The sequence below is a fragment of the Vigna unguiculata genome, chromosome 9, assembly GCF_004118075.2.
Source record: "Vigna unguiculata cultivar IT97K-499-35 chromosome 9, ASM411807v1, whole genome shotgun sequence".
Lineage (NCBI taxonomy): Eukaryota > Viridiplantae > Streptophyta > Magnoliopsida > Fabales > Fabaceae > Vigna > Vigna unguiculata.
Window position 1 is genome coordinate 31,405,404 of NC_040287.1, and position 55,626 is coordinate 31,461,029.

A 55,626-nucleotide genomic window follows, 5' to 3' on the forward strand; every position below is an offset into this window, starting at 1 on the left:
GAACCCACTACAGATTCCTCCTTACTTTAACATCGAATGCAAATTTTCTATAATATTAATTACGAAATTATTAGCTTGAAAATATTTGTGGACGAAAATGGTTATACAAAATTAGACGGACACTATTAAAAATATCTTTTTTCGAATTATTATAAAGAAAATTCTCTCTAGAAAAATTTTAGTCATTTTCTAAAGCTATATGGGTTGACATTCTTCTTCTCTTTACACCCAATTAGTGGGAAATTGTGTGAATTGATGGTTGAGTTACTTAAACAAGCTTCATCAATAATAAAATATGGAGTTTTATTTTCAGATTTTCTTAATTTTCACGTGCAGTTGCCGTAAGTGGGATTTATTACTTTATTCTTACAGTGTTTGAGAAATTGACAAAAATTAGGTTCATTTCTAAATTAATGTTTTTTAAACTCAATATGTAAATGTGGAAGAATATAACACGCCATATTGAAAGAGAATTTGAATAATCTGATCAAACTGAAGCACAGAATCTTCCTTTTTTGATTTCATCGTTTAGATAATAGTATAAAAATATATGACATTTTGTTTTTTCTTCTTAATTAATTGCTCTATTAAGAAGACAACTATTTTATTTTTGTCAAGATAAAAAAAAAAGAACGATTTGACCAGATAATTGTCTACTTACAAATTGGATTATGCATTACTGCATGCTTAATTTATTGTTCTGGAGGATAAAGGGAATATTAAATTGTCCCTCCTTAATTTAAAACCTTAAAGATATCTAAACAACTACTAATTTCAATGTATACAAAATATTTTATCTAATCATGACACGTTTTTTTTCAATTGTTGATGTATCTAATGGATCTTCTTCAACACAAAGTTGCAACAAATAATTTATATTACATTTTTATTATAACAAATATTTGAAATAGAAAACGAGTGTTTGGAGAAAATTTAAAATGTCTTACTATCTAATCTTAAAAATCCTGAATACCCACATAAGTTATCATTTACATCTAATGCATGATGTAATCACAAATTGGCATTGTTGTTTATTGTACTAATTTTATTATATTTTATCTAAGTCAATTAGTTAACGTGTAAGAATGATTGTAATATTTTTACTGACGAAAAAGTATATTTACAAAATAAGACATGACATACATTCAACAACTCTATTAATTTAGTGAAATTTTGATCTACCTATTTTTTTTTTTTTATCTTTATATTAGTTAATTTTAATATTGTTGACAAACATTGAGACTTTTAGTATTAGGGAGATTTCTCTAAATCATCTAAGGCATATATGTGTGCCTATTGGAAACATTTTAGTCCATCCTCATAAATTATGTCCTCCAAGTGATCATCAAATTGCACATTAGAGTGGTAAGATTAAGACATACTTAGAATATTTAAAAAATAAATATGTAAGGTTTACATCATATAGCTCTTTAAGAAACTATTACAAAAAATATATTATATATTTTAGTATCAACTAAAATTACTAACATTTTCTGTCTAAATAATGAGCAAGTAGACAATAATGTTGACATCTCTCAAATTTTGTTGAACAAATTGTACAACTCTTTAACTACACTTTCACATATCTCATTCATTTAGAGGAAATATATTATGATATCAATTGAAATTATCTCTTGTTCCAATAATTAATGCTTAATTAATAATTTGGTTGGTATATTTGTTATTTTTAAAATATATACGGATATTGTGTTAATGTCAAATTTAACAGGAAGGACAAAATTAAACCTTTTCAAAACATAATTGGAGGAATAAATTGAATCAAAAAATAATAAAGAGAACAAAATGAACCAAACTAAAAAATTAAATGACTAAATCAGTAACTATATCCTATTTAATAAAGGGTAAACTTAGAAAAAAATGTCTATACCAAAACATGAATCTTTTTCTTATAATAGTATAAATTGAAAACTTTTGTTGTATATCCAATAGTCTCATCGCTTACGGAGTTGAAGTCAAAGGTAATTTAAATACCTCTTCTGACTTCTGAGTTGTATTTTAAGAATAAAACTGTGACGGAGCTTCAAACTCAAAAGCAAACAATATCTCAGATGTGATGATTGACCCTAATGATGTCACTCAAACTTGAGACCTAAACATTTACGCCGCCATTTGTGGGAACGAAAGCGATTTCCCTTAGTCCTTCATTAGGGAATGAACCATCATTCCCCTTAAATCTCCACTAGGGACTTATATTCGGGTACATCCAATAACTTCACATCGCTTAAAAGTTGGGGTTAAAGGCCGTTTAAATGTCCTTTTCACCTTTTGAAATACCTTCTAAAAATAAAACCGTGATGAAACTCTAAACTCTAAAGCAGACAATATCACATATAGGATGATTGACACGTAATATTTCCAAAGATGATAATAATGTTTAGACAAGGTTAACAAAAATGATTAAATTTAATCAATACCAATGAAACTTAATTAAAAAAACAAATAAAAGGATAAAAGCATATAAAATTACTAATTACACACAAAGTTTAATTCATTTTTATCTAGTTTGTTTCGGAAATTGTATAAAAAATTGATCTGATTAAAAATTGACTGTTTTTAACTTAATTTTCTAACTTTTGTATGATTAAGGTAGTTTATATTTAGGATTGCATTTTAACTTTTAATTTGGAAGGATATATTTCAAACTCTATATTTGTAAATGACTCAAAAAATTTATCTCAAACTATATATATTTTATTTTATTTTTTCTTTCGTATATTTTCCCTTTTAACCTTTTCAAGCTATTTATCTGTCCCTTCTTTCTTCAAAAATTTTGTAAATAGGTAAAAAATAATTTTATATTGTAATTTAAAATATTTAATTTAAACTTAATATAACTATAAATGTAGATTACTTATTTATTAAAAGTAAATTTAATTATATAACATAAAATCTTAAGTTGGTCTTTCAATTTGTGGTAAAACAATTTATTATCTATCAAATTTTAAATTATTTTTTATAATTTCTGGAATTTGAAAAAAAAAACAATTTCTTTAGTCCCTTTCCTTAAAATATAAATAAATATTTCACTTATATGTTTTTTATATGACAAGAATTATTGATTTACATTCTTATGATCCAATACCTATTATTTGTTCAGTATGACAATTAAATTAATTTTTTTTTCTGAGGGAGTAAAACAATTACTTTTAGCTAAATTGTAGGAACATTTTTTTCTTTTGTGTATTTTATCACTCATACCTGACATCAATGTAAATTTGGATTGGGTAAGACTGCTCAGTTTGGAATCCTCGCCAACCATCATCAAAAGTGTGTTTTTTTTTTTTTTTTTAATTTAAGAATCTTATCTTAATCACAACATTTTCTCCCATAATGTTGTTTATTGATGTGGATGGTTTCCTAGTGAAAGTAATAGTAATTAAAACATAAAAGGAAATTGGATACTGGAGTTTCCAGATAAGGAGATGATAACGAGATAAGGTCTGTTTGATACATAATTTTTAGGTCTGAATTTTTCAGAAAGATCGAGAATAAAATCACATTTTATTAATTATTTATATAAATTAACTACTACAAATATAAATATCATATTAAACTTTACAATGGAAGTTTAAAGATACCTACGTGTTGGCTAACTATATCCATCTCAAAAGAACATTTTAAAGTTCATGCAGCTTTACATGTTCATGATGTATGCTCTTCTCATTTCCACTTTTTATTTTTTTTTCAGATATTTCAGATGTAGATAGGTTCATTAGTAGTGGGCATTGGCAAAATACATTTCATGCATAAATACGTGAAAAATATGTTTATTGAGACAGATATTGATTTACAATATTTTTGGTATTTTGATATATATAATTTTTTTTCTTATACATCATAATTAATTTAATCTTTTTACAACTGATCTTTTGTTAAGGTCTGATAGATCGAATCAACCAAAAATAAAATTAAAATATAAAATTAAAATATAAAATTAAAATATAGGTTAAAATATTTTTTTGTCCGTTTAAAAATCTTAAATAAGTTTTAAGATTTTTTTTTTAATCTCAACTAGGTTTATATTTTTGAAAATGTGTAACAATTAGGTTAGTAGAGTGTTAACGATGTTAAGGATGTGTCATGTGTCAGTTCCTCATTTTTTTTAATTTGTTTTTAAATTATTCATGCCACTTAATATTGTGTCACGTGTCAGTAAGGTGACACGTGTAAAGTTATTGTCTGAATCTCAATTTGATCCATATATTTGCTATTTTTATTACATTTCAATCCATTTTTTATTATTTTTAAATATATTTTAAAAAATTCATTTATTATATATCTTTTTTAAAATTATGATATTTAATAGTAATTCAAATAATTTAAAAAAAAAATGCAACCAACATGCCTTTGCTGGTACTAATATAATTTTATTGATTATTTTGAGTTTGGTTATGTTAAAGTTGATAAACAAATTCTATCATCGTGCTTTCGGTTAATACGTTGAGTTGAAAAGCAATTATGCATTATCTACTACAAAAATAATATAGTAGTTTAAAGTCAAAGAATGCTAACCAAGTTCATTGTAATGTCAACATTTTAACTAAAAGGAAACTAGATAATTTCTGAAGGTGCCATTGTTGTTAAAAAGTTCACCTTTTCTTTTACTACCTTATATATGTACTAGGAGAGTTTATAAAAGAGTGGAATAATCTGTGTCGTCTAATCTTTTAGATTCATTATTATTTTTTTATTTATTTAAAAACAATTAAGAATCAATATTGTTAATAATTAAGATAAGTTTGATTATTTTCAATCATTTATTTATGTTCTGTATAAAAAATTAAAAATTAAAAATATATTTAATTTAAATATGTTATTTTAATAATTCAAATCATTGATGAAATTATTTATCTGCACGAAGAAGAATTATTAGAATTTAAGGTTAAATATGATTTTAATTATTAAAATTAGATATTAAATTAAAATTTATCTTTGTTTTAGATTTTAATATAATTTGGTTTTATATTTTAAAAATAAATAAATATAATTTTTTAATATTTCACATTTACAACTTAAATTGTCTATATTATTTAATATATGTTTTGAGTTAAATATCAGTTTAAAATACCATTTAATACATAAAAAATTGACATTGTAAAATTAAAAATATTATATCCATTAAATTTGATAAATAAAATATATCAAATTATAATTTTGTTACCGTATTTAAAGATTAAAAATATATTTAATTATAAAATTTAGATTTAATTAGTTATATGATATACATTTTTATTTAAATGAATGAGTTTGATATTTATTTTTAAGAAAATGAATTGTATTATAACTTTTTTAAAAGTGTCTCGATTAAATTTTTTTCAAATAATAATTATTAACGTCATCATCAATTCATTCGTAATTTTTATATTAAATTTTAATATAAATATTAATATTTAATTTTATAAATTATTTAAAAAAACTACTTTTTAAAATTGAAACTCAATTAATAAAAGAGTATTAAACTTACGGATAAAAACAAAATTGGATATTAAACCTAAAATTTATAACTTCTAGGCATTATTTTGTAACACGTGATCTGTTAGGACAAATTTGCAGAAGATAAGATTGAAAAGATGAGACGTACATAAGTTTTCCGATCACTGTTGTTCTATAATTTGTACATTAATAAGATAAGAAGTGTTCTGCAAAGAAATTAAAATGACAGTACGATAAAAAAAAGGTACTCAAACTGTAATATACACCTTAATGTTAAAAAATGGTGGATGAAGAGTCCCATCACATTATTCCATTCAATAACTCTTAAATGATGCCAAAAAGAGTGTTTGATGAGAGAAAAATTCTAGAAAACAAGTAATCTTTGCTACAAATTTTGTTTCTGCAGTAGTGGATGTGACATGAACGATGCACTTCATGGTTTTCCATTCTTCAGAGTTGTGATTAGCAAGTGACCCTTCAATTCTCAAAGTGTATACAGAACAATAATAATTCAGAGTTCAAACTATTTTCTTATTACCATCTTCGTTTAACTTTCAACGTCACAACCCAAAATACTTTAAAAAATATAGATAAGGTCTCTCGCTAAGAGAGCTTAGTCACCTAATAATTTGTTTAACCAAGAAAGTTTTACAATTGAAGAATGATACTTTGTTTAAATTTAAGATTAGAAAAAGTTTAGCGGAAGAATAAATGAAATAAAAAGTGAGATACTAAAGAATTTAAAGTTAAATGTTATATAAAAAACATTTAGATATAAAAAGCGAAATTCTTTTATCATTTGATATTATGTTTAAAAAGCTTCATATGCTTTTGAAGATAAAGATAGTATTTTTGTTATTTGTACTCAGAGAGTTGTCGTATTATTGCTTGTCTACTTTCTTTTATTTGTTTTGTCATTCACCATTAAATGTTTTAACTTTTGTTTGTAATTCACCATTAAATATTTTAACTTATCTATTACTCACACTTATTCTTCAAAGTTTCATATATACTCAATATGATGGATCAGAAAAAATATTAGTTATATCTCATATCATAAATATTAAAAGGAAAAAGTTATTTAAAATTATTTAACTAATAACTTTTACAAGGATAAAATGATCTAAACAAAAATTAGTTTTTATATTTTTAAAAGAAGAAGAGATTAAATAGTAATAAGAAATAATATTAAATGATAGTAAAAAATATCTTGGTATTAAAATACTAGTGTGTTCATATTAAAATTGAATGGTAATAATTATAAAATATTGTAGTGAATTTTAAGTTTAACTTTATTCTATAAAATTAGTTTCTAATATGAAATTTACATTTATCTGTATAATTGAAATTCACTTATTTTGGTTGATGTAAAGTTAAGATATGTTTGAATTATCTATGATACAACGATACTTTAATTTGAATCATATATCCGTGTTTGATACATATCTATGTCCGATACTTTAAGATATTTTTTTATACTTAGTAATAAATTATCTAATCTTTAAAATTGTAGTACTTTTATGAAAATAATAATTTATAATTTTCTACATTAACAAGTTCAATATATATGATTTTAATTTGGATTCACACAGTAACAATCACATATTTATATTATTTTTAAAAATTATTGTATATTTGTTAATATGCATATATCATATATCGTATTCTATAATTTTCAAACTAAACATATTGGCGTATCAGATATATATCATTTATCGTATTCTATAATTTTCAAACTAAACATATCTGATACACATATCGTATTTGTACATAGAAAATAAACTTAAACTTGTTTTTGAGTCTGAGAAATAAAAACACACTTAATTGTTCTGGTTTTGTTTCTGACATTGTGAAGATTATTTGACAGCATTAGGGGATTGGAAACTGATGCAGAGGGCTAGTGTTGGCGTGAGTGATGAATGAGGAAAAGTGTTGAGTTAAGCCCCCACCATGGCCTCCACCACCACCACCATTATGTTCACACTTCTCTGCCATTGGCTTGGTGCAACTCATCTGCCTCTGCGATTCGCAAATATGATGCCACACATTATTTAATATACTCATTAAAAACAATACCCTTTTTCATTTTTTCTTTAAAAAGAGCATGACAAGAAACATGATTGGGGACACTGTATTATAAAATGGTTCTGTCCTTTTCTTACTTTGTCCTTATTTTAATACTTTCTTCTCACATCATATATTTCCAAAGTCCTGCAACTGTACTATCATTATTGCCCTATTTACTTCCCATTTTTCTTCGTATAAATACTCATTCTCTTTCTTCCTTTGTCCCAAATAAATAAATCTCAAAACTCATCCTCCTCTCCTCTGTTATACTTTCTCTTCCTCTGCTTTTCTTACTCTGTTTCCGCTCCAACATATATTGTATCTGCCTCTCTTCTAAGTTAGATTCAGTATTGGAGAAATGTATGCTGAAACTGGTCTTCTCTTCCCATATTTGCACAACCTCTCTCAAGAGCTTCACCAGCTTGAGGAGTACTGCAAAACCCAGAAGTACAATGCTCCAATGGTATCTCCTCTTGCTCTCTTCTTCGCTCTGCTCATTCCCCTGTTTTTGCTCTGTTTTTCTGCATTTTGTTTCATTTTATTTCTTCTTTTTTCTCTTATGCAATAAATTTCGAAACTTTGATACTTCTTCCTTACTCCGAATTGCCCCTATTCGTTTCTTCGGAGTAAATGGGGTATCGGAAAATGGGTCACTTTTTATTACAGAATTAAACTCGATTTAAGTTGGTGTCTGAGTCTAAATTTTCACGTAAATGTTTACTTCTCACATTTCAGATTTTTTGCTACGTTTCTTCCTCTTTTAGTATATGATTTGCGGTTCCTTCCTTGATGGGTAATATCAAGCTGAAGAAGGAAAGCTGATAACCAAACATCTTCTAACTTAATACATGCTTATTCATTTTCGTTTTTCTCCTTCTCTTCTTTCTGAACGTTTTCTCTTATTAGTACCTCAAGTGGAAACAACTGTAGTTGGATTCATACGCTGGATCTGAAAAAGCATGAGAAAAGGAGAGAAAATAAAATGGGTATAAAAGGGAAGTATTTTCTCTGTTATAGTTCCGTCTTGTGTAATCTTTCTTCCTACTGTTACAAGTCTGTAGTGTGTGAACTCTCAGTGGGGTTTGTCCTTTTGCGCCGCACTGAGGAGGGAGATTAAAGAAAAAAAAAAGGACTTTTATTCGCTTTACTTCTTTATAGTAAGGAAAAAGGGTAAAGGAATGGAGTTTGTTAATGCTCAACTTAATCATTTCCTCATGGTGTTTGTCGAGCACTACATGTAGTTCTAGAAAGGTTATTTCTATTTCTGCTCCTGTTACATTTAATAAATGGTAAAATTAGGTTGCTTTCATGTGGTGTGGTTTTCTGTTTTGGCACTAAAATTTCAATCAAATTTCGGGTGACAGTGCCTTGCAATCAGAGAAGGAGCACCTTGACTAATCCACCTTCTGGTTTTGTGTCCACTACGGTATAAGGATTTATAATGATATTGCTTGCAGCATAACCTTAAATAATAGTGATGTGTGAATTTATATCTGTTGTTCAATTATTTGTTTTTCACTGGCTTCCTTTATTTATTCTGATTTCAATAATTCACGGGAAGGAAAATAGTGATCCATAGTCTCTACCTGAGTTATAATCAAATGTATTCTGGACAGTGTGTGATTCTAGTTTCACTGTTTCAGCTGTTAAAAGCTGGATTTTCTTTCAAAGCCAGGTTATGGGTTGATGCATGGCTTGGAATTTGAAACCATTTATTGAATTCCAATTTGAAATCCTGAATCTTAGCAGCCATTCTTTTTGTTTGTGAAGGTTCAGCTGAATATGTATTGGCAGATAATGTTTACAGCTTTGCAGTAGGAATATGGTGTTTGTTTGCCACCGTGTGTGGAATTTTATTTGTGTTGAAATTAAAAGAAGAAGCGTAAGAAAATCCTTGCCTTTTTATTCATTTACCGTTTAACCTACAATATATACTATTCTGATATAAGTACTTGAATCAATTTCCTGAACTGGAGAATCTCACATATTTCTTAGACTCTGCTTGAAACTCTTTGAAACCCTTGCCCAACTCTCTTACTGACATATAGCTTTTTCTGTCACCTCACTGTCTCAGATTGATTCTCTCTTTTTTGCTGTTTCTCTCTTTCCTAAAAAAGTTGAGGATAATCCCATCCATAAATCATGTTTTGGTTGGATGACCATGATATGCAATTGGAATCTTTTTCCATTCTAAGAAATTTATATTGTGGTCAGTTGCTTTAAGAATCACTTTACTTGATGGAATCATGCAAATATCATCATGAAACTTTTGGCATCATTGATATGTCAGTAAATCATCTTTGGGCAGCTTCTCAGCATTAGCAAGTTAAATATGATAACTAGTTGGAAACAAGCATCACATGCTCACAACAATTGACTACTGGATATAGATTATGACTAAACATTGAATGTGTTGATGACACATCTTTTTGAGGGTGCAGGGTATGGGAGAAGGAAAGTGTAAATCATTGTAACCCATACCGTGTCTGGAATTGACATATTGTGATGTGTCCTTTCCTCTCTTTTTTCTTTTGTTGCATTACAGTTATTGCTTTTGGTACAATACTATTATTTCATATTTGTCTGTAATAGTTAACAGTCTGTGCTATTTTTTTGTTCTAAAGCTGTATTCTGCTTTCACTTGTTAGTTGTTGCATTCTGGTTATACATTATGTTATTATCAAGTCCAATAGTTTCATATAGCTTAAAAATAAAGTTAAAGTTAATTTCATTTGTATAGCTCTTTTCCTTTTCTTAATTACTTTATAATTTAGTTCCCCATGTGTTTGATGCAGGATGAGCTTGTTCAGTGTTCTGCCATGTCAGAGTATGATTTGGCAGCAGAGGGAGATCTGTTCAAAGCTCCTGAACCTATTATTGAAGAGCCAATCATGGACCTGGATCCCATGACCATCTCAATGATGTCTTGTGGGGAAGATGTTTCCTCTCAGGGACTAAAATCCACTGATATTGATATTCTTCAGAATGATCAATTTCTGAGTGAGGTATTCTATGAATGCAAAAAGGATCTCTTAGAAAAGGCTGCAATAGAGTCACCACTCTCTGAGATTCTGGAAATCAAGGTTCCTCTTCTGAACATTGATGAAAACTCAATTCAAGAAAACAAGTCACTTCCTGACATGCAGTTGGGAAAGAGTGTCAGTTCAGGAAGTTTAAGCTCAATGGAATGGATTCGTGGAGCTGCAATGAAGCCTGCTTTCATTGATATCCCTGCAATGGATTTCAATGCAGTTTATGGCATGCGAAGATCGTTTAGTGAAGGAGATATAAAGGTTTAACTTAACCTCTTTTGTATATACAGTTTTGCTGGAATCTATCACATGTCTAAAAAATTCATAATCTGCTTCTGTGATCAGAAATTAAAAGTCTGTTACAGAAATACACCGAAATTCTTGTGGTGCCTTTTGCCATGTATATCATGTTATCCATATGATTAACTTGCTTCTGGATATTCTGTAAGTGCTGCTACCTTGAGAACTTGCAGTGTAATTAAATATCTGTCACTTAATTTGCCCTTAACTCGTGTCTTTCCAAACACCTAAAATGAGTTACTGTATCCAGCAAATTATGCTTCCTTGTGCAGAATGACAAACAATTTCTGTTTTAAATTTATTTGTCGTGAATAAACTCACCAAGATCTAGTGATTTACTCAACTATTGTGACAGACTCTGGGTAACGGAAACATGAACATTGTTCAATCACCCGTTGAGAGGCCCTTTCTCATCTGCAACTGCACCAGTGAGGAACGCTTCCAAAAGCTCTCCAGGTACAGGAATAAGAGGACAAAGAGGAACTTTGGGAGGAAAATCAAGGTAATCATATAGGTTCACCACGCTGTTCTCAAGGTTTTCTAGATTTTGTTTTATTCAATTCAATGCATATCTCATGGATGAATACTTTCTCTTATAAAAATGTTCATCACCTCAACTGTTGAAGCTTTGAACTGTGTTGTTATTTTTTGCTATTTTTGTACTTAGTGTGCGTTTGCAAATCCTTGTCAGTTTTGCTTAAAAAAGTAGAAGCTAGAAGTAGCTGCTTCTCAATTAGCATGAAAAATCACATCTCAACATGCTGACAATCCTTGATATGCTATTAAGTTGTTAAGTTTGGCATCAAGATTGGTTTTCTTTGGCAACCAAGTTTTATTTTGATCGATGTTATTTTGTATCCAGATGTATACTTTATACTGATCTTATCTTTAGTTGATGTGGAACTTCTAACATCTTGTATCCAAATATATATTTTAAATTGACCTTATTTCTAGTTTACATGGGATTTCCAACATTTTTAACCAAAAGCGGATTTTCATGTGAGATGATGATATTCTTGTTTTGTCCAGTATGCATGCAGGAAGGCTCTTGCTGACAGTCAACCAAGAATCCGTGGAAGATTTGCAAGAAGTGAAGAATGTGAGAGCAAGAGGGAATGAATGAATGACTTAATAACTGATATAGTAGTAGGAAGAAGGTAGAGTGAAGTAGCTATATCTGATCAAACTCAGAAGTAGTAATTATGTGATTAGAGCTTATTGTATGTTTGAGCAGATATTTGCTGAATAAAGCAGACCCCAAACTTCTTAGGGTAGTTCATCTCTTTATCTATTCTATCATCGTCTCTGTACACGGGAATTACCTTCCACATATGTAAATAGGTTTGTTCAATAATGGAAAGAAAAAGAAAATATGTTGTACTGTGTTCATATACATATATATATATATATATATATATATATATATATATATATATATATATATATATATATATGTATATATATCACCAAATGACAAGGTAAGATCAATAATTTCGTTCTCTAAAATTTTCATGTTTAACCCATCAAATATAATTGATTTCCTCCTCCAATTTAGGGTATCAATGAGATTATTATTTCATCAATCATTAGATATTTAATATATGGAATGGTAAGCTTTCATGTTATTTCATTAAATTCCTATTTGTCACATCTTACTTTATTGTATTAATTATTAGATAGTAGTGACATATTAGATTGAAGATGCCATGAACATCATGCTATCTACATATGCTACAATGATAAAACATGAAAGATCTGTTCGTGTAGGTATCAAATTGCAAATTCATTTAGAAATATGTCAGATGCCAAGTCGAGGAACAAAACTTGATTGCACGAACTTTGTAGGACAAAACAATGTCGTTTTGAAAATTTAAAACATAAATGTAATCTTTGTGCGACACGTGAAAAGTGATTCACCTTTGCATATTGTGGGCTAAAAGCAAGATAGACCATGAATGATGTGGACAGGTGGATCATTGCATATACATGTTTATGGTATGTCACTGTCACTTTTTTTTTTCTTCTTTTGTGAAAATAATAGACTTCAATTCTATTACTCAATATTAGGACAAGAATAGAGGCCATTCAAATCAACTTGGAAAATAGTGTATAATTTCAGTAGAAAAGTGTTAAAAGGAAGATATATATGGTGAAAATGTGATGGTGCCTAGATTTTAGTACAAGATTTTACAGGTTTTGCTGTTATCAACACTCTTTTCTTCATCCGTAGTGTTGTCTTGTCTAAAGTGTTAGAATTAGTAAGCACGAAAATTTAAACCAGGAAAGAGTGTGTCTAAGCTCTTGTTTGGAGAATTGAAGCCACATATTTGAGTAGAAAGTGGGTGTTTGTATTAAGAGAAGGGAAGTAATTTAGAAGTGAGGTTTGTGATTTGAAGTGAAGTTTACTAAAGTGAGGTGAACCCCACCTATTTTGTATCACTTCCAATTTATAGAAGGAACTGTAGCAAATTACCAAAAACTGTAGCAAACACAATCAAGGAGAGAATTAGGAAGATATGATGATTTAGAAGACATACTTTAGGTTATGGTATTCGTGCTGACTCCAATTAGGAGATATAATGTGTTCACCAAGAGGTTAAGTACTTAGATGATGATTCAGAAGAACATTGTGTGGAATGAATTTAAAAAACTATATTAAAAATTTATCAAAAACTTCAAAATAAAACCCACTTAAATTGTGAATTACATAATAATACACGATATTTTTTTTTTCAAATACCTAAATGTACTCTTATGATAAAGTACTCACACATGTAAAGATTTGTAAATTTATTAGCATCCATAAAAAAAATTAAAATATACTAACTAAGTTAAATATAATATATGATCAAAATTTACGGTGTAAGACCCATTAAAATCCTGTTTATGTAATTATGTCCTAAAGTAAAGGGCTGCCCTTGTGTTTGGGCCTAGGGCTGGCCCAAGTGATAAAACTGAACCCTAAGCTGCCCTAACGCACTACCATCACTCTTCACAGATCAGCCGTCACCCTTCTACTCCGTGAGAGAGAGCTCTGCTAGGGTTTAGCTGCTTTCCGCATCCAGTGGGCTCGAATCAGTTCGTCACTTCTCGTAAGTTCATTCCAACCCTGCTCGTACTTCTTCTAGTGTTTCTTCACGTTTGTTTTAGCTAAGAATCCGTAGTGAGCCTATCTTGTAATCTGCCCCGTTGTTTGTTTCATTTCCTAAGCATGACCTAGAGTTGTGGTGCCGTGGTTACCGTTGAGTCCTATACTAGCATATTCCAGGTAAGGGAAGCTAGAACCTTTTCGTGTGGTGTGTTTTGGCTTGTATTGGTGTGGTTTGCGAATTCTTTGAGATTGTGAATTGCTATGAATGTCTGGACTGGCTGGAATCTCTGTTGGGTGCGTGTATGCGTTGTGCAGGTGCGAGCAGTGGCGGACACTGATAGACTCGCCCAGGCGAGATGTGCAGAGGCTCGCCCAGAGCTTTCTGCGCGAGTGGTCGCTCAGGCGACCAGGGTGTGTTTTTGAGCGAGCACACAACTCACCCAGGCGAGAGGGGTCTCGCCTAAGCGAGATCCCGTGCTGCTTTCCTGTTCCTGTTTGAGCCCTTGCCTAGGCGGAGGGGGACTCGCCTGAGCGAGACTGTCTCGCCTGAGCGAGACCCCTCAGCCTGAGCGAGGTGCTGGGCGAGACAGTGCTGTGTTTGGATGATTGGTTTATTTCTGGATGATCTGTTTGGTTGGGTATGAATGTTATGATGAGGGACATGTATATAATGAAGTATGATGTATACGTAGCATGATTCATGAATTTTAAATGATGGGTTTGGTATGAGTAGTGACATGTGAACTAAATGAGATTGGTGTTATTAAAGTGGCATGATAATGAGTAGACATGTCAAAGTGGGCCAACCCGACTCACACGGGTTGGCTCACCACGAGCCGGGTTGAAAATGAGTGAACCCAACCCGGCTCACTTTCTGGTGAGCCAGAAATTCTGTAACCCGGCTCAACCCACCACGGGTTGGTGGGTTAAGTGGGTTGGCTCACCAGCCCACCTAAAATTTTTTTTTTTAGTATTCAAATATTTAAATAAATTTTTAAGTAACCCATGAAATGACAATCATAATAAAATCAAGAACCAATATTTTGATCATGCTCACCACCAATATATGAAGAATTATTTCCAAGAAAGTATCCATTAGTCTAAGGAAGCATGGCTAATATTACACATTTTCTGTCATGCTATTCAACAAAATATAAATAAAAAAACTATATATTTTTTTCATGCTAATTTAGAAAAAATTGTTTATAAGACGGTTACTTGAGTAATTTACTATAAAGATTATAATTAAAGATTAAAGTATCAACATATATATAACTTGACAATCAAATTAATTAAACATTTAAACTATTCAAATATAATTAAGCAACATTCAAGCATTTAAAAACATGAAATTGTGAACAAATATAATAGGAATAGTAAATAATTATTAAAAGAAAATTTAAAAAAATTAAAAAAAAATTGTAAAAGAAATGTTGGTGGGTTAAGTGGGCCAACCCACCTTCAACTCGGCTCGAACCCGTTTAACCCGTGGGTTAAGTGAGCCGGGTTGAGTTCAACCCACTTTTGAAAAAGTTAAATTTTTCTCAACCCAACCTGGCTCGAACCTGCGGTGAGCCGGGTTGGCTCATGGGTTGAAACTCATTTTGACATCTTTAATAATGAGATGAGTAGGATTCAACATGAAACATGGAATGGATTTGGTTATAAAGGTTGGCATGGGAGTTATGTGCATGATAAATATTACTTTATTGATTGAGTATGTTTGGTCTGTGTCAGTGCATAATTCTTTGGGGTCTTTAGGTGAGACTTTCAGGGTCGCGCTTCAGTGGTCGGGACGTAATTCCATGGCCCCTGTTAGTGGGTGCCCGTGGTAGTGCCCCATTTGTATAACTAGGTAAGGATTCAAAGTAAGGTTGCATCCTGACGCTCTAAGGGGTCAGTTAGTCTCACCTAGAGCGGATTGACTCCTGTGGTGAGAGTAGCAGGAGGCCTGAAATTCATTAAGGGCTAACCTTGTGGTGAGGGAAAATTGATTCATCGTAACACTTGAAACACATAGCTCGGGGGTGAGCAGCTCGGGGGTGAGCAGAGGTATCCACCACAAGTGCAGGCATCCGTTGAATCCGACTAAGTTATACGTATCCGGATGAGTCAAGTCGAGTCGTAGTGTATTGATTGAAGAGTCTTAACATGCTTGGATGTTGTACTGACATTGGATGGTGAAAGTGTATTTAACTGTATGATAAAGATGTTGATTGGCTCTAGCTTACCCTTTTCTTTTGGTTGCCTTGTATGTCGTGTTTCTATCTTGCGATGATCATCAATTTATTGATGGAAGCAGACGCGAGGGATAATCGTGGTCATCAGGGAGGAGGCGACTCTACAGCTTAGTTTTTCGTGGAATATCTTGAGGGCTACGGCCTGTGTATTTGTCAGTCTTTTATATGCTCGTGTTCCAGCATACTTTTTATGATACTCTTTTATCTTTTGTGGCATCGTGGTGTGCCTTATTTTGTAAGGTCTTACGTTTAAACTCCAGAACTGCGCTGTTATATTATAATCATGTGACGTTTTCTTTTAATTATACTCATTAATTAATTGGGGCGTTACATACGGTATTAATTCTACATACATTTTGAAATAAAATAATAATAAAATAATTTTTTATTATAAATTTACATATTTTAATAATACAAAATTTAATTTAAAATAAAATTTTATCATTATTTATAATTTTATAAAATAATTACTTCATATTATAAAATGTTTTAATTTTAATTCTAATAAAATCATATCTAAATCTTAACTAAGAATATTTTAATAATTTATTATACTATTCTATTTGTTTAATTATTTTATTTTATCAAACTAATAAATCTAACACAATTTTTTATTACTCCAAATTATTTTATTTCCTTTCATATACTCAAAAATATTATCAAATTAAAATAAAACATAAATGTTACAAATACTCTCTCTCCTAATAAATAAAAACACATGTAAATATACACATGTAAATATTTGTTGAGCATCAATATATATTAATAATTATGATATTCTTTTTTAGTTTCGGTATTTGATAATTGAAAATTCAACCATTATCCTTAATTAACTTTAAAATATTTTAATGGTATTAAAGTAATATTGATTTTTTTTATGGGTAAGGTTAATTATAAGTAACTCATTAAGAGGGTCTATAAGAAGATTAATTTTTTATTGGAAATCGAAGTTGATATACATTTTTTTATTATTTATTCAATTAACCATATTATACTATTTTTGTCTTAATGTAGATTTTTTCTAAACTCATAGTAGAGATGGCAAATAAATTCGTTCTCGTGGGTATTGCTCGAACCCGTTCCCGTTTTGACGAAGAATTTCTGCATTAACTGGGTATGGGTATGTGTATGGGTATGGGGAATCTCAGACTTTTTCAATTGGATATGGGGATGGTTATGGGTATGTACATATCCTCGTCATAATACTCGTCCCTGCCATATCTTCGTCATTATTTAAATTATTAAAATATTCACAATTAATTAAGTAACTATATATATATATATATATTTATTTATTTATTTATTTCTCAATTTTTTATTTCTTCTAATTATTTGGTTTATCATGAAACTCATTTGCATCTCCAATATATTTTTCATCTTATCATAACATTTATGTAATTATGTTAAAATGATGTATGTCAATTAAAAAAATTTTATGTCTCATATTTGAATATTTCTATTATTTTTTAATATTTTTATTTATTATATATTTTCCTTTCACATGAGTATGTTCAATACTCTCAATTTAAGTGTTTATTAGTGTAAATCTTTCATTTACTAGGTAATATAAAAAAAATCTTTACTTATTTTTATTAATTTTTGTTTCATTTGAAAAACTCTTTTGTTTCACTAAAACAATTATTTTTCAACCATTGAGTATATATGTTGATATTTGAAAAGTGTTCTTAGATGTCTAAGGTATTTTTCATCTTATCATACCCTTTGTGTGATTTCTTTCAATAGTTTCTCAAATTGTTTCTAAGACATACATTCGTTAATTTTTTAATATTTTTATTTGTTGTTTATTTTCATCATGTAGAATACTATTTCAGTATATTTTATCTAATTATTTTTATTTTCTAACTCATTATATCAATCATACTGTAATTTTTTACTATAATTGTATAAATCACTTTTATTTACTACAATATCAAAATTTAATGTAATTATCATGAATATTTTTTATCACCATCCAACATATATATTGGAGTTCAAAAGATACAATAATCATGTTAAATTTGTTTTATTATGTCTATTATTTGTTATCTGCGTCATTTTGATTAAGTGATGTATTATCATTTTTATTAGTGTATAAAAAAAGTGATTAATTAAAATTTAAAAAATTGAAGTGAACAAACATTTAAAATATATTTTAATTTGAATATTTTTTTTCCTTTAAATTTTTTTAAAAATATTTTAAAATTTTATCAACTAGGTTTTATTAATGTTTGCAGTTTACAACTTTAATAAATGTTTTAGTTCTCATGAAATTTTATTTGGTATTCCAATCTAAAATGTAAACAATTATAATTTATTTCAAAGTATTTGATATCAAAGAAACAACCATCATCCTAATATTGAATATTTGATAATATTATGTTTCCTTTACTGTAATTTTTTATTATTTTATAAAAATTAATTAAAATTTATATTGAAGTTAGTAAGGAAACGGGTACGAGTATGGGTACGAGATTATACCCGTTACGCGACGGGGATGGGGATGAGATAAAATTTTGATACCCGTTGGGTTTGGGTATGGGTATGTGGATGATTTTTTTTTACGGGGATGGGTATGGGATAGTGAAACCCCTCCTCGTCTCGCCCCGTTGCCATTCCTAATCAATAGGATTATTCTGTGCTCAAATAGATTTTTAAAAAATTCTTTAGCAAATAAAAAGTAATCTATTAAGTTAAATAATTTGTAATCCTTAATTATGCCTTAAGATCCTAATTGCTTATAGAAAAAAAAAAATCACTTTTAACCACTTGATTTAAATCATATGATATTACACTAATAATAATCCAAGGGCTTTCAATATGCAATCTTTTCATCACAAACTCAAGTCAGCTTTTGGATAACAATAAACATATATGCCACAAAATTAAACAATAAAATTAGTGTTTTCAACTCAATCAAATCATATTATTCCACTAACACAATCCCTTAATACATTAACACTAATATAAAAATTTATGCAATAAAGCATTTGATTTAGGATTCAACAAGGCACAAAATCAAGACAAACACACAAGTTTATGGCTTTATCTCCTCTTGCCTCAAAATTTTACAATAAAAAATTATTTAATAATACCACAAACTTCCAAACACTACAAAGTCATAACATGCTATATCAAACATTAAACAGTGATCGGTGAACAATTTATTCTAAAATATCAAATTTACTCTAAAACTTAAAACAAGAAAGATTTAACAAGTTTGATTGAGTAAAAGTTTATTTGGAGTATTCGTGTATTATTTGAATTTCAAGATACTCGCATTTTCTACAATTAAAAAAATATTATTTTTTCATTTTAAACTTTAATATTATTGATTAAAAATTCGTTATTGAAATTTAATATTAACGTAATATTTTTTAACGTGATTACGAAATATCATGTATTCATTAACGTGGGCAAATACATGTACTGTATAATTAAGAAAAAGTTATATTTAATATTTTTTAATCTTTATATTTAATAGAATAATGGTCGCGTTGGAAATGATAATTAATATTTGGATTTATATAAACTTGCTTCTAACATTTTGATACAGTTTAAATGTTATTTATTTTTATTTATGGTAAATATATAAAATACAAGAACTAGATAAAAAATATAGTAATTAATATATTGCCTAAAACTTTTGAATGAAATAAAAATATCTCTTGAAAGTAAATAACTAAAATATAGTAGTTAATGATTAATGATTAGTGACGGGAGCATTAGAGAAAGTGACATTGGAGACCAATTCCACCTTCAATATTTTTATTATATGACTTTGAACTACAAAAATAACTTTTAAAAATTCAACCTAAATACATACTAAAATACTTCAATTTGAAACTATTGAATTAACTTAATTTAAATTATCATTATTTCTCCTTGAAAATGTGTTTGGTATATGTTGTTAAGAATTTTGGATCTGAGAAGTTTCTTACAATAATTAAGATCTTAATATATTATTATCTCTTACCTAACTACGTGTATTTATCGTAGTTATGGTAAGTTTTTTCATTCTCGAGTTTGATGCAAGTCTAATATAATATTTCTTTGATCATGTTTAGTTCGGATAGTCAAATGATTAAGACAAGAATATTGATATTTTAATTATTAAATTTTGACAATTTTTTATAATATAAGATATCATTTTTAAGTAATATTAAAATATTAATAATGAAAAAAAATCACTTAAAAAATAATACATAAAATTATGATCATAAGATGAAATTGTCCAAATTTAAGAATCAAATATTTTCCCTAAGATAATAACCACTTTTTTAAATCATATTTGTCAGATTTGACTTGGCTCGGGTTCTGCAGACATTTTTACTAGTGATATGTTGAAATCTCTTGATTCTTGTAAAAACAAGAAGGTTTATTTCTCAGATCTTATTTGCGTTTCAGAAAACAACATTCTTAAAAAAACCATATTTTTCAGGAAAGTTTTCTCATTATATTTATCACAAAATCGATTTGATTGGACTGTGAGAATCCACGTTTCTTGATTAAAACAATATTTCATTAAATAAAAATATTACTCTCATTAAATCCTTTGATGCGATAATCAAATATTTCACCCTTCATCGTTCATTTATGAAATGATCAAAACATAAGAAAAATCTGAAAGGGAGTCACCACCATGATATCCCTCTGGAAGTAGATAACAAGGAAAACATCTCTCAACATAAAACAGAGCAATCGAAACATACACTTGCCTTGCATTGCATCATTCAATACACTTTGATCAAAAAGCCCACAAAATCATGAAATTAGCTACTTTTTTTCTCACCAAATTATGACAACTTTTGTTTTCGACATGCATGTTCCTCTGCAAAACATCTCACGTATACTCAAAAAATTAGACAATATATATATTTTTTTCATCTTTGGGTTCGAAGCAGAGCCACCAGGGAGAAAACATACGCAACCAGGTCAACGCATACCCTAAAATCACACCAAAGAGAAATTAACCTTAACCTTGGTCTATTTAGAATATTCACAAAATAATAATAATAATAATAATAATAAAAAAGTTGGCTTCATTCACGTGGTCTACAGTTCATCATCTTCTTGCTCCTCCCTCCCAACCATCACTCTTCTCTCTTTCTCTCTCCTTTTATTCTTCCTTTAATTTAACAACACAGATAAAATAAAAAATAATCCACCAAACAAAAAATTTCTACTTCAGACTTTATACACAGCCTACTTTTTATGAATTTCTACTTTTTTATGTGTAACTAACACCTTGGTCTTTAGTCTTTTTGGATAATAAATAAACCATGTTATCCATTATCCATAAATAAAAAGATACCCAAAAGGGTTTGTTTAATTAACATACATGTGTGTGCTCTTACTTTTCTTCTATGGCTAGAGACCACAAACAATAATAAGGAATCATCAATAACTTCCATGGCTTCAACCTGAGCTTTCGTTTACGAACGAAAAAGCCAAAAAAATAAAAAATATATAAAACCCATGTTTTTTTTTTAACAACAATGAATCATGAAATAAGGTCTAACCACTTTCTAGAACCTTCATCCGTATCCATGGATGATATTCAATCATTCATCCACCATAAGATGAAGTCTGAGAAGAAGCGCAAGGTTTCGTCTTGGAATAAAAAACTTTCTACTTTATAATATTTATAGAGAATGAAAACAACCCATAAAATAGAGAAAGTGGATGGAGGAGTGAGTGAATGGCGTGTAGTGCGTAGATCCAATCACCAGAACTTCGTTTCCTCATATAACCCATCCACCAAACCCAACCAAACCATTTAACCAAATAAAACCCAAAATCTTAAAATTCACATCAATAAATGTGTTTAACTGGGTTCAACGTTGTTGTTGCACACTGTTGCACGTCGTCCTCTAACTACAGAAAACATTCTGATCACGAAAAAAAGAAAAAAATTGTTCCACACGATCTTCGGAGCCAAACCAAACCCTAGTAACCATTGCCCCGTTTTCAAACGTGATCTTCTGCTCCAAGACCAACTTTTCGAGAACACAACAAAATTAAATTTGACGAAATGCAAATTACACCCATCCCAAAAATATTGCTACCTCCCCCACCGGAGAATACCACAAAACTTGCTATAAATAACACAACCCATGAAACAATTTTTGTTAGCACTATTGTGGCAGTGAAATTGCGAAACCCCAAAGCCTTAGCCGAAAATGGACATGAACTAAAAAAGCCATAGCAAATGGTAGAAACAAAGTTGAAGGACACCAACATGATCAAAAAACATGTTTCCCATGCATAGACATTTGCAAGTGACATATTGTGTCTCCAAAATTCTTGGAAAAAACAATGACAAATTTGGTCATCCATTTCCCTCTGCTCACAAGAATGACTGGAGCATAGCCATAACAATTACACCAAAAATGGTACACATGAAACCCAACCAGAGTGTCATCACCACAAGCTCATGGCTTGGAAGAAGAAATTAGGCGCTCCTTACACGCAACGCGCAAGTTAGCATCTGGCCCATCAAGTAACTACATAACAACATATGAACACACTCAAGATAACGCCGCGACTTCTTCTCTCTCCTCTTCTCTTCTCTCTAGTGTTACTCTGCCACCCCTTCCTTGTTCCTCTCTCTAAAAATTTCCAAAATTAAAACAACACCGTCCCATGAAACAATTTTTATTTGTCCAGTCCCACATAATACAAATTACATTGCAAATTGTCTAACAAAAAAAGTGTTTGCCTTCCTCCTCTGAACTTCTCTTTCTTTCTCTCTCTTTCCCAGTGAGAGATCCCTCTTTTCTTCTTCTCTGATAATTCGACGATCAGGTTCCCCGACATTCTCGCACTCAATTTTTCACTTTCTTCGACCCTCCTCGTGTGTCTGTTCACGGAATTCCGGTTTCTCTTGGCGCTTCTGTGGTTGCTCTGTTTCTTGGAATTCAATTCGGGATTAGGGTTTATGGGGTGGCTATCGCGTTTCGCCTTGCAAGTGAAATTTTCCTTTCTGGGGTTCTAGAAGTTGGGATTTTGACAGCGTTCGTAGCTTCAATTTAATGCGGGCGTCGTGATTTGTTCCGCAGCGTAAGCCATGATTATCAAGCGCAACTTGAAATCCCAAATGCCGAATCTGAAACGGGTCAAACTCGGTGACTCGGTGGGTGAGGACGATGATTGCTCCAACGCTCGGAAGAAGAGAAAGACCAACGGTTACTACCCTTTGAACCTTCTTGGCGACGTGATTCCGGTGAGTTTTCACGGACTGTTAGGCGCCAGCGTGTCTGAGAAAGGGTTCTCTGCAACGTGGTGCACGCAGGCGTCGTGCAACGGGGTGGAATCGAACGCGAAAAACAACGTCGTCGTGGAAGCAAAGAAGAAGAGCGAGGTTCAGCGGCCACCTCTGGTTAGGACTTCGAGGGGGCGAGTTCAAGTTCTGCCTTCGCGGTTCAATGACTCTGTTATTGATAATTGGAGGAAAGAGAGCAAGAGTAGTAGCGGCTTGCGTGATGGTGATTATGATGATGAGTTTGAATGCAAAAAGGAGAAGCTCAGCTTCAGGGCACCCAAGGTTTGCAGCAATCAGAAGAAGGGAAAAAACGAGGAGAAAACGGGTTCCAAAGCTCGTAAGTACTCGGCATTGTGCAAGAGTTATGAGAGGAGCAAGTGTTCCAGTTTGCCTGGTGGTGGGGCATTGGCCTTGAAGCATGGTGGGTTGGTGGTTGAAGAAGACGAGAGGGGAAGGTTTTTGGAGGTGGAAGGAGTTGGTTTGATGGGTTTGAAGGAGAATAGTGGAGAGAGGAGAAGTGGGTTGTTTGGGCCAGAAGATTTTTATGCAGGTGACATAGTGTGGGCCAAAGCTGGGAGAAAGGAACCTTTTTGGCCTGCCATTGTTATTGATCCTATGACTCAGGCTCCTGAGTTGGTTCTCAGGTCTTGTATAGCTGATGCAGCTTGTGTCATGTTTCTTGGGTACGCGGGGAATGAGAATCAAAGGGTATGTATTATGCAATGTGTGACTGTGTATGAATAATCACTTCCTATATGGAGAAACTTATTGAGTATTTATTGTGTTTTTGGTGATTTGGGCAGGACTATGCATGGGTGAAGCATGGGAGCATTTTTCCATTTATGGATTATGTGGACAGGTGTGGAGTTGCTGTTGGTTGTTTCTGTTTGCTTATTATTAGCCACTTTTCTTTGTGGAATGGTTTTTTGCTTACTAGGCGTGATGTTTCTTGGTTTAGGTTTCAGGGGCAATCTGAGTTGAGTTTCTATAATCCTTCTGACTTCCAAATGGCAATAGAGGAGGCATTTTTGGCGGAGAGGGGTTTCACTGAGAAGTTGATAGCAGATATAAATACAGCAGCTACTAGCAATGGTTATGATGATTCTATTCTGAAAGCCGTTCAGGAGGTTACTCGTTCAAACCATTATGCTGGATATCGTTTTCTGAACCAGGTAAGTCAACTACAGGGCTTCTTCTTCTTTTGTCAACAATTTGGGAACCGCATGGCTGATTGGCTGTTAAACTTCTGCTGCATTGTATTTAGGACACTTGTGTAAAGCTAATGCCATCTCCAACCCTAGAGGAATAAGAAAGTCGGTTAATGTAGTTCAAAGCTTTAAATTGCTTAACAATTTTTTATTATTTTTTCGAAATTTCACTAAGATTATTGGTCTTATCATTTCACTCTTTCTACTTAACTGTCTTCAACTTAATTAATTAATGCACACTAGTCATTTTGTCTATCCTCACAATAGAGAGGAAGAGTTTATTTGAATTACTGCTTATAGCATCAACTCCCTCAATTTTTCTTATCCGTCTTTTAAAGTTTTTATGTAGTAAGATGAAATGAATTTTCATAACCCTAATAAAATAGTATGAAGGTTTTTTATTTTACCCATTTTCAATTTTTACAACACATTAGGTGGATAAATCAAATTAATTAAGAATATAAATGTTAAGTAAGGGCATAATTGACAATGAGTAAGTAATATTATCTTAAAAAACTTTGAAAATAATAGAAAAATAGAAACACATTTTTTTTTTCTTAAATTTGATGGTTAGATAACAAGGAATATTGTTTGCTGCTGAGTATAGACATTGTAAAGTAATTAGCTATTATGCACTGATACTTCAATTTGAGTCACATATCCGTGTCAGTTATGTATCTATGTCGAACACTTATCTCTGTCGAACACTTATTTGTGTCGGTCACGTATCTGGGTTGGTCACGTATATGTGTCGGTCACATATATGCGTTAGTCATGTATTTGTGTCGAACACGTATATGTGTCAATCACGTATCCATGTTGAATACTTGAGGATACTTTATCAAGTTGTAGTACTTTTATGATGATAATAACTTATAATTTTTTATTTTGACAATGTTTAATATATAAAATTTTAATTTGGATTCAGACAATAACAATCATACATTTATCGTATTTTTTAAAAAGTTTTGCATATTTTTCAATATACATATATCATGTATCGTATCCTATTATTTTCAAAATAAACGTATCAGTATACCAAATATATATCATATCCGATACACATTGTATCGGTGCATCATAGGTAATTAGTGATACTTTGATAAATAAATAAAAAAATTAAGCATGAAATAATTTGAAGGACGTCTGAAAAGGTACAAGAAAATTTTCAAGAGTCTGTACAAGAATGGAGGTAATAAATGATAATATATTGTCCCCATGTCCCATATAGTGTCTAGTAAGAAGAAAAAATAAGTCTTAAACTAAGTACATTATCATGTTACCTTTTCAAAGTAATAAGGAGTATCAATTACAGTACTTTTTAATATTTTTTAGAATATTGTGTTGCTTCCACATTGATTGCCTTAAAAAGGGTTAATAATTAGGTTAATTTTGTAAATTTCTATACTCTTTCATCTACATTAATATTTATTTGCATTTTAGTCTTTGTAAAAAGAACTTAGGATGACACATGGGCACTCATTATTGGATTCAGAGTACTTAGTTTTCCACTGGAAATTGGCTCTGGCACTGTTAGTTTTTTCTCATTTGTAGGCCCAAATTTGACTTGGCATGCTTTTTCTGTAAGCTTGGATTGTGTAATCAATACTCTAAGTGACGAATTCTGCCAAAGTTCAATGATTCATTTATTTGAATTCCATTGCAGGATTTATTTGATAAGAAAGAGACACGGCCCTGTGAAGCTTGTGGGTTGAACCTTCCTTACAAAATGTTAAAGAAGACTAGGGATTCAAGGGCCGGGGGCCAATTCCTATGCAGAACATGTGCTAGGGTTTGTATTTTGTATTTTCTTCCAACAGTTTGTATTTAGGTCTGGAACTAAAACATCATAATTGAAGTTCTGGACATGTTTAGAATATTTTTCAGTCTTTAAAACCACTTTCTTTTGCAGTTAACAAAATCAAAGCATTATTGTGGCATATGCAAGAAAGTTTGGAATCATTCAGATAGTGGAAGTTGGGTAAGTAGCTAAGTCCTGTTAACTAATTAAGGTTACTCGTTTCTGCTCAAAAGACTATATTGCTTAGTATTAACTTTTTCCTTTTACCTTTGCGAATGTCCCCTCTTAGGTGCGCTGTGATGGATGCAAAGTGTGGGTGCATGCAGAATGTGACAAAATTTCTAGCAACCTTTTCAAGGTTTACCCATTACTTGATATCTTGATATTGCCACTTGTCACATCTGAAGCTCATTTTGGTTTATTCTGATTGGTGTATTTTTTTTTCGTAGAATCTTGAAGGCACTGATTATTACTGCCCTACGTGCAAAGCCAAATTTGATTTTGAATTATCTGATTCAGAAAAACCACATGCAAAAGTCAAGTAAGACTATTATTGTCCTTTTATTTATCTCGTCCAACCCTGGCTTTGTGTCACAATCTTAATTACTTCTTTTAAAGTTGTGATGATGCTTAACCGTTGTGATTCAAGTTCTTAGACCAATTTAGAATATTTGTATTGGGTAAGAGGAGTGCTAAAAGAATTTTTTTTTCTATTGGGTAAAATTTATGTTTGGTTAAATCATGTGGGTCTCATTGCCTATTTAGTCGGACTCGTAGTGTCAAAGAAATTGTTCTAGCGCTTCAGAAAAAATGTTTTAGATTATTTACATTGTATCATTTCTAACTGTAGAGGAGGTTTGATGCAGGTGGAATAAAAACAATGGGCAGCTAGTGCTTCCAAATAGGGTCACTGTTCTCTGCAATGGTGTGGAAGGTGTATATTTTCCAAGCCTTCATTCGTAAGCACGATGTCCTTTAGAAGAATTTAGCATTTTTTTTCCATCGTCAGTTTTGACTATCATGGTTTTACTAATTTATTGATTTTTAAAATTGCTTTAGTCATATTTCTCTCGTAATTAGTTATATTTAAAGGATATTGTAAGTAGTATTATTAATGTCTTTTTCAAACAATTAATACCTATTTGATATAATCTGATTTTGTGATATTCTTTTAGAGGGAGAATGCAGCATTAGTTTGCTAATGAGATTGTTTTTTGCTAAAAAGGAATGACACTTTGGTTAGAACTTATAGGAACATTCTTGCTTATGTTCTTTTATTGTAGTTCTTTAAGAGTTGATACTCTTATAAGAAATTATACCCAAAGAATATTCTCATTTTCACTCGTAACCCTTGGAGGAATTCCAACTTTTCATCCATTTGTACACTGATCAAATTTCCACCAAAATTTGTGCTAGATAACAATACTATATATAGTTAGTTTTTGTTGAAAAGTGAGTTTTAAATCTAACTCAACTCCTAAAGTGAGGTTTACACCCACTTTAAGTCATGCTTAAGGCACTAGCACAGCTTTTGTAAAATATAAAGTAACTTTTTATTTAAACATCTCATTTTCACATTACAACATTCCAAATTCACCACCCCTAATTTTGATCATCTGTTTGTTATTACTTCTATATTGGAAAGTGGTTAATTTCTTTTCTTCATACTTTTTTGGTTATGATGTGTGTTTGACTCTTCCAGAGTTGTGTGCAAGTGCGGGTTTTGTGGGGCAGAAAAGCAAGCACTTAGTGAATGGGAACGACACACAGGTTCCAAATCAAGAAATTGGAGAACAAGCATTAGGGTGAAAGACTCCATGCTACCTCTGGAACAATGGGTTTGTATTTGACTTATTTAATTTTAATAAAATTGTCTTAGTGGTCATTTTAGTCCATTAAGATTGTTCAAGTGTTCAACCACCCTTTTTATGTATTTAATATACTTATGGGCTTATATGTAAATAGACCACGGTATTCTTGTCTCAATTATTATCATAATTATTAATTGGAGCTTTCCCATCTTATGAATTAGTTCTTAGGTTTATTTGAAATTTTCTTCAGTTTTAAAATGCTAATGAAGTAATAGTGCCCTATAGAAATTGAGAATCTGGGAACACATAATATTGGTTTGTGTTTTTCTTTTTTGGGGGAGGGGATGTGAAGGTCTTTGTTTTTAAGACATAATGCGTGCAACTAATACAATGCTGTTTGGCTTGTCAGATGCTGCAGTTGGCAGAATTTCATGCTATTGCTCAAGTTCCTGCCAAACCCAAGAAACCTTCTTTAAAAGAAAGAAAGCAGAAGCTGCTTACCTTCTTGCAAGGTGACCATTTATTCGTTCTGTTTGCATATAACTATTCATTTTGATGAGTTTGCCATATGAAATTCTCATAGTGATAATTGTACCGCAAACTATTTCTCTGACAGAGAAGTATGAACCTGTTTATGCTAAGTGGACTACAGAACGCTGTGCTGTTTGTAGATGGGTTGAAGACTGGGACTATAACAAAATTATCATTTGCATCAGGTAGTGTAACAGTTTCAATTTTTTTTTTCATTTGGCCAATATTCAATCCATAAAGTGATAGGGATTCATGATGCTGCATGTTTCTACAGATATTGTAGCCAATGATGATTTAACTCAGATTTAATTTTCTCTGTATTTTGAAATATCATAAAGAAAAGTATCAGTATTCTCCTCACTTTGTGATTTCAGTTATGTGTACAGCAGCTTACCACTCTGACTAATCATTATTACAGCCTTGTCATTGATGCATATTGGTCTGGCCTTTTTCAAAAGAAACTGTTTTGTCAATAAAACCAAACATCTTTTTCTTATGATAGCTTGAATTATGAAGCAATTTTTTTGTGGTTACTCGTGTCCACTATGTATGAAGAATTCCATCACAAATAAATTATATATTTTGTAGATGTCAAATAGCTGTTCATCAAGAATGCTATGGAGCAAGAAATGTTCGAGATTTTACTTCTTGGGTTTGTAAGGCTTGTGAAACGCCTCACATCAAGCGGGAGTGTTGTCTTTGTCCCGTAAAAGGTATGTCTTTGACAATGTTTCAAATTTCCTCCATGATATTTAGAACAGTCCTGCCTATTTTTTTTTTTACCCTTGTGTGTTCATATAAATCAACTCGGTCTTGTCTAAGAATATTTTTTACACTTTACCATTAGTTTACATTATCATCCAATGATGTAAGCTCCATATTTGGAATATGCAACTTGGTTCTTTTAACCTATACACACGTGTCATCAATTTTACTTATCATGGCTGAGAATTGCCCTCCCTTTGACTATTTAATCATGTTTTGGCACAACATAAAGATTTTTACTATTGCATAAATGTTCATGCAATCAGAAGCTCTAACGATATGTTTCTATCTTTGTTTTGATGACTAGAATTTTGTGCTCATAAACTATTTTTGGACTCCCAGGTGGTGCTCTGAAACCAACTGATGTTGACACATTATGGGTTCATGTAACTTGTGCTTGGTTTCGGCCTGAAGTCTCTTTTGCTAGTGATGAGAAGATGGAGCCGGCTTTGGGTATTCTAAGTATTCCATCAAATTCTTTTGTGAAGGTGGGGTATCTGATACGAAAACTTTCCCCTGATAATGTTACTCATCAGTTGAAGTAGGTTTATTTTTTGCATATCCCACAGTGAAAATTTCTTCTCACCACTTTGAAAACTGGAAGTATCTATTTCATTTGATAGTTTTATCATTTCGTGTTGTATAAAGAAAATAATCTAGTCTCCGAGTTACTTTATATTTTATCATTTAGATATCTCTTGGTGAGAATGAACCTTGGCACAACTTTAAGGTTGCTTGCGAGTGACCTAAAGGTTTGAATCCTAGAAACAGTCTATATTCGCTTGCAAAAATAAGCCTATGTTCATCTAGCCTCCCCAAACTCCATTGGGTTAGAGCCTCTTGCATTGGGTTTTCTTTTGATGTCTCTAGATTCTCTCTTATAAATGTATTCTAAAATCTAACTTGATTTTCAGATTTGTGTTATTTGCAAGCAAATTCATGGTTCGTGTACACAATGTTGCAAGTGTTCTACTTATTTCCATGCCATGTGTGCATCGAGGGCCGGTTATCGAATGGAGGTGAGAGTTCACTTTGATTGAATTGGCTTGCTTGATACCTTGTGATTTGAATCTTCATTTTAGTTTTGTGATTTTAATTTTAAGCAAGTTTAATGGCAAATTTCAATTTGCAAACCTGTATGACTTAAGCTTTGGTCGTACGAGTTGATAACTGATTACCATTACCCACCAGTCTCCTTAAAAAATGAAGTCTCGTTCTTAGAACATGCATTTTCAGATTGGATTTTACTAAGAACATAAGACACCAATTTCATACTACAAGAAGACTAACAAAGGATATATTATCGATTGGGTCCATTGGCATCAATTAATCCATGGAGCTAAACCATACTCTTGAGATAACACTTGCTTGTTATATCCTGTTAGACCTCAGAAGGAGGAGAGGACATGGAAAGTGTACATTAAGAATGAATGAAGACAGTTGGGGTGGTTATAACAGTTGGATGCTAAGTAACTGTTAAAGAATTGAATCAGAACTAAGTTGAGGAAAAAAACTATCCTTGTTCATTTAGTGTTCTGATAACAGAATCATTGACTATCTTCTCTTTTTTTATTTTCTGTTCTGCGTTCCATTAAGATTTTTGGGTTATGGAGCCCTAACACATTCTGAGTGTTTTATCTGAGACAATTTGACTAAACATCTCTCCATTAAATGCAGTTGCATTGTTTAGAGAAAAATGGCAGGCAGACAACAAAAATGGTCTCTTATTGTGCTTACCACAGGTATGTTACCCTCAATTATGACTAAAGAAAGATTAATCATCCCCTTTGCCCCTTGCACCATCCCCTTTGCCCCTTGCACCATGTTCTTTGTAGCTTTTGCTTTTCCCCAATAATTGTCTTTTTTTAATTGCTAAAGTATAGGGTTATCTGATATCTTCTTATCTTACTTAGCCTTTCATCTTAATCACGTCTTCTTCTTTTTTTCTTTGCAGGGCTCCCAATCCAGATACTGTTTTGATTATGCAAACCCCTCTTGGGGTCATTTCAACCAAAAGCCTTCTCCAAACTAAGAAAAAAACTGGTTCAAGGTTAATCTCATCTAACAGAAGAAAGCAAGATGTCCCTCCTATTGATAACACCGAGCATGAGCCATTTTCTGCCGCTAGGTGCCGTATCTTTCAAAGAATAAACCATACCAAAAAGGTAGACTGGAGAAAATTGTTGCTCATGTTGGTGAATGTTTGTAAGATAATACTTAAACATCATAACAGGGTCTCTGATATTTATTATTTGTTAATTGTCCTCTTTCTATTTCCAGTGAAGGTGTTTTTGTGTTTAAACATTAAAGATATGTTTGCTACCGTATGCAAAGTTGTATGTGGAGGGGATTATGAAATATCATAACCACTGCCTTTCTTGCATTGATTTCTTTCTTTTCATGTTCATGTTTTAGACTCAGTTATCCGCTGTTGACTCTAAAATTTTCTTTGCAAATTTGTATATATAAAGCCGAATTTTCCGCATCTGATTTTCATTTACTCTTGTTAGAGAGCTGCGGATGAGGCTGTTTCTCATCAAGTGAGGGGTCACTATCACCATCCTTTAGATGCAATACAGAGTTTAAATGCACCCAGAGTAATCCATTTTATCTTTTGAAATTTATATTGGAATTGTTTATGACTTTCTAACTCGTTCCTTTTTTTTTTCACTCTAATCTAAGATTTGAACTGTCTCTTCCTCCTTTGTTTCCCTCACGTCTTTTTCCTCATCTCTTCCATCAAACAGGTGGTGCCTGAACCCCAAGCATTTTCTTCATTCAGAGAACGCCTTTACTACTTGCAGGTAACTCTTCTCTTCCTAAGGATGATTATTTGCTTCAGTGGTCAATTTTCTGACTGTTTTATGGGTGCCATTGTATGATTGCAGAGAACCGAAAATGAACGAGTTTGCTTTGGTAGATCGGGCATACATGGATGGGGCCTTTTCGCACGTAGAAATATTCAAGAAGGAGAAATGGTATGAATGTCACGCTCAAGTATAATTACCATGCAAATCCGGACAAAGTTTAATTACCATCTCCTTTATGTTTTCTGAGCTTTGCATGTGCACCCTTTATCTGTTGCAATAGTGAGCACCATTTTAATCTTAAGCAGGTTCTTGAATATCGTGGCGAACAAGTGAGACGCAGCATTGCAGATTTGAGGGAGGCACGCTATAGATTAGAAGGCAAAGATTGTTATGTGAGTTAATTCTCCTGTGTCTGTCTATTAATACAATCACACTGCTCATCATATCATTGACATGGTTGTGTTGTTACACTAAAATGCCCTACTCTTGTATTGGCAGCTATTTAAGATAAGTGAAGAAGTGGTAGTAGATGCCACTGATAAAGGGAATATAGCACGGCTCATTAATCATTCTGTGAGTCAACCTATCTTGAATTGACATTTTATGCACATCATTTTTCTCTGATTCTCAATACTGGATTTTCATCTCATCTGTTCTCTGGTTCATGTTCTTACAGTGTATGCCAAATTGCTATGCAAGAATCATGAGTGTCGGTGACGACGAGAGCCGGATTGTTCTCATTGCCAAGACTATCGTGTCTGCCGGCGATGAGTTAACGTATGTGTTCTCCTTTTCTGTGTGTATGTGTCTGTGTCTCTGTGTAAATATGTGTATGTGTATGTTTTTATGGTGATGCTGATTGTTTTGGTTTGAACAGGTATGACTACCTGTTTGATCCTGATGAGCCAGATGAATTCAAAGTGCCCTGCCTATGTAAAGCTCCAAACTGCCGGAAATTCATGAATTAGGAAGGATTATACAAATGAAATGAATATCAGATGACAAGTATTGTTTCTTCTCCGCAAGGAGCACTAACCCCATCCCCTATTGTGCAGGGAATCTCACAGTTAAACACCAAAGCTGTAATTTTTATCAAACCAAAAAGAAGAGAAAAAAACAAACATAGGGAGAAAAAAAAGGCATAGTTCAGTGTTTTTCTTTTACTCTTGGTTTTCTTTGGATATTCATGGAACTCTAATAAAAGCTAGATTTTTCATAGCTTTTGGCTCTTGGCATCTCTGTAAATGTATAACCCTTTATTACTCTTATTTTTTTCTCAATTCAATGTTAACCATTTTTTTCCTTCGTGTACATTTTTATGTTCTTCCAATATAATTGTATCCATAAATGCTAATAAAAAAGTGTTGTGCATCAAGAGGATGGACAATTGATTTAAAAGAAAAATGTTTGTCCTTCTATGATGTCCCCTTATAAAATTAGTATTTTATATGAAATAAGAGTATATAATTTACATGTATAAAATGTATGCCTTACTCTTTATTTAGGAATTAAGAAATGTGAGTAAAGAACTAGAATTCAATTTAAAATAATTTCATTATTATATAGGTTAGTGCAAATCCTTTGAATAAATTTCGTCCATGTCCATGAAAGCCTTTCTCTTATTTTGAAAGTAACAGAAATTATAAGTAATTTCTCAAGTAATTGGAATTAAAATAAATTAAACTTTCTCAAATTAAAGAAAGTCTTTGAACTAGATCTTACACTTGGTTAGAATATACTAATTGAGTATTCAACTGAGGAATTATTTACATAATTTTATTAATTTAAGAATTATTTAAGAGAGACGATAATACTTAAAGGGTGAAATTACAGTTTATTCTAAGCATTTTTTTCCATATTTACTCATATTGATTTTTATTTAAATAGCTCCTCTAAACAATACTTTCGCATATATAACTTTCATAAAAAGTTTTCCGAGAGTACGTACGTGCTCGTATTAAAGGTAATATGCTACTCTCGTTACTTTTTTATCCACACTTAAAAACAACAATAAGTATACTGTATTATTAAAATATTTTTAGTTAAATATGTGAAAACTGAGAACACGATTAAATTGAAATTTAAAAAAAAATTGCAAACATTTTAGGATAAAGCAAATACTTTAACTATTCAGATTAAAGTAAACAAATACATAAAAAAATTATAATAGTTAAGGAGTTTTTCTTTTTCACTATTATTATGGTCTTGTAGAACCCTAGCTGTTGTAAAGGCGTGAATGAAAGAAGGTATAACATAAGCATCATTTAACAAGTTTGTTTCGTATGGCTTATTCGACACGATCCAACCATAATAATAATCATAAAGTAAAGTCATATAGCAATAAATTGTTAAAGCTAGGTACTATGTGTTTGATTATGAGATAAATTCAAAAGAACCAAAGAACAACATGAACAGTTCGAAGAATTTACCTGGTTAATAATGCTTAAGCACTAGCTGAGCTACCATAATCGTGCAGCTTTGGTTTTTTCCGGTCATCGTAGGAGGACCACACTCCCTTTCTCTGAATCACAAAGTGTGATACTAAGATGGATCTGTCTCATTCAACTAACACAATTCACTTCAGAGTTCTCTGTGCCCCATCTTTATTTTCTAACCATTTTTTCTACTTTCTTTTTTTTGCTGAGTTTTCTGTTACTTATAGTAGATGCTTCGGTTCACACCTTTTTATTTTTCTTTTTTCGTTTTAATTCTCTAATATTAATTCCGTGAGCAACTGTGGAGCGCCAACTTGGAGTTTATCTCCGTAAAACTATAAACCAGAAATATCATAAGGCGTTTCAATCTAAGAACCAAATCTGGCTCATCACAAAAATTAGGATTTTTCAAAATAGGATTGAACTTAACCTGGTTTACTAATTCTCGGGTTTAAGTTGGATTGAAGGTATGTTGATCCACTTAACTTATCAACATTTTTTTATAATTTATTTTTATTTTTTATAATTATTTACTAATCTTAATTATATAAATCACAATTTCATGTTTTTAAATACTAGAATGTTATTGAATATTTGAATAGTTTGATTATTTAATTAATTTGATTATCAAGTTATATATGTTGATATTTTAATATTTATTTATTATTTTTATGATAAATTACTTAAACAACTGTCTTATAATCAAATTTTTCTAAATTAACATCATAAAAATGTGTAGTTTTTTCATTTATATTTTGTTGAATAACATGACAAAAACGGTGTAATATTAGTCATATTTTCTTGAACTATATGGACACTTTCTTGGAAACAATTCATCATATATTGGTAGTGAGTATGATCAAAACATTAGTTCTTGATTATACTGTGATTGTCATCTCATGGGTTGCATAAAAAATATTTGAATACTAGAATTGTTATTCAAATATTTAAATACTTAAAATAAATAAATAATTTTTCTTCATTTTTATGTGGATTGGTGAGGCAACCCACTTAACCCACCAACCCGTGGTGGGTTGAACTGGGTTGCAAAATTTATGTTTCACCATAAAGTGGAGTTGGATTCACTCATTGTTAACCCGGCTCGTAGTAAGTCAACCTGTCACTTTGACATGTCTACTATAAACTAAACAATTTTTTTTATTGATATTTTAATGATAACTTGAATATGACATTTTTCAAATTTTTTTAATGGCAGTTCATAATTTGGACCTTTTGTTTTAACTAGATATTTGTTTGGAGACTTTTTAAAATCATTATTGTTTTTTTTTTTCATAATTCTAAAATCTTGAGAAAAATGGACAATATTGTCGATTTTAAAAATATTATTCATAGCTGAAAAACTAAAGATCGATATCATTGTAAATAATTACTAGTTTCACTCTAAATTATGCAAATTAATAGGAATAATTGTATTAAATTTTTCACAGGTAAGTCAAGGAAATATCAAGAATGTAAATTGGAATTAGATATGTTTTATTTTGTTTAATAAGTGGTTATGAAAAAATTGGAAAAAATTTATCTACGCAAGTCTGTAAGAATAAAGAGTGGCGTATTGCGTATTCTTTACAGATCTCTCAAGCCCTTTGAGTTTCATTTTCGTACCCGTGACGTGCCACTAAATTTCGTTTATATCATTGTAATCAATATTTTAGATGACATATTCTAACACCGGTGATATAAGATTGAATTAGTAGTAGAGTTAAAAAAGAGTGAGAGAAATTGTGGATTCAATTTTTTTTTCTCACTGACACTTTGAGATTATAAGATTGTTTTGGTGAATTTAGAAAAAAGATAGAAGTAATAGATTCAACTCACCGATAACACTTGAAAGTTAAATAAATTGCACCGGGATTTTAATAAATGCTATGTTTAGTACGTGGTAAATATATCATTTTAAAGTGATTGCTACTCTGGTTTGACTGTTTCTTCATGTAATTCTTATCCTCAATGATCAATATTGTATATCAGGTTGAAAAGATCATCAAAATGTTCTACATTCTCCGCCCACCCCTCCAAGGTGCTTTTAACTAACAGTATTTACAAAGAACACTGCTACTTGAAAAAAATACAATTTTTACATTTAAAGATCAACAGCAGGGATGACTACCTCTTGGGGTGGGAGGAAAATGTTCATTTGAGATCACAATGGACCAAACTATACAATAGACAAGGAAAAGTATACACAAACAATAATTTTGAATCTGCTACAGCAACAACTAACTACTACTGTTTCTGTCCACAAAAAGACCTTGTAAATAGGAGCGCGGATCCATTAACCCCTCGTAGGACAAGCAGCCTTGAGTCCACATAGGTTCCACACACAAGCTTAGACAAATCAAACACTTCCGGGGGAATTTGTGTTCTTAGTTCTTGAAGAACACTTTTTGCAGTATCAATGTTTTGGTCTAATGGATCGTCAAGATTCATTGTCACATCAATATCACCTGATGCAAGCTTGGCTGCCGGAAGACTTGACGGAAACTCCTTGAAAGGGATTATTTTACTCCATTTCTTGCCCTTAAATTTCTGGGCTAAAGCTTCCACATTGCTGGAAGGGCCAAAGAAGAACTTCTCAGTGGTCTTGTCATGATTCAGATATAGCCGTCTCCCAGCTCTTAGCGTAAATGAAGAATTCACCCGCAATCTTCCACTCTTACCAGCTTTGTCAAGAGGCCAGTCTTGACCAATCATCACAGAGAACCCAATGTCAGAGTCAAATGAAAGATTAGCTTTCAACTTTGATTCTCTTGTCACTGTTAAATGCACGTCGCCAACAAGTACACGGAGAGGTGGTTGGCGAAGGGTCAGGCCAATATGCTTCCCCGTGCAGTATAATAGACGCCATTTGCCTGGAAGCAGGTCCAGCCAGTTCTGCATACATAAATAGTGACACAAGTTAGCATAAGCAATAAACTTCTTTTTGAAAATAAATCGCACCCAATTTTAAGATCATGTTTATATCCCCCAACTAATAAGAATACTATGTCCAAATAGTGAGAATTAATTATGCTATTAAGCATTTTATGTTTCTTTTTTATAATGGACTTGTCTATGGCAAGAAGTTGGAACGGACATTCATGGCTTAAAGCACCTCATTTCTCCTTTATGTAACACTTCACCGCGGTTTTCCATCAATAAGCCACGAGAAAACTACAACTTTGAAGCTTATATCACATCCAATCCAAAACCTTACCATAAGGCTTAAGTACAATAGTATTTCCCACTTGTATGTTTCTTAACTTTCATTCCCATCTAATGTGAGATTTCCTTGTAACTTCAATAAATGGTGCAGAAGTGCAGGCGAAATGGCTGAGATTTTTTTGGAATTAATTATTTCACTATTACTGATAAAAGAAATGAAACTACTTTAAAGCAAAAAATATAGTACAAACACCAATATCAGGAAAATATAGAAACTTTAATCACTAATTACCTTTGGTTTTGGATGGGGATTCAACATCTCCATTAAGTCAATTAAATGGGCAAGCCTGCTGCGCTAAAACATAGAAAACGCCCATCAGTCAAACTTGTAGTACATATGTTCCTCATATAATTAATGTAATTTGATTTATGTCAATTTCTATCGCTAAGAGATAAAGCACAGTATATAAATGATGAAAAGCAACATTAGTAAGAACAAACTTGAGGACATCAGACACCAACAAATGTAAATGCTCCTGAAGAAGTATCAAGAAACTTAAAAGGCAACATGGGATACTTTGCATGTAAGGGGCACCGTTAGATGAATACCTGAGGCTTGCGATAAATGTACTCCTCTGTAATACGCACTGCAGTAGAACCTAGACCCCATCTGATAATATCCATTGATGAGACAACTCGCCATCTTGGCCCACATAGAAATGGGTGTCTAAGAGCATCCAAACAACTGTATAAATGTTTACATGGTTAACACTAGTATACCTCCTAAAAGTCGGGTAAATTAAAGTGGTATCTGAAATCAAATGTTACTATATTTAAGTTTGCACAGTAGTCTGAGAAACTAGCTACTTGTTGCCAAAAGATTAAGCCTCCTAAAATACTAATGAAACTTGAAACTTTTCTCTACGACTATTTTTATTTCTGAAATTCCTTCGTGGCACTAAAGTTTTTTCTCTCTAAAATCTTGACATATGTGCAAGACATAATCCTAGCCAAATATAGTAGCACTGGTGAAGAAATTATACACACTTTCAACTGGCAATTTTGCTTCACAGCATACCTTATCCTTTGAGAAGGTTTAGTTGCAAGCAATAAAGATAAAAGGTGCCAGCCAGCTCCCCAGTTCCTATCAAGTATCTGCAAGAAATTAGAAAGGCATCAAAAAATTTGAAAAGAAGAATGTAGCACAAAATATCAAGAAACTTTCAATAAGAATAAACTTACTTGTAATCCAGTATTTCCATATGGGGAACTTCTGCCAAGGATTTCCAACATAAGCTCTCGTAGACATGAAGGATCGTACCCCTGAAGGTGGGACATGAATTATCATTAGAAAATTCACATCATACCCTTTCATCCAGATAAGAATAAGCAAAAACAAAACATTTGATGCATCAGGTATCATAAACAAAGTGATAAAAAGATGAACAGAAATGAAAAATTGGTTAACAGGAATAAAGAATATGGTTAAATATTTCTATATTGATTTAGAGTAAACAGAGATGACAATAAGTCCAACAATATCCAGATTTGTAAAAAACCCTATATAACACACACACTACTTAATTGAAGACGAGTGTACCCCTAAAATAGTCCTATAACTAATCTTTCCTGAGTGATCTACACAGAATCAGGTTATTTAACCATTTTTTTTTATTGAAATAACTACTAATGTCAGCAACTGCTAAATCTTTAAATGTTCATGATAATGGTATATGTCCTGTCCCGCTGTCGATAAATGTGTGTAAAAAGCTTCCAGAAAAGGGGAAAAGAGAACAAATTATCTAGGTCTTAGTTCATATGAGGGGGACGTATTACAGACATGAAGCATTGTTGGACACTTGTAGTCTAAAGCATTTAGACCAACTACTTTTTTTTCCTTCAAAAAAAGCTCAGGTTATTTTTAAACATTCAAGAGACCAAAATTGAAAAATAGCTTATCATACCTTTATGAGGAACGATTTGAACTTTGCAAAAACCAAAGGATCCATAAGTTCCCGCATTACCATTTTAGCCATTATGAAGCCCACACATCTTTACAACAGAGATAACCAGGTATCAACAACATTATATAGTTGGAGAGATACTTTTCTAAAAAATCAAAGGGCAAACCTCATGTCAAATGCAATCATCATTTCTCGCCTGTCCAAGTTGTCCAAAGAGCTGTCTTTCGAACCATCCTTGTAAAAGTCAGCAGCATTACCCAATATGCCTACCTGTTAAGCAAACACACAAGGTTAAGCCAGCCATGAGGAAAGATTGAATAGATTCTACATCAAGAAACACCATTATCAATTTGCAGTAACTTGGATTGCCTACATAAGAACTATTAACCATCTGGAAATCACCAGTAAGTCCATTCTTCTGTACACATTTTTTTTTTGCAGAGACCAAAATTAAAATAACATTTGATCCAGCAGTTTTCATAAAAAAAAACTCAGACACCAAAATGTTGTGAGAGTAAGGGTAAAATGTACAAAAAATGTGCACATTAAAACCAGTTAAGAAAATTGCATTTCCTTTATATATTAGCATAGACTTATATAGTATAGACATACCATTTTCTATTGTGCAGAATTACAATAATTTTTAAACCATGAACAAAATAAAAATTATAGGTTGTCTTTGTGACGTTCTATGAGTTTACAGCACAATAGATGCATAAAACTACCTCTAGTATCAGTCAAATAGCAAATATAATCCACACCTAAGACAGAAAATGAATGAAGAAAGAATGCCATAGTTTTAATTGTATAAGAGAATAACAATGCTCACTTTGATATGTCTGTCTACTGGGCTTATATGAACATTTTCCAGTGTCAGCTCTGTATGGGCAAGACCATGGCTGTGCAGGTAATTTACCTAATTTAAATAAACAATAAAAGAGAATATCATTTCTCCTACTTCTACGTAGAATATATAAAGTACTTAAAAAATAAAACTGTCTTCAATCAAAGAAAATACTCAAGGAACTTTTAAAAAAATGGGGGAGGGGGAAATACCCCAATAAGAAGATCCCTCATCAATATTCGAATAAGTGTCAACTGCCTAGAAACGGCAGGACCTCCAGTTCTATCTTCTCCGACCTTTCTAACAGACTCTTCATCCAGTGCAAGAGTGGCCTCCAAAGTTGGAAGCCAATCTGACCGTTCAAGCCAGTGTCTCAAAGAAAAACTGCCATGATACTGCAAGGAAAAATTTTTAAAAGGACATTGAGTTTGTTTTTTTTTTTTACACAGTGGAAGGAAGACAAAAATTGAGAAAACACTCACAATAAGAAAGAATCATTCATATTAAAGAATTAAAAAATTAAATCTTACAAAGATTAATACCTACCCCATGTACCAAGATAAATGAATCACTATCATCACTTGCAGGCAAATAGATATAACCATGAACTTGCATTGAGTAAGAATGATACAGAAGTTTACGCCGAACCAGCTTCTTCAAAACCTAAAAGGCAATAGCAAATAAATTGCGATGGGATATAATTACAAACAGTTTAATTTGTAATATTAAAAGATTAACATACACACCTCTATTGCTCGTTTGCCCCGACGCTTAGCTTGTGCACTAGAAAGCTTTCGAAGCACAACTCTTTTGCCATACAAAGAACTGCGGAGGAAAATGAAAACATACAGATGTTATAATTGAAACAAACCGTACAACCTGAAGCAAATAAATAATTAACTTACCTACAACTATTCTTCACCATGCATTCAAAAACATACAGATGTTATAATTGAAACAAACCGTACAACCTGAAGCAAATAAATAATTAACTTACCTACAACTATTCTTCACCATGCATTCAAAAACTATCTCATCCGACTACAGGAAAACTTAATTCAATCAGACCAGCATTAAAAAATCAATCCAGCCATGACAATCATAACTTATTTAAAATTTCATACCCGCCCACCAAGACCAATGCTAACTGAATCTAAAATCCTAAAGTCTGACATTTTGAACCGTATAACATGATCTAGTTCCTCCTCCAAGCAAACTGAAAATGTACTTGGAGCATCTTCCTGTGACTCCATAGAAGATGCAGATGCAGCACTCCTTAATGAAGAGCAACATGCTCCCCTGCTCTTTTTCCTGACTAAATTAGAGAACTGTCCAGTAAAATGCAGCGGAACTGGTAAAATAAGTTTTGTAGACAAATTTTGAAGTGAATACGCTAAGCTGCTACTCCCAGAAACCGGGTTTGGTGCAGTTCCACAAAACGCCATTGATCATACCTCTGACTGCCAAAAACGAAAGCATTACATAATGTACCAGAAAACCTTCAGAAGATCCATCAATGGTGCAACACACATAAAACAAACTTACTACACATCCTATTTAACAGATAAGCAAACGAAAAAGTTAACATTATCTGGCTCAATGGTACATACAGAAAATAGCAAAATATGTGATTGTCTTTAACCATCTCCCTTAGTGTCCCTCACATGCCTAAACTGCCCAAACCATGCTTCATTTTTCAACAACAAACTCAAGTCCCAACTTTGATCAACGTGCGAAGCTTCTATTTATGATTTTCCACATTTCAGAAGCAAATCAGTAATCTTAGTTTTTTCTTACAGTAAAAGAATATAAGATGTCGCAAAACATTTTACTGTGGTGACCAAGCCATAAGAAACAGGATGAAAAATCTAAGCATATGCATGATAAAATTCAAAAATTGCAGAACTTCAGGAATTGAAGATGAGAATAAAAGGGGAAATCGTCTTAGCAAATAAGATGAGGTGGAAAGAGGAGAAAAAGAAAGCGTGAATTTTGGAAGATAATTACCAGAATAACCAGAATCGAAGCGGAATAGAAGAGCGCAGAGATGCAGAAGATTGGTAGTCCTACATATTCATATAGAAAAGAAGGGTGTGAGAGTTGCGTGCGAGGGGATGCCTGAAACGCTTTCCCACGTGTTTTTCGCATGTCAACCTCTGCCTCGCCAAATATCTGCTTTTTATTTGTCTTTTTTTATCCATCTGCCTCTTCAACCTCTTTCATTTCACTACTCTTCAATTTCTACTCTATATTAAATTGAATATTTAAGATAAATAAATAAATAAAACTATTAAGAATTCAAGATAAACACGTTATTTTAATTCCAACTAGTCTTTATACGCGTGCGTACGCACGGGTTTTTTTATTTGTATAATATAATTATTGTAATATTTAAATAGATAGGTTTTAAATATTTATATATATAGGATAATTACTTATTTAGTTTCTTAATTTTTTGGTCTGGTTCAATTTGATTTTTACTATTGGTTTGTTCAATGCAGTTTTTCAATTATTTTAAAAGGTTTAATTTGATCATCTCTTTTAAATTGGAGTTAACATTATGGACACGTGTCAAGCCGTGAAATTTTTAATTTTTTTATTTTTTACTTTCTAAAAAATTATAAAGTCATGTGACGTGACAGTTTACGGTCTTGACACATGATAGTGGTAATAGATGTTTTCAATTTAATCTCCTATTTAAATTTTTGGTTCAATTTAATACTCATATTCTTTTAAATGATCCAATTTTGTCATTTTAAATAAACTTAATTACAACTTATATATATTTTACAATAATTTTTTGAATATATACATCAAATCACTCCATTCAAATATTCAAATTATTTTATTTTTTACATTTTTACCTTTGTAATTTTTTACACTTATAAAAAATAAAATAATTTGAATATTTAGGTATAGTGATTTGATGTATAAATTCAAAAAAAAATAAAAATTTAACATGTATATATAAGTTATAATTAAGTTTATTTACTAATTTGGTCTTGCAGAGGACAAAATTGGACTGTTTTAAAAAATAAAGGTACTAAATTAAACCAAAAATTTAATTAGAGGACTAAATTGAAGACAACTTTTACACGGTCAAGTATCAAGACGTAAATTGTTACGTGGACACGTGGTAATTTATAAATTTTTAGAAAAAAAAAATTAAAAAAATAATAATAAAAAATAATAATAATTTTCACATCTTGACACGTGTCCGATGTTAACTCCAACGTAACAGATGACCAAATTCCAAATTGAACACTTTTAAATAATTGAGAGACTAAATTGAACCAACCACAATAATAGGAAGACCAAATTAAACCAACAAATAATAAGGTGACAAAATTGAACCAAACCAAAAAAATAACAGACTAAATCTTGACACGTGCCCGATGTTAACTCCAACGTAACAGAGGACCAAATTTCAAATTGAACACTTTTAAATAATTGGGAGACTAAATTGAACCAACCACAATAATAGGGAGACCAAATTAAACCAACAAATAATAAGGTGACAAAATTGAACCAAACCAAAAAAATAATAGACTAAATCAGTAATTATACCTGAAAATATTTATAGTTATATATAATAGATAGATGTGATTTTTAAAAGTTTAATAATTTAAATAAATAATTAAATTATCGCATGGTAATATATATTAAAATATTTTTATGTAAATTTTTAATATTTTGATAACATGAAAAAAGTAATAATTAATGAATTTTGTTGTTATAAATAAATTTTTAAATGGTAAAAGTTAAGGTTAAGTATCTTTGTTGTCTCTAAAGTGTTCATATTTGTCATAAAATATATATTAAACATTATATTTAATCGTATAATTTATCATACTAACAATTTCAAGATGAGATTAGGACTAAATAAGAACCAAATAAAAAAAATAAAAATTATTTGTTTAGCCTTACAATGCAACCCAACAAATAAATTGTTTAATGGTTACTTTTGTAAACCCAAAACCTACAAACTTGTGTTTATGGACGGGATTATGTTTGTTTATGTGTTTTTTTATATAGTAAATATATTATATTATAAGAGATTTAGAGGTTTAGGAAATAAATAATAAACATTTTTAATATTATAAATGTTAGACAATGCAGAGAAATGTAAATGATTTAGAAATATAAAAGTTAGACGATAAAAAATATAAGGAGTAAAAATTGTAAAAATAAAAATATTAGTCTATGCAAATAAATGTATACATGTAAGACAATGATTTATAAAGTGGAGTAATGTATACGGCTAGACTCGTCTAATATGTATTGTTAGATTCGTCTAATTAGTATATGAAGTAACTTGTTTAATATATATTAGTAGAGTCGTTTAATCATTGTATAGACAAATTCATCTAATTAGGATCGTTAGACTCGTCTAATCAATTTATATAGGTAGATTTATCGAATTAGTGTATGAACAGCCGCCTGTAATATAATATTGTTAGATATTCATTTAATCAATGTGAGAATAAACTCGTCTAATGTGTGATACTATACTATTTTAATTGATGCATGAATATAATTGTCTAATGTGTATTTTTAAACTCATCTAATATACGTATGAAATAATTCGGGTAATATTTCTTTCTATACTCATTTAGTCATTGTGTGAATATAGACTAATTTAAAAAAATAATAGATGGTGTAGAAAAATATAAAATATAGTCAATCTAAAAATACATAGGATAAATTATGCCAAAAAAACACGTAAGACAATGATATTATACAATGGAGTAATGTGTACAGTTAGAATCACCTAATATGTATTGTTAAATTCGTCAAATTAATATATAAAGTAACTTGTCTAATATATATTAGTAGACTCATTTAATCATTGTATAGACAAATTTGTCTAATTATGATCGCTAGACTCGTCTAATAAATTTATATAGGTAGACTTGTCGAATTAAAAATATATTCATTATATAAACTTGAAATAAAACCAATTAATTGTATTTTTAATATTGAAAAAATAGATAAAACAAAATTACAAATAATGAAAAGTATATATACTATATAAAATTATAATAAAATAGTGAACAATATATAGTAATACTAATTAAAATAGTAATACCACTAATACTAATATTAATATTAACTTAAAAAATAATACTAATAATATTACTAATTCTAATAATACTAATACTGATAATAATACAAATTATTCTAATATTGTTATTGTTATTATTATTATTATTAATGATAATAGTAGTAGTAGTAATAATATTAATGTGTATTAATAGACTAATCTAATTTGTGTATGGAGATATTCGTCTAATGTGTATAGAGACTCTTCTAATCAGTTAGTGGAAATACGTTTCTAATGTATTTAATAGAATCATCTAATATGTGTATGAATAAACTCGTTTAAGACTCACCTACGCAGTGCATGTACAAACTTGTGTAATATATATTGGAAGACTCGTTTAATCAATAAATAAACATAATCGTCTAATGTGTAATAAGAAACTTATCTAACTTGTGTTTGAAAAAACTCATTTGATGTGTACTTGTACGGTAAAACTCGTAAAGTCAGTCATTAGTTCTAATATGTGTATAGATAAACTCGTCTAAAATATATTGTTAAACTCATTTAATCAATGTATGAACATACTCATCAAATATATATATATATATATATATATATATATATATATATATATATATATATGTATATATATATGTATATATATATATATATGTATATGTATATGTATATGTATATATATATACATATACATATACATATACATATATATATACATACATATATATATATATATATGGCTAGATGTAAGATCCTAGAAAATGGCGTTTTAAAAAGTGATAGTGGTTTAAAAATAGTGAGATTCAATTATTTTAATATTAAAAAGTTTTAGTATAAATAGAATTGTTATAAATGAGTTTCATTATTTTAAAACACACAATGTCTTTAGAAACCATTTTTCTAGAGTTATCTGACTTCTCTCTAAAGGTTCTGCCTCTCTAGTCGTTTGATTGAAGAACCGAGACCATAGGATTGATCCTCTCGGCGAGCTCTTCAAATTGGACCGATCAGTTTCTCCGTTCGTGTAAGTTGAGTTCTCGCTCTCTTTTTCAGTCTTTTTCTGTTTTCTGTTGCATGTGAGTCCTCTTCCGCTTGCATGCGACGTTATAATCATCAGTATGAGTCTCTGCTGATCAGTGATCATAACGGTATGTCCTGATCGTTCTCGTGATGTTTCTATGTGTAGATAGAGCATCCTGTGGAGTTAGAGGTGTTGACGTTTATAAAGCTGTCTAAACAGGATAACAGGTGAGGGAAGCTAACTGTTTTGATTGAATTTCGTATAGAAATCATTCTGATGACTTTGAATTGCATGATTGAGTGTTGTATGAGTGCTTGAACTGTCTAATTGAGTGTATGATTGGATTGTGCTAGATTTCTGGATTGTTGCATGTGAGAACAGATTGAGAATCTGGTATTTTCGCCTAAGCGAGCAGCCCTCGCCTAAGCGAAAACACCAGAAACTCATCCCCTGTCTCTGTGCGAGATCTCGCCTAGGCGATCCAATCTCGCTTAAGCGAGAGTCACTCTCGTCTAAGCGAGACAGCTTAACCTGAGCGAGAATTCGCCTAGAGTTTGGGTTGTTTTTTGTTTCAAGCCTCGCTTAGGCGAGAATGACTCGCCTAAGCTAGAGAACCCTTTTCGCTTGGGTGAGACCTTCTAGTTTGGGCAAGAACCTCTGTAGCTGAGTGTTATTTCTCCGTTTCTAATGGATGAAGCTATGTTTAAATGTTGAAATGTGAACTTAGTTATGATATGCATGAATTGTTATGATTGGTAATATGTGTGGTGAAATTGCATGAAGTTGGAATATGAAGAAGATGTGGTTGAAGTAGGATTTCAAGGGAAATTCTAAGAGGAATGTTTTAGTGTATGTAAGGATGTAAGGACTCAGTTTTGGTTGGTATCTTGACGCTCCAATAACCATTAAGGCTCATGTAGAGTGTAATGGATTATGTCGTGAGGAGTAGCATGAGGTCCTAGTCTATGGACCTGATTCAGTCACAAACGCGAAGGAGACTTACCTTGGGAGTGGTTGGGTGGTAACCCCTTGTGTCCAAACTCTGCAGAGTTTGGAAACCGTCACAGGTGTACGCCACCAAGAGATCCAATGTCGCTTACATAATCCGAATATCGAGTCTAGAGTAATATATTTGCATTGTGTTTGTGGTGGTCTATGTGATTCTGGTGAAAATGAGAGAGAATGCATGATTTCTGTTTATAATTGAACTGTATGATTCCTTTAATCAGATTAGCTTACCCTTGCTTTTTTGTGTCTGTCTCGTGTTGTATGTTTTCCTTTTGCGATGATCACCTATTCGGTGGGAGTAGATGTGGTTACAGTGTCAAAGGCACTTCTGGAGGATGAAGAGCCATCGTTTTAGTGTTGAGGAGAAGGTATTCAGTGGGAGCTTTAGCAGTGGTCAATTTAAAGTGTAGAGTTTATTAGTTTAGTTGAAGTGTATAAGAGATATATTTTTATAGTCATATCTTTTGTAAGACTGTATTAATATATTGTGTGCACTGAATTATATGTTATATGTTTTGGAACTATGTTAAAACTCCCTATTTCTATTAGTTTTAAGCTGCTGAAATTGGGATGTTACACTAGACTCGTATAATTAGTGAATGAATATAGTCGTCAAATATGTATTGATAGACTCATCAAATAATATTAAAATCATAAATAATAAAAATATTTCTATTATATAAAATTGTAGTAAAAATATTGAAGCTAAATAAAGTTGTAATAGTTATTAAAATTAAAAATATTGAATTAAAATATATCTATAGTATAAAACTGTAGTAAAAATATTAAAATTAAATAAAATTGTAAAAGTTGTTGAAATTAACAATATTGAAATTAAAAATCTATTTATTATATAAAAATGTAATAAAAACAATAAATTGTATTTTTAATATTGAAAAAAAACTACAAATAATATATATATATATATATATATATATTATAAAATTGTAATAAAATAGTGAACAATATATAGTAATACCAATTAAAAAACAGTACTACCACTAATATTAATATTAGTTCAAAAAATAATACTAATAGTATCACTAGTTCTAATACTAATAATAATATATAATACTAATGTATATTAATAAACTCATCTAATCTAATATGTATATGGAGAGACTTGTCTAATATGTAGTGCAAAACTCGTCTAACTAGTTAATGAAAATACTCGTCAAATGTATATTAGTAGGCTCGTCTTATATGTGTATAGACAAAGTCGTTTAAAACTCACCTACTTAGTGTATGTATAAACTTGTGTAATATATATGGCAAAAATTGTCTAATTAGTAAATGAACATACTCGTCTAATGTGTATTAAGAAACTTATCTAACTTGTGTATGAAAAAACTCGTTTAATGTGTACTGTAAAACTCGTGTAATCAATCCTTCTAAAGATTTGTCTAATGTATATTAATACACTCATCTGATATGTTATGGACAAATTTGTCTAAAATATATTGTTAAAATCATTTAATCAATGTATAACATACTCATCAAATATATATTATTAGAGGAGTCTAATAAGTAAATGAACATTATCGTGTGTAATGTCACTAACACAAAAAAGCCCTATAACGTCACCCCAATAACGTCTGCCTAAAAAATATCCAACGTTAAAAATGACCGGTGGCATTTTTGTAAATAACGGGAATATTTTAACGTCTGCCTGCTCCACGTCAGACGTTACTTAACGTCTGTTATAAAATACTCCGACGTCATTTAAAAAAGGACGTCGGACCAGCATGCGTCAGACGTCCCTTGACGTTGGACCCACCCACCCCCGACGTCACTTAACGTCGGATACCTCACCCCCGACGTTAAGCTTTGTTTATCTTCTGCGCGAAACGCAGAAACCCTTATGTTGTTCATCGTTTCTGCGAGAGTTCCCGCCGGCGACGCCATTTCCGACCTCCTCCAGGTGAGTTTCGAAAGGTTTTCGCCATCAAACTTGTTGGGATTTGATTATGGGTTGATTTTACGCGTTTTGAACCGATTATTTTGCGTTTTCATCTCTACACGACTCTTCAGAATGCAGGAATCGTTGTTTTCAAGGATGACGAGTCACTTCCACGGGGAAAGCAAATTTCACCCTCTCTACGGTTAGTGATCGAAGAGTCTCGAATATCTGTTGTTGTTTTCTCGAAAAATTATGCAGAGTCGTTATGGTGTTTGAAAGAGTTGGAGAAAATAATGGAGTGTCACAGAACCATAGGGCAAGTGGTGATACCAGTGTTGTATGACGTTGATCCCTCTGAAGTCTGTCATCAAACATGAGACTTTGGGAAAGCATTTCAACGCCTTTTGAGCAAGATTTCGACAGAGGAAGAAGAAAAGGTGCTGGATTGGAAGCAGCGTTGGAGGACGAGACTTGGTGAGACTGGTGGTTTCTCAGCGACTAAAATCCTATGTGCCAGGCAACGAAGCGCTCCCTGCTTCCTTTGATTTTTTCAGCACATTGTCTCTAAGAATAACATTTTTTAAATTCACAACATGGGGTTTGAAAGGGTAAACAAGCCCCTGGAGCATTGGAAAGAGTCACTTTCTGTAGTTGTTCAGAGTTCAGGAGTTGTGGACTTAGATCCAAGGTAATAGAAACGCTTCATACTTCATGAATTTTTACCAAACATTGTCTCTCAAAATACTAATTATGATATTCATGACATGTATCAAGGGGGAAAATAAAGATTGCTGATAGGATAGACTTCCTTGTGGAGATGTGGATGGTGGGACTTCATATAGGTGCTGAAATCCTAATTAGGTGTGCAGTAAACTCTGGTTCATTGAAATATTTCCTGCTTTCAGATTTTTCGTGTACATTGTCTCTAAAACTAACATCTATGAAATTCACATGTATGAATTAGTGAAATGGAGATTGATGATAAGATGGACTTCCTCTTGAAGCAATGGAGGGAGGTATTTTGTGAGCCTGTTAGCATCTCAGAGGTTGCACTCTTTGGTCTAAGGTAATTGAAACACTTTATTCTTTCAGATTTTTACTCAACATTCTATATTTTCACAGCCTAGATAAAAATGCTATTGTTATTTATATTAGTTTAGAATATATGTTGAAACTTAAGTTCTATTATATATAACTGTAACTCCAGAATTGTGCTGAAAGTATTATCAAATTGTTCTGGAAATTTTGTGATTTTCAGGTGTATGGATGTTGTAAAATCAATCAAATTTAAAAAAAAAATAGAGCAGTTTAACGTCTGGTGTGCCCTGACAGACGTTATTTAACGTCTGACCGTACCAGGACCGACGTTATTTAACGTCTGGCGGGCCTTGACAGACGTTAAATTGCTCAGGTTTTTGGCTCTTTTTAGCGTGAAAATTGATGTCTGTTGTTACTGGCCCCGACGTTGGATAACGTTGGACTCTTAATGGACCGACGTCAAGTGACGTCTGCTATTTTTCCGACGTTATTTTACGTCACCCGGTACGACGTCGGTGTTTAGGCAGACATCAAAGGTCAAAAATATCGGACGTTAAAAGACTTTTTTGTGTTAGTGTGTGTATTGATAGAGTTATCAAATAATATTAAAATTATAAATAATAAAAATATATCTATTATATAAAACTGTAATAAAAATATTGATTGAAAATATTAGAATTAAAATATATCTACAATATTATAGTAAACAAATTGCATAATTACTATTGAAAAAATAGATAAATTAAAATTACAATAAATAAAAAATATACATGCTATATAAGATTGTAATAAAAATAGTTAACAATATATAGTAATATTAATTAAATTAGTAATACCATGATATTAATATTAGTTCAAAAAATAATACTAATAATAATAGTAATATTAATTATAATTATAATAATAATAATAAGGTTTAATTATGCCTTTGGTCCCCATTTTGGAGTCAAAATCTCAAAATGGTACCCAAAATTTTAAAAGTCTCAAAATGGTCCCCTTTTTTGTTGAAATGTCTCACGTTTGACTTTGTCATTAAGTCAACGTTGACGCCGTTAGAGGGAGTGCCACGTGTCAGTTCCTCGATTTTTTGAATTTTTTATTAATTTTTATTTTTATTTTAAAAAAAATTTAAAAAAATTGTCACGTGTCAAGCTGTCATCGTGCCACTTGTCATTTTGTTAGTCTCAATTAAAATTGGCCCCTTTATTTTAATTTGTCTCAATTTAGTCCCAATTTTTGTAAAAATTAGCAATTTTGTCCCTCTCCAAATTGAAATCAAATTTAATTTCTGTATAAATATACACAAATATTTCCATCAAAATTGATATTTCAAGTAAATATTTTTAATCAAATTAAGTTCATTTAATTAATATTTTACATTGAACTTTATTTAAAATGGTTTAAAAGTTGTTAATAGAAAAAATTCATAAATTACCTAGTTCATGTTACAATAAAACACATATAAATTTAAAATTTTAAAACAATTTTAAGTAAAGTTGAATGTGAAACATAATTTTAACTAAACTTAGCTATGTTAAAAATATCAATTTGAATACAAATATCAAATTTAATAAAAATATTTGTATAACATTTATATAAAATTAAATTTTGTTTCAATTTGAAAGGGGACAAAATTGCTAATTTTTACAAAAATTGGGACTAAATTGAGACAAATTAAAATAAAGGGACCAAATTGAGACTAACAAAATGACACGTGGCGTAATACTGACACGTGTCACTGCCACGTGACACGATGACAGCTTGACACGTGGCAATTTTTTTGATTTTTTTAAAAAAAATTCAAAAAAAATTCAAAAAAAAATTCAAAAAATCGAGGAACTGACACGTGGCACTCCCTCTAACGACATCAACCTTGACTTAACGGGAAGGGCAAACGTGAGACGTTTCAACAAAAAAGGGGACCATTTTGAGACTTTAAAAAATTTGGGTACCATTTTGAGATTTTGACTCCAAAATAGAGATCAAAGGCATAATTAAACCTTGTTAATAATAATAATAATAATAATAATAATAATAATAATAATAATAATGAATTTAATAAGTGGCAGTTTTGTAATTTTAGAAGGATAGTAAGGGTATTTATTGAATGGCAGTTTGTAGATCAGGATAAGTAGTAAGGATATTTCGGTTATTTCAGTGGTAGTTGGTGCGAAATAAAAAAAAAAGCGCAGTAAAAGAGACACGTGTCAGAAGAAGAATTAGGTTAATATGTAATTATGCTAATGGTTTATTTTCTAGTATGTTAGATTTTGTTCAGTTATAATTTTCTTGCTTTTTGAGAGAGCTAACCTGATACTTGTCCCGCTTCTGCAAGAGATTTATGAGACGGTTGTTTTGTTTGTATTGTTGCATGGAGTTCCAAATTTTTTAATTTCAAAAATATAATTAAAAATAAAATATAAATGGGAGTCTTTTTAAATGGTTATAAACTATAATATGTTCATTTTCCTAATGACTTTTATTTAAACAAATTATATGGATTATATTTCAGGTTTCGATGGATTACGCAATTGATATTTTTATAAATATGCAACTGTGTTCCTCATCAAATTTTAATAATTGATTTAATTTTTATTTTTATATATGAACTGGGAGATATTTGAGATGTAAGCACCGCCAAGTGACATCATCAACTACACTTTTCTTATGACGTGTACTATTATTACTATTATTACTATTATTACTATTATTATTATTATTTTTTTTTGTTGTTGTTTTATATGTTAAAAAATAATATTTATATTTTTTTATTTCAAGCTCAAATAAATTATAAGTTTATAATAAATTTAAATATATTTTCTTTTAATGATTTTTTTAAAATTTATTGAGTATTTAAAATTTTAACTTTTTAATTTAATCATTACTATTTAATATTTATGTAAGGAAGTTATATGATTATTATTTTTTCATTCTACCTTACATCATATATTATTTTATAATTTTTATAATTTTATAATAGTCACTTACTTAATGTTTATTATCACAGATTTTAACTGCTATAATTTTTATTTTTTTTTCTAATTAATCATCAATAAATTCCTTAATTTTGTCGACAATTTTTTTATTGAAAGAACTTTGGCCATTTCTTTGTCTTCCTACATCTTCTAGACAAAGTCTATTTATAATACACTGTCCTATAATACACTACAGGATATATAGTTTTAGTATCCCTTATTTTACTATACCAACCTACCTTTTCTTCATTAAATTTTCAGTGCACTTTTCTTCATTATGGTGATATCTCTAACAGAGAATATAAGAAATGAAAGGTTTCATAAAGTTGAAACCAACTTGGAAGCATTTAATGGTTGTACAATTGCTGTTAAGGTAATATTTATAGTAGATTCATGCTTTATACTAGACAACAAAAACATGTAAAAACAAAAATGGCGAATTAAGAAAAAAAGAGGTTTATTTGGGTTTGAGAAATCGACAACGAAGATTGAAATTCCCAGTAGAGGGTGATAACGAAAAAGGGCACCATAAAATCAACAAAGCAAAACAATAATAATAAGAAGAAAAGAAAGAAAAAAAAAGACGAAGAGAAATTAAAATGCACAAAATTTCATGACATGTGTTAGAAAGAGCAAGAAAGTGGAGATCAAAACGATGAAAGTGTGGAGATCATAATTCAGAATCATACCTCTCTATCGACCTTTCCTTCTTTGTTTGTAATTCTTTATTTTCAAGGTTTTATATAGGAGGATTTACTGGATCCATCCAAATTCATGTCTGTTTCTTTAACAGTATGAAGTTTAAAATAAACATGATTAAGAAACATGTGAAAACTTATTAAATGTAATTAATTATTCATAATTTATAAAGTGGGTAAATTATTTTTGTAAAATTAATTTGTAGGTCTTGAACTTTTTTTTCTAATTTTTTAATACATACTTCAATTATTATTTTAACTGAGTGTATGAAATTTTATTTAATTTTTAATTAGGTCCTACCTTATTTTGTTTGATTTGTTCCAACTATATATAAGGGACAGTAACAGTTGAATTTGTTCTCTCAAAAATTATTAAAAGCACGTGTAATCATTTATGTTGTATATAAAGAAGGAAAATAATAACATTATATATAACAATGATTATATCTACCCGTATAAACCGATATATGTGTAAACATTTTTTAAATATGCTTATATTATTAAATTAATATATAAAATAAATTATATTTATTAAAAATAAAGTGAACTATATCAAAAAAATAAAAGAATAACGGTTAATAAATAGAAAAAAAAACAGAAATAGATAATTTTATAAAAAATTTGTAAAAATAACCGATAATTTTCAAAAATTTAATAAATAATTATATTTTAAAGGGTAAAAATTAAATTTTGAACTGTAAATACAAAAGAGGGAATAATTTTGAAATTTCTTTATATATTATTATAGATATAATTCAAATTGTGTTCCCTTAATCCCAATGAGGATGCACACTCAAGTTACACACAACCATTATTTTCATTGTCATCTCTCAATATCATTGAGGCTCACATAATAAAGCATTCGTGTTGCAACTGTATCATAAGCAACAATTCAAATATATGCATGTGAAGCATGCATTCAAATAAACGTAATTTTCTATGGCTTTCAAAATTGGAAGCACAATATCAACAACTCAAGTTATAGGGTTTTCAAATTTGAAGGCACAATATCAACTCATTTAAAATTGGAGGGACATTATCATCTTTGTTTTATAGTGTGCATAAAACAATATATGTGTAGGCTGTCAAATCAATACAAGGCTAAAAACAGATTTGTAAGCAACAATTCAAATATTAAGAATCTAAAA

The 55,626-nt window shown here is 30.9% G+C and overlaps 3 protein-coding genes across 5 annotated transcripts; 2 read left to right on the top strand and 1 right to left on the bottom strand.

Annotated features, from left to right (window-relative positions):
- The first annotated feature begins 7,719 nt into the window (after positions 1–7,719).
- On the top strand, positions 7,720–12,226 carry LOC114164124. Of its 2 annotated transcripts, none has more exons than XM_028048653.1 (4): positions 7,720–7,984; positions 10,317–10,814; positions 11,209–11,355; positions 11,883–12,226. In XM_028048653.1, exons 1-4 carry the CDS (start codon positions 7,880–7,882, stop codon positions 11,970–11,972), a joined length of 840 nt encoding a protein of 279 aa, XP_027904454.1. In that variant the 5' UTR covers positions 7,720–7,879; the 3' UTR covers positions 11,973–12,226. The 2 variants fall into 2 exon arrangements, with proteins under 2 accessions (XP_027904454.1, XP_027904455.1); XM_028048654.1 differs by lacking the exon at positions 7,720–7,984 and adding an exon at positions 8,818–8,947.
- Positions 12,227–22,623: 10,397 nt separating this feature from the next.
- Positions 22,624–33,682, top strand: LOC114163196 (histone-lysine N-methyltransferase ATX5). The gene is made up of 23 exons (XM_028047354.1): positions 22,624–24,153; positions 24,249–24,304; positions 24,404–24,617; positions 26,320–26,445; positions 26,566–26,634; positions 26,744–26,812; positions 26,904–26,995; positions 27,321–27,413; positions 28,157–28,292; positions 28,675–28,777; positions 28,882–28,981; positions 29,385–29,509; positions 29,904–30,049; positions 30,476–30,580; positions 31,239–31,303; positions 31,516–31,726; positions 32,072–32,158; positions 32,309–32,365; positions 32,450–32,539; positions 32,677–32,763; positions 32,870–32,944; positions 33,048–33,148; positions 33,249–33,682. Exons 1-23 carry the CDS (start codon positions 23,251–23,253, stop codon positions 33,337–33,339), a joined length of 3,201 nt encoding a protein of 1,066 aa, XP_027903155.1. The 5' UTR covers positions 22,624–23,250; the 3' UTR covers positions 33,340–33,682.
- Positions 33,683–36,762: 3,080 nt separating this feature from the next.
- On the bottom strand, positions 36,763–42,968 carry LOC114163801 (probable plastid-lipid-associated protein 14, chloroplastic). Of its 2 annotated transcripts, XM_028048127.1 has the most exons (14): positions 42,784–42,968; positions 41,901–42,236; positions 41,774–41,817; positions 41,523–41,601; positions 41,323–41,439; positions 40,989–41,171; positions 40,762–40,848; positions 40,099–40,202; positions 39,933–40,020; positions 39,211–39,291; positions 39,047–39,123; positions 38,578–38,713; positions 38,261–38,323; positions 36,763–37,698 (listed from the first exon to the last, which is right to left on the bottom strand). In XM_028048127.1, the coding sequence occupies exons 2-14, from the start codon at positions 42,219–42,221 to the stop codon at positions 37,051–37,053; spliced, it is 2,028 nt and encodes a 675-aa protein (XP_027903928.1). In that variant the 5' UTR covers positions 42,222–42,236; positions 42,784–42,968; the 3' UTR covers positions 36,763–37,050. The 2 variants fall into 2 exon arrangements, with proteins under 2 accessions (XP_027903928.1, XP_027903929.1); XM_028048128.1 differs by lacking the exons at positions 41,901–42,236; positions 42,784–42,968 and having other exon boundaries at positions 41,682–41,873.
- Positions 42,969–55,626: the final 12,658 nt, after the last annotated feature.

What these genes read in the sequence shown, in the direction of transcription:
- LOC114163801 (XM_028048127.1), bottom strand. Translation starts at nt 42,221, where the DNA reads ATGGCGTTTTGTGGAACTGCACCAAACCCGGTTTCTGGGAGTAGCAGC. An exon ending in GCATTGGTCTTGGTGGGCGG is followed by an intron (nt 41,818 to 41,900) that starts GTATGAAATTTT and finishes GTTTTCCTGTAG; the next exon opens with TCGGATGAGATAGTTTTTGA. An exon ending in ATGGTGAAGAATAGTTGTAG is followed by an intron (nt 41,602 to 41,773) that starts GTAAGTTAATTA and finishes TTTCCTCCGCAG; the next exon opens with TTCTTTGTATGGCAAAAGAG.
- LOC114164124 (XM_028048653.1), top strand. Translation starts at nt 7,880, where the DNA reads ATGTATGCTGAAACTGGTCTTCTCTTCCCATATTTGCACAACCTCTCT. An exon ending in AGAAGTACAATGCTCCAATG is followed by an intron (nt 7,985 to 10,316) that starts GTATCTCCTCTT and finishes TGTTTGATGCAG; the next exon opens with GATGAGCTTGTTCAGTGTTC. An exon ending in TTAGTGAAGGAGATATAAAG is followed by an intron (nt 10,815 to 11,208) that starts GTTTAACTTAAC and finishes CTATTGTGACAG; the next exon opens with ACTCTGGGTAACGGAAACAT.
- LOC114163196 (XM_028047354.1), top strand. Translation starts at nt 23,251, where the DNA reads ATGATTATCAAGCGCAACTTGAAATCCCAAATGCCGAATCTGAAACGG. An exon ending in TGCTACCTCTGGAACAATGG is followed by an intron (nt 28,293 to 28,674) that starts GTTTGTATTTGA and finishes TTGGCTTGTCAG; the next exon opens with ATGCTGCAGTTGGCAGAATT. An exon ending in GCTGCTTACCTTCTTGCAAG is followed by an intron (nt 28,778 to 28,881) that starts GTGACCATTTAT and finishes TTTCTCTGACAG; the next exon opens with AGAAGTATGAACCTGTTTAT.